This window comes from Pyxicephalus adspersus, chromosome 6, assembly GCF_032062135.1.
Source record: "Pyxicephalus adspersus chromosome 6, UCB_Pads_2.0, whole genome shotgun sequence".
NCBI lineage: Eukaryota > Metazoa > Chordata > Amphibia > Anura > Pyxicephalidae > Pyxicephalus > Pyxicephalus adspersus.
The window spans coordinates 57,842,703-57,914,791 of record NC_092863.1 but is presented as its reverse complement, the minus strand read 5'-3'; the positions used below and the strand labels follow the sequence as shown (position 1 = coordinate 57,914,791).

General features: G+C 38.5%; 3 protein-coding genes across 5 annotated transcripts in view; 2 read left to right on the top strand and 1 right to left on the bottom strand.

Annotated features, from left to right (window-relative positions):
• The window catches only part of VSIG10 (V-set and immunoglobulin domain containing 10), a 20,067-nt gene extending 7,798 nt beyond the window's left edge, over nucleotides 1-12,269 (top strand). Inside the window, exons 3-9 of the mRNA XM_072415956.1 lie at nucleotides 1-185; nucleotides 2,485-2,748; nucleotides 3,922-4,215; nucleotides 5,252-5,362; nucleotides 7,488-7,500; nucleotides 8,196-8,374; nucleotides 8,946-12,269. The exon at nucleotides 1-185 is cut by the window's left edge and continues 121 nt beyond it. Coding sequence (XP_072272057.1) covers nucleotides 1-185; nucleotides 2,485-2,748; nucleotides 3,922-4,215; nucleotides 5,252-5,362; nucleotides 7,488-7,500; nucleotides 8,196-8,374; nucleotides 8,946-8,995 — 1,096 coding nt within the window. The 3' untranslated portion in view covers nucleotides 8,996-12,269. The remainder of the gene's footprint in view (nucleotides 186-2,484; nucleotides 2,749-3,921; nucleotides 4,216-5,251; nucleotides 5,363-7,487; nucleotides 7,501-8,195; nucleotides 8,375-8,945) is intronic.
• Nucleotides 12,270-15,204: 2,935 nt separating this feature from the next.
• On the top strand, nucleotides 15,205-36,997 carry WSB2 (WD repeat and SOCS box containing 2). Of its 2 annotated transcripts, none has more exons than XM_072415953.1 (10): nucleotides 15,205-15,621; nucleotides 15,734-15,773; nucleotides 27,701-27,872; nucleotides 28,646-28,899; nucleotides 29,047-29,178; nucleotides 31,129-31,229; nucleotides 31,706-31,878; nucleotides 32,729-32,812; nucleotides 33,197-33,304; nucleotides 34,883-36,997. In XM_072415953.1, the coding sequence occupies exons 2-10, from the start codon at nucleotides 15,734-15,736 to the stop codon at nucleotides 35,046-35,048; spliced, it is 1,230 nt and encodes a 409-aa protein (XP_072272054.1). In that variant the 5' UTR covers nucleotides 15,205-15,621; the 3' UTR covers nucleotides 35,049-36,997. The 2 variants fall into 2 exon arrangements, with proteins under 2 accessions (XP_072272054.1, XP_072272052.1); XM_072415951.1 differs by having other exon boundaries at nucleotides 32,696-32,812.
• Nucleotides 36,998-39,454: 2,457 nt separating this feature from the next.
• On the bottom strand, nucleotides 39,455-57,248 carry RFC5 (replication factor C subunit 5). Of its 2 annotated transcripts, none has more exons than XM_072415954.1 (11): nucleotides 57,093-57,248; nucleotides 55,669-55,733; nucleotides 52,796-52,932; nucleotides 51,206-51,285; nucleotides 48,884-48,957; nucleotides 47,288-47,447; nucleotides 47,119-47,200; nucleotides 46,660-46,789; nucleotides 45,217-45,294; nucleotides 42,921-42,975; nucleotides 39,455-39,897 (listed from the first exon to the last, which is right to left on the bottom strand). In XM_072415954.1, the coding sequence occupies exons 1-11, from the start codon at nucleotides 57,140-57,142 to the stop codon at nucleotides 39,801-39,803; spliced, it is 1,008 nt and encodes a 335-aa protein (XP_072272055.1). In that variant the 5' UTR covers nucleotides 57,143-57,248; the 3' UTR covers nucleotides 39,455-39,800. The 2 variants fall into 2 exon arrangements, with proteins under 2 accessions (XP_072272055.1, XP_072272056.1); XM_072415955.1 differs by having other exon boundaries at nucleotides 57,074-57,224.
• Nucleotides 57,249-72,089: the final 14,841 nt, after the last annotated feature.

Genomic DNA, 72,089 nt, shown 5'->3' with positions numbered 1-72,089 from the left:
CAAGATAAACGTGTCTTTTTATGCTCAGGATAAAGGTCCTGAGCTGTTTCATACTGTAGAAGGAAGTTCCCTCGACTTCACCATGCTCCACATTGGTTCAAATTACGAAGGAAACTACACTTGTTCAGCTGAGAATCTTGCAAGTGGTAGAAATGTCTCCTCAACTTTGCAGCTACTGGTTTATTGTGAGTATGATACTGTGTTTTAGTCTTGCATTTTATATCAGATTTATGGCATTGGTTGGACAATATAGGAGCTGAAGTAGCTTTTATTCAAATATTGACTGGTTATCCTTCTATGAAGCCCCTTGGTCAAATACCTCCTCTTTTAGGGTGACAAGACTCTCTCTATCAACTGTGTCATGTCTTGTTACATATTCTTTTGATGGAGACCATAAAATTGCCAATTTGTGGCACATACTTACCCTTTGCCAGGACCTGTCATCACTACAGGCATGAGTGCCGCCATCTTTACCGCCGGCTGCATGTCTCTTTTGTCAAATAGCACTACCACCTCTTGGGGCTGGATTTATAAATTATTCCACTGCGAATTTGTCTGAAATTTGAAACTCAAAACTTCTCATTTCAGTTACTATTAAACAATGACTTGTTCTGCCAGCTAGTGGCAAATCTCAGTGCATAGCTGTCACAATAGTAAGTGCTATCTGTATAAATGAAAATTATGAACAAATCTCGAATGAATTGACAGGGGAATAATTTATAAAAAGAGCCCCTGGTTTTTAGTTATGGTAGTAAACAGGGGACATAGATTTACCAATACAGATAAAAGGATTACCCTTTTACACGTACGACTTTTTCATGATCACAATCCTTTCCAACGAAAAAAGATTGAAAGATATATGAATGAGTGCTGTACATATGGTGCCGTTCTGCTCTATGGAGAGGGGGGGAGGACAAGCAAGCGGCACCCCGCTGGCCTATCTCCTCTTCACTTGTATTAGGGTTATTCGTCGATCTGTTAGGACAGATCCATGAATGCCGTCGATGTACACGTTCTCGCCCCATAATAGCTCTGAAGTGAAAAAATCAGAAAAGATTTAATGTAGGGCATTTTTGTGTTATTGTAAACACATTTCTATTATATTAACTTGCAGTGTTACTTGTTTTCATCGCATTGCGTTCTCATACAAATACCTGAACTGTATGTGGAAATACCTGATCTATATACAGCATACATTGCATTTTTTCTAAATAAACATAATGCAGTTTTGAAAAACATTTTAGTTTTAGATCCTTCTTGGAGGGGTTATGTTTTGTTCTGTAAAACAACCATACCGAATAGCGAAAACATAAGCAATTTTAAAAAGGAGAAGATAAATGCATAATGTGACAAGCAAGTAATCATGTTTTAGTGATGATTAGTAACTGAGCTGCAGCTTCTACTTTTATATAAGCCAACCTTTCCCAAATTTTATACTCTTGAGGAACCCCTAAAATAACTTTAAGGTATTTGGGAACCTCTACTGTAATCAGTCTTTGGGAAAAATTGTGATTTGCTTTGTTTGTCAGTGAATGCCACCTTTACTGACAGGTACTTATTATTATGATTATTACCCAGTATTTATATAGGGCCGACATATTATGAAGCACTGTACAAAGTCCATAGTTATATCTCCAGCTGTCCCTTAAAGGGGTTCACAATCTAATGTCCCTAACACAAAGTTGATTAACCTAACTGCATGTTTTTAAGTTAAAAATGTTGTTGGTTTTGTCCAGCTGGCTTTGCCAAGTGATGTTGCCCCTGAAACTATGTAGACTCTAATTCTACTAACTCTAATTAAATAATGAATTAAAAACCTGGGTAAACAGGATCATGATTGAGAATGGCTGATCTAAGGTGTGTGCTGGGAATTTGAAATGTGCAGAGGGCGAACTCATAAACCCAGCAGAGTTGTGGGTAGGTTAGATTGCAGCTGATTAGCAAATTATTGAGAGGACTGAAAAGTCTCTACACTGTTCATCTACTTATTCGAGCAGAATCTAGTTTAAAAAAAAAAAAACAGATTTGGTAGTTTATCTAATAATATATTGGTTGGCCCTCTAAATATAATCTAATTATATTTTAACCTTACTTTTTAAATTGTAAAAGTAGGCTATTATTCTGGCTTACTGCTTTCCTAAACCTCCGAATTATCCAGCAAACCCGGAATGGATTTATTCAAAGTAATTTGCTAGCAAATGCTTTGAATCCTGGACCAGAACCATTCCAGATTTGCTGGATCACCCAGCGTCATTGATGAAAGTGTTTTACTCTAACCCTGGAGAGCTTTACTAAATCAGGCCCTTTATGTCTGTCTGTTTCATTAAAGACAGACTCTGCTTTTGCATCTACCCTCATGTATCCACCTTTGAGTCTCAGCCTCAATGGCTTAGGTTTGTGGTATAATACAACATAGTATTAGTTTATATTACATTTATTATAATAATCTTGTATTTGTACTTGTACTGTATATGTTCCTTACAGATGCACCATCACACCCTATACATTGCAGTGTTAACAACACAGGACAACCCTCTGAAATAGAATTATCATGCAGCTGGCCTGGAGGGTATCCAGATCCTTTACTGGAATGGGAAAAAGATGGCAAAATCCTTTTTAATGACACTTCAGGCATGTTGGTGTCTGTATTAAATGGTTCTCAGTTCAGTGATGGCCAACAACTTACATGCAGAGGAGACCATCAGATAGGAGGAGACACGAAGGAAGAGTATTGTCAAGTTCACCTAAGTAAGTTTTTAATAAATATATATAACATAATACATTAAGGTTGTACAGCAGAGAAAATGAATATGTAAAAAAAAAAAAAATTTTGTAACTTAGATTTTAATGGTGTGGACTCCAGGGATGCCACCCCTGGAGCTCAAACTTTACTAAATGCATGCTAGTACTGGGTTAGTAGCTCACTAGATTTTAGCTTAGGATCACAATGACAACCATGGATATGGCATAAAAAAAAAAACAGCACTTATGTCTTTGCTGGTTTATATTAAGTTACCTATTTTGTTTATTGTCAGTATACAAATTTATGTAAAGCAATGTTCTTACATGAAAAAACATTTGCTTTAAGAGACAGAGCACCAGAGCTGTATAATCCATTTATAAAAGTGTCCCATGATTAGAACCTTTGTAAAGTAAACCCACATACTAAAAATTAGCTACTATTGAGAGCTTACTGTGGTCATTCATTTTTTTACTTTCATTCTTCTACTGTGGTCATTCCTTTGGAGCAAACTCTTAACACTGGAATGCTTGTGTTTCTTAAGGCTACGCAGACATGTGCAATAACTATCATTAGAAAACAAACGATTAACGAATATTTTTAACGATCGTATTGTGCACAATTCTGTACATGCTGTCAGCATCGTTCAAAAATAATTCACCAATAATGTACACACACTAGATAAGATCATTTGAACGATTCAGGAAGTGACATGTTCAGGAGAATACTGCAGAACAATCCACGATCACTGAATGACCGTAGATAGCCAACGATCGTCGCCCAATCAGATCCGTCGGGACGGTCGTTTGTTTCCAGCGACATTGCTCGTTCATCTGTGACGTTGTGCACTTTTTTTGTTAACGATTATCGAATGAACGGTCGTTAGTCATTCGTTTCCACTGATAATTTTTGCACGTGTGTATGTAGCCCTACTGTGGAGAAATAGAGATATTCTGGACAACTGGTCTTCCTTTTTTGGAATGCATTATTAGAATTATGATCTCCATGAGTGCATAATCATGTGTAAACTTGCTATCAAGCTATCATTCCAAGGTTGGTGCCATATGGACACTGGCCTTATGTAAGTGTTAAGATACAAGTTTTTGTATTTGTTTCAGAAATGCTTCTATGTTCTTTCCAAAATGTATTGTTATGGCTGATTAAATTGCTCATTCTTTCAGGTCCTCCTGTGCCACAGTCCCAACCCTTGAGAACCTGTCTGACAGGTGAAAATGTGACACTTTCATGCTCTGTGTCAAGTGCTAACCCCCCTGCTACAATAACATGGCTGCGTAACTTCAGCTATCCTGAAGTGGAGATCCAACCGGGGAAGAAATACCAGATCATACAAGACCATGCTGTTTCTTACCTCACCATTGTGAACTGCTCCCATGACAGTGATGAGGGCTATTACATCTGCAAGGCAGAGAATGGGATAGCCACAAAAGACATTTTAATATGGCTTTCAGTGAACAGTGAGTGGAATACAGACTTTCTGTCTATTTGTAATGTGTAAAAATTGTTTTTAGGTCTTATCATTTTTTTTGTTACCTGCGTTTTATTTGAAAAGCCTAGTTCTCTTCTGCTAAATTCAGACATAAAGACTTTGAAACTCGGGAACTGCAGGTCTAACTATCCTATATTGGGTTCTTTTCCATAACAGAGCTTTCCTTTTACCTTTATAATTTTTTGTTTGGCCTTTCCCCAAAAGTTCAAAAATAAGGAGCTCTACCTGCTAGAAATTAGAGTACATGATCAAGGTATTCTCCATAACTTTAGCAGGACAGTAAAAACAGTGATGCTCAGCAACTCTTCCTAAACAAAAACCGTTTATCTTTATTTATGATTATGTAATTATTACCCAAAAAGCACTAAGCATCTATCTGAATACAACGAAAGTATATCACACACAGGGTATTTATTTGTCTTCAGTATGAATGTCCATCAGAAATATAGCCAGCTTTGGCAACAAATAATTCCTGAAAATAAATCTATGCATAAAAGATGGTATGATGACATTGGTAGCAATGATAGACATAAACATATTATAATACTTGGCTGTAGATATAACTCCAAGTTAGAATATTTGTTTTGCCAGCAAACAGCCATATATGTCATACCGCCTGAAAGCAGTGAGGATAAACAAAAGACACCGTTGTAATATCTCATCAAGACAGAATGTTAAAGTGCATCAACCCAGTGGGGTCAAAAATAGTTGAGTAGGGCTAACCCTTTTGCATAATTCTCTGTACTATTTGCCTAGAACATCCTATTAAGACTTGATAACATGTGTTTTAATCTTGAGAATGTATTTTTTTCTGAAAATATTATAACAATTAATTTTGTACCAAATTGTCAGAAAATTCAGCTGACCCAACACAAAACATTTTATTTGTTTATATAGTAAATACACATGCATGTAGTGGTTTCTATATAATTGGTTAAATGTCTCCTATCATGTCTTTTTATAGCAGGCTTATTTTATTGGCATAATGCATTTTTCTTTTTCAGAGCCCCATAATATTGTGGGACTTGTTACTACACTCCTGATCCTTTTTTTGTTGGCGGTAGGCCTTATTATAGGCCTTATAATATATTGTGATCCTCGGATCTATTTGAAAGGTAAGGTGCTTGAAAAACAAACACATCATTTATGCAGTTTTACACTGTGTCATTTTTGAGGGTTAGGGCTACAATACACCAATCAGTTTGGTTATTAAGGTGATATTAAAGTGCATTGGTTGTGACTTACATTTCTCCACAATGCTTACAAATGTTCAAGCCTTCAGTACAATGAAGGGCTTGGGCAGTGAATGGGGATAGCCTCCTAAGACGTGTCTGGTCCCCAAAACAAGAGCTGTACGCAGTCTTCAGTTGTTGGTATCAACCACAAATATGATCAAAGCCATAGAATGCATATTTTGTTATGGAGGAAAGAAATTTGTAGGAGAGTCAAAGTAGTGTTCAAGTAACTTATGGTCTTTACTAATCAGTGCTGCAAATAGTTTTAACCATAGACATTTTTACAAATTCAGACATTTTTACAAACTCTATGTTGTCCTTGGCTTAAAGCCAATGCTGCTTATTTCATTTATAAAGAATTGCTTGTTGCTTTCATTTATAAAGAAAATTTACACAGGGAGCTTACAGTCAAAAAGAAAAGAGAATGAGCAGCTTAACCTATTCAGTTGGCTTTCATTACTTCATTGCCCAGTCATCGGCTGGGTAGAAAAGGTGACCAATCAATTAAATTATCAGCCTTGATATCAAGATAAAACTATGCACATAAAGGATGTTGATAGGTATAAATATATATAGGTATAATAAGATAAAACATATGTAAGGGATCCGGACATCATGAATTTTGCTTGAACTCTTTATAGCACCCATTGAATTTTAAAATCTAGGTTAATCTGTTATGTTAATTTTAAGTTGATGCTTAGGTGATGTACTGTAAATGTATTAGGTTATTTCACTGACCAACAGTAAAGCAGAAGAGGTTGAAAGGCCAATGTTGACTAAATGTAAATGTAAAATTGATGTTTGCATAAAAGTGTGCTCTGGATTGTGGGGCTGCTTGAGTCTTTGGGAAGGACTTACTGTATTTGATCCTTGTAATAAATTCATAGGATCTATTTAGTTTTTTTTAGCTGAGTGTAGTTTGGTTTCATATTAGCAAAAAGTGGAAGAGCATTCAAGTAATGCTGTTGTTTTATATCCTGAGTTCCACATTTATGGTAAAGCCATTTGCCATGAAAAAGAACATACAGCCTAAGTATGTATGACCAAACATAAAACTATATAGCATCATGACAGGTTGCCTACCAAGAACACAGACATGTCACCTACCTTATAATATGCAAGTGAAAATAAGCAGGTTTGCTATGTCCTGGAATGAGACGTGTAGGATCCTGCTAAGTCTAAGGAATGTGTGTTCACTAGGGATTAACAAGCGAATTTAATAAATTCGGTCTTGCTGCGAATTGGGCTGTTCTCGCTTACCAAACATGTAGGCGAGAACAGCCTTTGTAAATTCAGGCGGCGAGACCAAATTTTTGGGATCTGCACTGCTCCCCCGATTGCTGTTGCTGCCCTGTAGTTTGTGTTTCTGGATAGAGTTTCTCTATCCAGGAACACAGTGTGAGTCTCGCTCTGACTTTTTACCACGGCCGCGTTCATTTATTAAGGCAAGCCGCATGACTCACTCTGAGAGGAATACCGCGGCTGCATTTATGAATGGAGCCGTGAGAATCCTACTCTCAGTGAGAGGTCCCCAGGCACTACAGAACAGAATGAGGGCTTGCCTCGGGGGATCGCTCACTGACAGGAGGATTCCCACGACTGCATTTATGAATGCAGCCACGGTAATACTCCTATAGTGATTTTCATGGATTTCCGATGGAACTTCAATAAAATTTTCGCGATTTTTCATCCCTAGTGTTCACACAGCATGCACAGAACTTTCACAAAATTCATACATTTTGCCAGTGGGAAAAAGCTCTGGTAGCTCTGGTAGGCTCGACCATATTCGTCTCACAACATTATACAGTAAAGGGCATCTAGTGATACTAAACTGATCACTGCTCCTACATTTTCTGTAGTGGCCACAGGGGAGACCCGTCCTATAGCTGTAACCACACCACAACCACACTTCCAGGGTGAACATAGCCTCACATTTTTTACTATCAGTGTTTGGACAAATATTAAATAATAATGATTTTTTTTTTCCTTTTATCCCTTTTCACAGCAAACCCCTTTAGGTGAGTAACAAAAGCTTTCTTTTGTTTATAATGTATATTTTGTAACTTTCATATGGGTATATTTCACAGCAAAAAAATGCAAGTTTGCCTTTGATGGGATTTTCTCTGCAATTTTTGAGCAGGATTTCCTCCTATTTAAAACCAAATATTGCCTGGTAAATTCTTGCTGGATTGAAATCTACCAGATCAAATGTGCATTTAATGCACAGTACCACTGTTCCTCCCTCCTAATCCTAATCGTATGGGTGTTACTAGAATTATAAACATAAAGGATCATAAAGGATGAATAGTATAAAGGCATTTAGTGAACTCTGAAGTATACATTTTTTTTATTGGATTAATCTAGTTGAATTTGGTTTGAGGCTTGAATGTTGCTTAAAAATGATCAAAAATCAGGTTTTATATAAAGAGAATGTTAGAATGTGAATTTGGGGTGGTAGATAGCTGAAAATATGGGTGAATGTTGGCTGAATGGGCTGAGGAAAGAGTTATAAAACCTGAATTTCTTGATATTGTGGGATATTCTCAGTTTTATAAAAAGAATATTCAACCAGCTGCTTCTCTACATTTTGCAGCCCAGTTTTGAGATAAAGTTGAACTGTTTCCAACATTTGCAAAGTTTGTTTAGACCATTAAATGATTCACTAACTAAAGTATGAAAAGAATGTTGCATGTTCTGTGGTACTGTTTTATAGGTCTGGACAATCTGAAGTATTAGTTCTTGTGGAATCAGAAGAGGAGGAGGAAATGGAACAAGTAGGAAATTCAGTTGAAAATGATCCTTATACAGATAATGTTGCCAGACGCCCTAACCCTCCAGCTGCAAATGGAAATATCTATAAACACCAAGTGCTTTTCCACCAGCCTCCTGCTAGTAAGTACTACGACATGCATATTTTATGCATAATATATTTATGCATTCTAGTGCCATATCTGTTTATTGCAAAGTTCAGTAGGAATGCATTAATGACATACAAAAGTTTCTTCAAAGACCTCTGCTTAGCACTTTTTGTATCTTAACTGGACAAATACCACCCATAATGCACATAACATTACTAAATTGAATTGGGAACTGTCACGTCACTTAAAAGTCTGAACCAGGAATATAAATGATGTATTCACTAAATTCAGTAAATGTCCTTATTCTGTCATTTGACTGTTTAGTGGAGATAGGCAAAAAAAATATTGAGATTATCATATTCTTCCAGTGAAAAAAGTAAGATTTTATGGCATTATTTATTCCAACCACTCTTTGATTTTATATATAAATGTAGTTTAGTTTAATATTATATTTTACAAAATTATTTTTAAACAATTTATATTTTAGGTCCTGACTATAATAAATTTAAAAATGTACAAAACCATTTATGGTAAATATGGTTGACATTTAGGTCTCTACTCTGACATAGGACTTTCATGGCATATCTACTTTTTTTCTTTTACAGATGTCAATTCTGACCTAATAGGTGAAGTCTCAGAAGACACAGATAATTAAATTCCAGGGGAAGAGCTTTAGAATTTTGTGGCCTATACCGCATCTATAGATCTTCTTACATAAATTGAGTTTGCACTGTCTACTAGGGAGCCTGGTATATGAGGGACAATTCCTACAGAACCGGCTCAGATGCAGTGTAGTAACACTGGGATGCCTATATGGGCTAAGTTACAAGGTAAAGATCCATACATTGGATACAGTGATGTATGTGTTATTGGCTTTAGCAAATTCTTGGCAAATTACTGCAGGATTAAATTAATGACAGCCAGCCGCAGTGTTGAGTGTAGATAGTCAACTGCAGACATAGAAATGGGAGCACAGCTGCTATAACCAGAATCACGCTGTGTTCCTTGGGCTAATGTAATGCCTGCACCACATCAAGATTCTGAACTCTAATTGCAGTACAACTGATCGGTAAGCAGAGATGGAATGCTGTGACCCACTTCCGAGCTGATGACCTGTAAAACCCTCAATACCTTCTCTTGCCTGTCATGCACATTTATTGAACAGTGCATAGTCAGAATGTCATGTGAACTTTTTCAGCTTGTCTGCTTGTTTTCATCCAATGCTACTAATTCAATTTTGTCATATAATTGTACATTAGTGCTAGAGCCAATCTCCCAGTAAAGATAGTGTAATCCCCTTTAGAAATGAAATTGAAAAGATGTTTGATTTTGCACAGCTGAAATTTTTACAGGCTTAGAATAAAAAATGACCTTGTAGCTTAGCCCTAACAAAAAGATATAAAGTTGTTTTTATGAATGCATTGTGAATAGTGGTTACTGACTTAAGTCTTTGTATCTCTTGTATCTAAATTCCTTAAATTCTTTTAAGTCTTTTTATTCCTCCTAAGGAGGGTCATTTCCTGTGACTACTGGTGCCTTACTTCTTAAATGAACTTTTTTAATTAGACTAGTTATACTGTGTAGTACAGCTGTTTTAGAAGCTTTGGGTGAAAATGCAATACACTCACATTGCTCTACTGTGATATTGTTATACTTTGTTATTTCTGCTGCACTTCACTTTAAAATTTTACTAATGACTTGAACAATGTTTACTAACATTTGATTTGCAAAAAAAGCCAAGCAGAAAAGCCACCAACTTAACTTTTTTTTGTTCTCTGCACTGATGAAAACCATTAGTTGATTGTTTTTTTAGGGGTAACTACATATTATCGCATATGGATTGCTCTTGCTTTTAAATAACTTCAATGTTTTATGCCATAGGTTTAGATATTGTAAAATTTTAAGTACATTGATGTTCACCTAAGATAAATGACAAGTTAGGATCCAGTTCAATGTATTTTAAAATGATAATGTAATTTAGGTGCCGTGCCCCCCTCTCCATATTACAGTTGAAGTGACCATAGAAAGAGTTTTGGCAACCAACAGCGGACTTTAGATTTAATGTTGTCGCTTCTGAAGTAGGGAACCTGTCTGCTCCCCATTTAAAAAGAATAGGCTTAGTTCTGTTTTAAGAATATTTAAACGCATGAACAAAATTTTATATATTGCAGTCCACCAGTCTTTAGATGTAGTGGTAGCATTACAAAACGTACCCTTGGATCCTGTAGCCTACAATGCTGCTTATCCACAGTGCTCTCACCCAGTGATAGGAAATGTATTATTGGTAAAATCACCAAGACTAAAAGGGAATATTGAATGCAGGCACCACATATAAGGGATGGTAAGCTGCAATATATTACGTTTTTATGATTTAAAGATAAACCTGTAAAGCACTGTTTCCATCCTAACCTCCATCATGACCACATTACATTACCCAGTACAGATTCTAACAACAGCACTTTCTGTGGAAAAAAATCTAAATGTGTGTTTGTAGATTTGTCAGTGCTTAATAGATCTGATTTAAGAGCAAACAATATCTCTGCTTCCATAACCTGATAGGAGTTTCCATGCTGTCACATTACTGCCACATTACAGTCCCAATGATGCAGCACTGTTGTGTGCACACAGTGTGCTTCCCTTCATTTCACAACAATAGCAACACAGGGCAGGCAAAAGCAGCACATTTTTTGCATCTGGTTTAGGATATTAGAAAATGTGTTTATAGGCAGTTCTTACAGATGTCAGTGACTAAACAAAATTGTTATAGTAAGAGATCCAGCTGTATTGGTTTGGATTTGTTTTTTGTTTAGACACATGCTTTATATTGGACCATATTAAGGATAATGTGAGAACCCTGGGTTAGAATTTTATCATGTGAATACAGGGCAAACTGCTATCCTTTTACTCTTGATATGCAAACTATCTTGTTTGGTCCCCAGCTTTGACCTATCCATATATTACTATCATAGATGGCCATGCTCTCTAACCAAAAGATTTTTGGATAATGGAGTCACTGTGCATTTAGCTTTATGGTTATAGTGTACTTAGTTGTTTGAGCTTATGCTAAATATCTGTTATGAAAAGAGACTGAAAAAAAAGTGATGGTGATGCTTATAGGAGCCAATCAGATTCCATCTACGTTTTTTTTTTTTTTTTTTTTTTTTTTTTTACAGCAATATATAAAATGATGTGGCAAATCTGATTGGTTGCTATGATCCCAATAATGCTGAGAATACAAGCATGTATTTGACATAATGGGATTATTTAAAAAAGTGAAGAAACGCCTTAATTGGACATGTCATTAAAAAAAGCAAACTTTACATGATGTAACATCGCCAAATAACATTTTGCCATGGATAAAAATGCTGCCTTAATCTACATGTCGGTTTATGCAAACAATAATGGATCTCTGGCTACTGGTACATTTGAAGTTTTAATTTTAAAAAATATCCACATACAAACCACATAAAAAACAAAGGTTATAAAATATACATAAAGAATATATATTTTTCTTATATGGATATTATGTAGTTCAAAACACAAATAAAAGGCTATAAATCCCCTTTAAGCAAACCATATTTTAATTTGTCCATTTAAATATGTTCCAGAATATTTGTGAATGTTCTGTTTGCATTTTTATAAAAAAAAAAATCTCAGATTGTTAATGTGATTACGAACCAAATTACAAGAAGATTTCCTAGCATGTGACCTTGTTTGGAACATAAATGTAATTTAAAACCAGAACAGAAATGATTTGACTCAGGAGAAATGTACTGTTTTTTTGTTGTCTACATTGATACTGTGTGTATTTATTTGTCATTGTCTGTTAAAGTGTCATTATTATTGCCAGTACTTATTTTCTTTTTAGTTCTCTTGGCTGTATTTTTTTCATATAACGTGGCAATAAAGAAAATGATTCCTTTTTAAAACGTGTTTATGTCTTTCATAAGTGATTTATATTACTGACATTCTCCGTCTTTTGTGCTGCCATGAATTGTTCATGGATTTTCTCTGTTTAATGACATTTTTTCCTGATAATGGAAAACCTTTTATGTTAGACTGCTGGAACTGTAATCCTGTATTAAAAACAATAAGTGGTATATGAACCTGTAGGTGTGACATGTAAAGGAAGCACTGTAATTTGAAACCTACTAAGAAGATACACTTGTAATGAATGTTTGGTGAATGTCACTTTTTTTTAAATACACCACTACAGTGTTGGCTTTAGAAAAGTAAGATATATACAATTCATCATTAAACATTGAAAATATGAGAGGTTTAACCCTTATTTAGAAGAAAGCTATCATGAGAGAAATATACCCAGAGATTTATGTTAATGCTAGTTGCCTGGCTTTCTCTGGCTTGGCCTGTCCTAACTTATGCGTAAGTTATGTGCATGTTACCACAATGCATTACATTATAAAGGACATGGGGGGACCTGATTCATTGGGTCTGGTTTATTAAAGCTCTCCAAGGCTGGAGAGAATACACTTTCATCAGTGAACCTGGGTGATCCAGCAAACCTGAAATGGATTTCTTAAGTAATTTGCTATTTGTTAGCAAATGTTTTCAATCCTGGACCAGATCCATTACAGGTTTGCAGGATCACCCAGCTTCCCTGAGGAAAGTGTATCCTCTCCAACCCTTGAGAGCTTTAATAAATCTGGCCCAATATGTAGTGTCTTACTGTGTGAACACTACCCAATCTACAAAAGAGGGCGACGCACAACACTACACCACAATGCACTGTATAAAGGCTCTGCAGTGATCCTTCTTCTTGGGCTGCATCTTTTAAAACAGGCAGCAGGAATGCAGAATCATGTGACCGCATTTATTGCATTTTCAAAATTGTTTTTGATCAGCAAAGTCATTTAAAGAATTTACTGGGAAGTTTGCTTTTCATCAATTAAATTATTATGGAGCTTTGGATTCCACTCTTAAAGGTTACTTGCAATAAGGAAAATATACAGGATGTCATTGCTGACTCTTTCTGAAAAATGTGAGATGCTTGGCTGTCCTCTTGGTTTTCTAGATTTAAAGACCTAGAACCAGTGGCTATTTCCAAATGACTGGAACACAGACAATATTGAAGCTAGTAGGCCAACATTATGACCAAGGAGCTAGCATTTTCATAGAAAACCAACTTGCTGGCATTGGTTTCCTCAAAGGATGATATGTAGAATCTTATAGACTATTTATTTATGTACCAGAGGAAAAATGTGTATCCAGAATGTCTACTTTCTAGTACAGACACAGCCTAATATGTCTCTCATCGGGCCTTTTACCTATAAAGAATGTGTAATTAAGGGCAGTTCCAAACATAGGATTATGGAGATAGAAAATCCTTTATTTATTATTATACCACATTACATGTTTTATATACACATATGAATAAAAATGTGTAGGTAATCAAAAACATAAGGGTTCTTTGGACAGTGGCGTTGGGACCGAAGTCAAAGCTGAAGGTACATTGTGTGCCTGAGGCTGAATAGGAGTACAGTGATATATAATAGTGAAGTTGCCTGAACAGCATGCTGACTCTTTGCCTTCACTACTGTGGGCTTTTAATAAAACAGGGATTCTGACATTCCCTGTCATTAAACACATGCACCTGGAAGAACCCCACAAGTGAATGTTTGAGAGAATGCCATTACATACAATAGACAAGGTAGGTATGGACTTTTTAAGGAATTTTTCTGACCTTCAAGCTTAATTATTTCAGGTAACATTTTAAAGCTGAACTCTGGGCAGATACACTGTAAAAGAGAAACTTTTGTTAGAGTTTGGTAGTTCTGCACTGCTGAACCCTGATTGTATGAGTGAATTGTAGAACTGGAATATATTTGGGCTGCATGCACATGTGCTGACATAGAGCAAGTTCACAGGAGGTCAGAGTGAGCATAGAAAAAATAATACTCACCATTGGCATCACAAAGGAACAAAATAAGAATTTCTCCAAACCATTGAAACATTGCTGGGAACAGTATTTACAGAGCCAACGGTAGGCATGATTTCTTACAATTTAATAACTGATTTTGGAACTGATGGGAACTGATTTTTCCTTTAATTACTACTGCACCAGACTACTGTGTAACCACACTTTGTCAATGGTACTGCTCACGTGCAAGCTTTTCTCTACTGACCCTAATAGAGAAGTCTTTTATTTGGAAGCCTACAACAAGATTACTTGTTTGTTAGGGTCTACAGGCAAAGCATGCGGAGTACAGGACAGCCCACTGGCTAAGCTAAAACTTTGGAAGAGTCATCTGACCATCATAGATTTCATGGAAGGATGGTCAGGCTTGAATTTAGGACTTGTTGGCTAGTTATTTAGAAGACAACTATAGATTCCCTTCAGGATAAGGGGATTTTTTTATGCATAAATGTATATTTTTGTTTAAGGATAGATAGATAGATAGATAACTCAAAAACAATCAATATATAATAAATAATATTATAATTATTTGCCAGTTTTTGTATATGAAATGCCTAACAAAACTGTATAGACCTAGGCCACAACCAGATATGAGTTTATCACCTTCTGAGGATTAGAGACAAGAACTAGAAATATATCTGGAGAAGTATATCTCCATTTTTTCTTAACCTGACCCTGTGTACTTATTGTTAGACTAATTGTCAGAATTCTCCAAACATAAAAAAGACAGAAGATGTGAAACATAATGAAAAAAAAAATAAAATTAATGTACAGTTAAAATACAGTAAAAGGAAATAGCAACAAACAATAAATAAACGAACAATCCTCCCAACTTGATTGTGGTTATTTAAAGCAACCACTAGATGGTGCCCGTGTGACAATGTGATCTCTATGGTGATAGTTCTGATGATCATATGACCGGAAGCATCTGGAAGAAGCCTTTTCTGTGGTTTCTCTGAATTCTTCCCATGGGAGGACAGGGTCCCCCAATGCAGCCACACACACCTCATATAGTCTTCTAAGAGGAGTGCCATATCACTGAGAGGAAGAGGTCCGGCTGCAGAGAGTAACCTTCACCCTGGGAGCCCCGAGTCTGACACCCACCTCCTCCTCCTCACACCCACACACTGCAAAATGAGTCACCCAGGTCAGTGCAGAGACCTGAGCAACACTTCCCTGTGTGTGTGCAGCCTTGTCCCAGTCTACCTGTCAGGCATGGAGAACATAGGGGGAGCCTGTATACAGTAACCTCCATCAGCCCAGCCAGTCCTACACACACTGACTATCACTGACACTAAGCTGAATTCTCTCTGCTGGGCCTGGAGCTCCTCACCCCTTCACCCTAGGTAAGCAAGCAGCGAGCCTCATATCCTCATATATATATATATATATATATATATATATAATCGTGTATGCTTCTACAGCCACTGCACATTATCACCTCTTTGTCTCTTGCAGATGGATAGTAACACAGTGCTGCAATCAGATTTCAAGGAAGGTAATTGCTGTCTTTAATCCTTCTCTGTAAAATAGAAAAACTTTTTCATATTTAACTTTATTTGTATTTTGCTGTCCTGTGCTAAAGCAGAATTAAAGTGAAAAGAAAAAAATCACACTTTTAATCTCGCAGATCCCTCGATAGCGCTGGACCTTCCCATGATCTGATCCCGTGTCGTCCTAAAATTCTTCCTTGTTCCTGGCTCTAAGCAAGTGCAGGGCACCGCCATCTTCTTTTGTCTCTTCCGGTCTTCCTGCTATGTCACCTGATCTGGCACTGCGCATGTGGCGTAGCCCACTGTGAATGTGCGCATTTGTGAGATTGGCATCTCTTTCCCTTTAGTGAAAAAAATGCTTAGTGCAAAAAAGAAAAAAGGGTGCAGGCCCGCCCCCTTAAGTCTTGATCACCGGCTGCTCCTTCTGCGCATCATCAAGATCAAGCATGCGCAGAAGGAGCAGCCAGTGATCAAGACTTAAGGGGAGCGATGCTGCATTCTTTAATCTTTTTTTTTTTTTGCACAAAAAAAATTTGTTTTTTATTTTTCATAAAACGGTAGACAGCCCTATATATGAAGTAAAAATGTTAAGTTTACTGCCTAGGCAGATATGGGTACGCTTATGGTGCCAGTGGCTCCATAGGTTTTGTTTACTTATTTCCTGTTCTTTTTTATTGTTGTGTTTCCCTATTTTGTGTTTTATGGATAAGTCCTGCAGGTCCTAGAGGGCAAAACTGCTAAATTCTGCAGAAAATCTATATATTGGCATGGTTCAGATGCTCTGATTTCTCTGTATTTCATGGCTGACAATAATATCATAGTTTTATCTCACAATGTCCAGGGTTTAAATTCTTCTTCTAAAACGAGGAAGGTTTTCAACTGGTATTCATCCTTGCGAGCTCATATTTTGGGCTTACAGGAAATACGGTTTTTAGTTTCCTCTCACCCTAAATATTTTCAGTCCTTTCCTCAAATTTTTCAGGCATGTTTTTCAGACAAAAGGGGAGTTTTAACCACTTTCCATCAATCTGTCCCTATTTGTTGTGATTTTGAATTGGCAAATCCTACAGGCTATTTAATACTTCAGGGTAAACTGATGATGTCAGTCGATGTCACCATAATCAATTACTATGCTCCCAACTCCCATCAATTGCGATTTTTAAAACATCTTTTTTCTGTAATCGAAAAGAACTCAACAGGTATACTATTGATGATGGGAGATTCAAATTTAATTATTGACCCCATGCTCGACCAATCATCTAAAGCAAGTTCTGATTCTTCAGTTTTTGATTCTCGATTACCCTCCGATATTTCTAAACTATTAATGCGCCATCAGTGGATTGATGTTTGGCAAGATCTTAATCCCACCACTATAGACTGCATATTTTATTCAGCTGCTTATTTTATTCTGCAACACATGGTAGTTTCACCAGAATTGACCATATATTTGTACAACAACAATTTCTCCCCCAGGTTTCCTAATCAAAGATTCTAATAACCCCATGGTCTGACCATTACCCAATAATGATTCAGTGTAATTTTTTGAGCCCTAAGTCCGGTGTATTTCACTGGCATGTCAATGACGCACTGCTTTCCTCTCCTAGGGTAGCCGAGGAAATTGAACAGGTATTGACTCTGTATTTTGATATTAACAGTCCCTCAGTGCAGTCGCCAAATACATTTTGGGATGCCCATAAAGCTACGTTCCGTGGGGCCATTATCTAATTATCTTCCTGTCAGAAAAAGGCTAAGAAACGGGAAAATTGAGGAATTGTCTAAAGTTCTAGAGCAATTGGATGATAGGATGAAATCTAATTCTTCTGGCCAGCTGTACAAAGAAGCCCAACAATTAAGAGTAGAACTAAACAGTTTACTAGATTTTGAAGTGGAAAAGCAAATTTGTTGGTCTAAATGGAACTATTACGCACAAGCAAATAAACCTGGCCCTATGTTGGCAAAGGTGCTGTCCCCTAAGCTGGACCCCATTAAATTGCGTAAGCCTATTTGTCATATGATGGCTATCTCCAAACATGTTTGTTCTATGTTTATCTAGGTACTTTCCAAAATCTATGGCTCCACCGGTCCTTTTAATGCTGAGAAAGCAACTTTTTTCTGGCCTTACCCTGCCAGCCTTAACCAAATCTATGGCGGAATCAATGGAAGCTGAGATTAAACTAGAGGAAGTTTAATTAGCGAATAAAACTTTAAAATCCTCAAAAGCACCCGGGCTCGATGCGTTTTCTGGAATTCTAGCTCCCAAACTAGTGAATATGTTCAATTATTTGAGGACTCATCCAGACCGCCCTATGTCTTCCCTTTAAGCCCACATTGTCATGATTCCGAAACCTTGAAAAGACTCTTTAGACCCACATAACTATAGGCCAATCTCTCTACTAAATATTGATATAAAAATGTTGACCAAAATACTGGCGAATAGACTCAACAAAATTTTACATACCTTGATCCATAAGGATCAGGTAGGTTTTGTCCCTTTTAAACAACCCTCTAATAGTACTCAGAAATTAGTCTCTTTGATTATGCACACCGTGAAAAATTCCCAGCATGCTTTTAGCTTTAGATATCCAAAAATATCTTGGGTCTATTTTCTGTTCCTAAGCGCTTGAAATTTTGCACAGGGTTTCTGACATGGCTGAAGGCATTTTATTCTAATCCCTCGGCGAGGATCCGCTACTTATGTCTTATTTCTCGAAATCCTTTCCCATATTCTGAGGAACGAGACAAGGGTTTCCATTGTCACCTATCCTATTCATTTTAGCAATGAAACCTTTGGCATGTCTACTTGGAGAAAATCCTGATATTCAGGGCAACCCAATAGCAGACTCGTCCTATAAACTAAGTCTATTTGCGGACGATCTCCTATTGACCATCACTCAGCCAAGAATCTCACAACCCAATTCGATCTATGTGCCTAAGATGTTTGCCAGAGTTTCAAATGTTTGGTGGTCAATGGGCAGAAGTCTGTGGCTTTAAGTGTGACTTTGATCAGCTGTGTGCTACCCTTCAAGAGGAGATTCTTTTTAAGTGGGCTCCATCCCATCTGGAATATTTAGGCATAAATTTGACCAACAATTACACAACGTTGCTACTCGCTAATTATTCTGTTTGTTTCTACACCTAAGGCAGTTGATGAACAAATGGGATTCTCACACTATTTCTTGGATAGGTAGGATTACCTCTGTAAAAATGACGATTCTCCCGAAACTGTTGTACTATTTTAGTACCTACACACATGCTAAAGACGTTCCAGAAGGCGATTTTCTCTTTTATTTGGAACAACAAAAAGTCAATCATAGCCAGGAACACTATGTATGGACATAAGCGTCACGGAGGTTCAGGGGTTCCCAATGTTTTAAAATATTATCAGGCGACCCAAATAGCCCCGTTGACCTCCTTATTTGCTGGTCATAAAGCCCCACCTTGAGTTCACCTGGAAACAGTTCTAGTCTCTCCATTAGATATATGTTCTCTTCCCTGGCTCCCATACAAACAACGCCCCCGCTCTATAAGTGTTCATTTAAGGCAAGTTCTCAAAGTATAGGATGATGTTAGGTACTCTGTGGGTTTTATGTCTCCACACACCCCGCTTCTTCCAATCCAATGAAACCCTCTCTTTCAGCCTGGTCTACAATCCCCTGAAGCTTTTAATTGGTGGATAGCTCATAATTATGGGACAGTTTTTTCTATTCTAGGGAGGTGTTCTATTCTCAGTTGGGAGGAGATCCATACGGCACACCGAGCACTGAGATTTTTCGATATCTACAATTGAAACATTGGCTTGATTCTCTGGAGGGATGGACTTATCAGTCAAATTAACTATGTTTGAGCATGTGTGCTATAGAACGCATCTCTGCCCGAAACTGATATCTATACTGTATCAAAAGTCACTTGCGCATCACTGCATTCTTACAAGTCACAGTGGGAAAGAGATTTAGGTGTGATTAGATCTGATGAAGAATGGTTCAGTACCTGGGCGAAAATGGCTAAATGCTCGACAAATGTATTAACTTTGGAATCCACTTTCAAAGTTATGATGTGGTGGTACATGGTGCCATCTAAAATTAAATATATTTCCCCCACGATATCACAATTTTGTTTCCGGTGCTGTCAGGAGCGAGGTACAGACTCCCATGTTTGGTGGTCCTGTCCTTCTGTTATTAGATTCTAGAGTAGAGTGTTTCGTTTGCTGAGTACTGTCTTCTCCAAGCATGTGCGTAGGGACCCCTGGGTAGCCCTGCTGCAATTTAAACCATCCAACCTCTCTAATGTTAAATTCCAATTGTGTTTACATATACCGATTGCAGCAAAACAAATCATTACGAAACACTGGAAAACACAAGCTATCCCATTTTTCGAAGTTTTGAAACGAGTTGATAACACATTTCCTTACGAAAAACTCTCCAGTGTCCTAAATGACTCACAAGAAAAATTCTTTGCCATGGGATCCCTGGCAGCAGTATTCTTTGCCAAATTTGCAGTTGATGTAATTACCATTTAGGTATGGACCAATTTTTAACTGGTGTTTGTATGATGACTTCCTTTTCCCCCTCTTTTTCTTTTCTTTTATTTGTATCGTTGTTGTTTTTTTTTTTATTGTTTGCTGTTGTACTTGAGATTTTATTTTTGTACATTTAATATTGTTCTATGACCTTTATTATGCACGCTGTGCTGTATCCCTATTTTTGTTATGCATAAAATTTGTTTAAAAAACTATTGAAACCAAAATGTTGAGTTTTGATCCACTTTAAAGCAAAACCCTATGTGAAAGGTGTAATGGCCCTTCTTTAAAACGGAAATATGTGTAACTAGTACAAACCTGCAAGCAGCCCGGTTGTTTATTGCAGTGACAGGAGATGTGACTCCTAAAATTAAAATACATTTGCCTGCCTGATTGTAGTTTTTTTTTTTTTTTTTTTTTTTTTTTTTACACCTCTTCTCTGTCATGGGTGCTGCCATCTTCCCCCAGTCCTGTTTCAGATCATTGACCATCTTGATTGAGTTTATTCATTCCTGGCAGCCGACGGATGTGCAGTTTAATGTACATTGAGGAAAATATTTTGAGTGGGCATGTGAGTTTATTTTATTGCATAATTGACATCTACTGTTGCTTCTGCAATAATGAACCTGCTTGCTGACATTGTTTACCTATTTTAGTACAATGTCCCTTGCTTTCAGTGGTCTCTTTGCAACGGTCATACATGCCCCCTGGCAGAGTCCAAGCTGAAGTTCTCCGATCTGCAGAGAGTATGATATTTGGTGGCTGAAGAGCTATAGATCTGACTTAGTAGGTGATCTATGTTCCCTCTACAGAGGGACCGCTGCTTCCACACGGGGACAGGCATTTCTACTCAGTCTGTATCTCCTTTCTAAACTTCAAGACTTTGCACATCTTTCGTACCTGTAATGTATTTAGCTGATTTAAAGTGACAAGTAAATTGGGTTAAAGCATTTGTCTTGTTTTGTGCGTGACAATGACTCAGCTCTGAATAATATTAATCCATCCCAGTATGCAGATTCCTAACTGTACACAGTAATAAAAGCCAGTGATATTCCACAGGTATTAATTAAGTACAGAAAAATCTGCAGACTCATTGCAGCTTCGCCACCAAATATCTGCAATAAATGTATTTAAAACATTTGTAAATTGTATTCCCATGCAGTCTTTATTCCTCTGTTATTACTCATTTTCCAAATCATTATAAATAAATTGGTTAGACATTCCCCTTTTAAAGTACCTGTCATACCTTGTCATTCCTAAGCAATTTAGTTAATTATTATCTAAGTAATCTACTTTTGAAAAGACATATTATTGGCCCCCTTCTTTGCATCAGAGCAATGGTAGTGTGTAATAAGTATGAGTAGTTATTTTTGGGGTGCCCCAGCTCCCAACCCCCATCACTAAGGCATCCTTTAAATGCATTGCCCACAGTGATTATAGGAGGTTAAGCACTTTTCTGCCCCATCCCCATTGTAGAGGGGTGTGTTAGCTGTCCCAATTACTGGGGTGACATAATTATTATTGCACTTTGCTACAGGTGCGTCGGTGGACAGGTGGACATTGCTAGAGGCTGTGTTGTTGTCACATGACTGCTAGCACTGCTTGGTGCAGTGATCTGGGCGTAATTTTTTAAAGCTCTCCAAGGCTGGAGAGGATACACTTTCATCAGTGAAGCTGGGTAATCCATAAAACCTGAAATGGATCTGGTACAGGATTATAAACATATGCTAGCAAATGTCTTTGAAGGAATCCATTCCAGGTTTGCTGGATCACCCAGCTTCACTGATGGAAGTGTATCCTCCCCAGCCTTGGAGAGCTTTATTAAATCAGGCCCTATGTGTCCCAATGTGTCCTGTGCTTCTGTACGCAATACAGTCTGATGATCATGGCAGAAATACTGTTTTATAATAATAATATTAATCATGACTGGTGAGAGGGATTGTTCATAACCTGCTAAAAATGTCAGACCTCCCTAGATAATGCACACATGTGAATTTGAGCCTCCATAATCGACTAATAATACACTCATTGTACAGCAAAGAAACCAGAGCACCTGTGCAAGACTGAAGTTATGTAAAAAAAAAAAAAAAAATCTGGCTGTATTGTTTTTTGATTCACTGACCTGAAAGTTTGTATTGGATAAAATCTGATCTGTATGTTTGTTTCAGGGGATCAGCACTACAGCCAGGTGACTTGCATTTTCAGAAGAATGTTGATTTTTTTTTCTAGTAATATTTTAATATTTAAACAGCACATGAGGGCAGTATTCTGAGGTGTTTCATTTATACTAGTACTCAGAGCTGACAAACGTCCTTCATTGTCTTGTTTTAAGGTTATGAATGAATTGTTGTAAAGTTTGTTTTTCATTTGACATGGTTACATTGTGTTATCCTGTAGAAAGTTCATAAGCATAGGTCAAAGTTTTCCTACATACTTCTGCAACATGACAGAAATAAAGCATATAAAAGGGATAGCATATACGTGTGTTCTATACAGTTTATATATTGCATGCACAAACACAGTATGATGGAAAAAAACCTAAAATATAAAGCATGTTGGAGAGCAGAGAAAAGACATGTGATCATCTGCTTCAGATAGGTCATAGACATTTATAAATATTAGGTTGTTCTTTCCTCTTGTATAACATATTACATATCATAAAGTGACAATAATTCAGTTGAAATGGAATATTCATATAGTCCTTCTTGACAACTAACAAATAAGTTGTGATGTGGTCACCCCCTCACGATTCTGTAGAGGAGGTTTTTATTGACCTAATAGCTAGACATAGAATCCCTAGCAAACTTGCAGCAATTAAACATTCAGTGTCCTGACGCGTTTTGGCACTAGGGGCTTTATCAAGGGACTTGAGGAAGGTCAAGAGTAAGAATCCTCTTGTGTACTCCTCCTTTTCCCCTGATCATTTTATCAACATAACCAGCCATTTTACATCCTACTCCTGACCTTCCTCAAGTCCCCTTATGAAGCCCCCAGTGGTGAAACGTGTCGGGACACTAAATGTTTATTTGCTGCAAGTTTGCTGGAGATTCTATGTCTACCTATTAGGTAAAAAAAACATCCTCAACAGAATTGTGTGGGTTGACCGCATCACAACTTATTTGTTAGTTGTCAAGAATGACTATATGAATATTCCAGTTCAACAGAATTATTGTCACTTTATGATATGTAATATGTTTTTATTCAATACATTGCTGCATAACAAATACCCTGGATATCTTTTGTGTTTCAATTACTTTTACTGATATTATCAGGGTATGCAGCCAGTACTTTACAACTGATAAACTCTTGATTGGCACTTTTCCTTTAATATTTTTTCTTCTCATTTGAGAGAGTTACAGGTTGGGTTTCTAGTATGGTACTAAAGTACTCTACTCAGAAATGTAGGATTTATACTATCTGATATCTCCCAGTGACCACTGGTGATATCTGTGCATTAAGCTATTGGGGCCAATATGTGTGTGTGAATGATTTTTTTTTTTTGCAGCAGAAGTTGTTGGAAAACACAATGTTGAGTAGGAATCTGTAAAGCACTCGGGTGACAGAAGCTCATGGAATTTATGGTTTTCTTGTTTGGGTAGAGAGTTTAGCAACCCATGAGCTGACTCAACATAATGTCCCTTTTGGGTGGGCTATCCCATGAAGATAACTGTGTTCACTTTATACATTATATTGTGATCTGCATTCTTAAGGAAATTATGTATTGCAAAGACTGGAAAATGTTGCTTGTTCTTCTGCATGCCTAAAGTTTAAACTTTTATAAAAAAATAAAAATAAAAAAAACTTTTTGTATGAACCTGTTTGATTGTAATATTCTAAGACAGAGGTAGGCAAACTCTGGCCCTTAGGCCAGATACGGCCCAGACAGTATTCCAGTCCAGCCTAACGCCCCCCTAGTTATTTATTCTTGGATTCGGCCTAATTGATTCATCACGATATTGCGAGTTCCCGCGATATCATAGAGTTCCTGCACAGTAACCTCAATTACTATGCCTAAAGAGAAGAGGCAACGCACAGCTACCAGTCTCCGGAAGGTTGACGTCGTCTTCAACCCCGAATAGACTGACGAATTATTCTTTGTCCAATGTGGCAACAAAACCCTGTGTTTAGTGTGCAACGACACCAACAGCACTTTCAAGCGGTCGAATCTCAAGGGGCATTTTGATGCCAAGCACGCGCACATGTACAGAGCCTACACAGCGGATGAGTGGAAGACTGAGGCTGCTGGCTTGCAGTCACGGTTGGAAAACCCCTTTCCTTGGAAACCTTGTTTCTTCTGCCCTAGTGTTCCTTCTTGATGTCCTAAAATGGCCTAGTAGTCCAAAAAGATTGCCGACCTTTGTTCTATAATAAAGCTCCTGCTACATAGGGAATCTTATTGGCTTGTAAAATTTCCCATCATACCCTAAAAAATGCTCCCTACGTGGGTACCTGTGCTTACCTTCTTTTCTAGAAATTACCAATTTTGCGTCAAGCTCAAATCGCAGGCATTGCAAAAGCAGCTTCATGGAGGTTGATAGAGCTTAGCGGAAGGTCAGAGGCAAGTCAGAAATGACCTGTTGCTTTCTGGGAATAATAAAGCTCTTACATTAAGTGCTAATAAGTTAGTGCTACTGCATTGGTGCTTGAATGCCTATGCTTACTTCTATCCTGCCAAAGTTCCTACAAATGGGCATGTGAGCAACAGACCTGGACTATTGAGTAAGGGATCCTGAACTGACAACGGATGTTGTGTTTTTTTTTTGTTGTTTTGTTTTGTTTTGTTTTTTTTTGATCATGTGGACAGCATATGACAGAAGGATGCAATATGGGATTAGGGCAGGCTGATAGAAGCAGTGTGACATCTGAGTCTCCAATGTCTTCTGTTGTCAGATACCACAGGACCCCTTTAGAGGCCTTGTGGGATCCATAACTTGATGGGGTTAAAGCTGTTTTGTCACCGCATGTAGGAGGATTATACAACATTCCTATAAATTTAGGCATACATAAACATACAAGCAAACATGGCTGCACCATACATACAGTTATAATTCCATCCTTCTAAAGTCACAGCAATAATGTAGTGACATTCTCACAGCATCTAGTGTGGACACAAGCTGCTACTGTTCTTGGTCTTCTGGGCTGTAACTGCAGATTGTGTGTGAGAACTGCAGGTAGCATGGCCCTGCCGGTACAAGGGAGGCTTTGGGAGGTAGGGGAAAGCTCCTGGGGGCCTTGAGGAATGTGTTGGGCCTGAACAATTGCTTATTCAGCAGACCCAAGAACTGTCCCTGTGCATAATGACACTCTGAGCATAGTACAACGTGTTGTGGTTGCCATTAATTTTGAATGGCACTCCCTGTGCATCCACAGCATACTGCAACGCAATAAAACACACAATGAGCTTTGTTTGATTTTTTTTTCTGTGTTGGGGCCCATTCTGGTTGTGATAATGTACTGTATCAAAAGATAAAGCTCAATGAAAAGCATTTGTTACAGCAGCACATCAAGTTGTGAATAGAATTTTAATCATCATCTATGGATCATCAGCACCAAAATGAACAATTGCATAGCATGCTGTATTGGTGTGTGTGTGTGTGCGGGTACGATGGCGTGTATAGTAATTACTAAATGACTGCTTGTTGCTGAATGCAACTGTGTCATTGTGTGATGAATCTTCGATGATTTTCCAATGATTTTGAAAGCATATGATCACTATGGTACAGTCTGGAGTCAATGTTTGCAGGAATACAACGGCAGCTGTAGCCCCTATTCTATATACATCTGACCATTCGTGCAACAGGACCTTCACTTTTTAATTTTATTTTACAAATAAAACTGCAGCATAAAGATCTTACAGGAGCCTGGTGTCAGATACAATCTCCTGACTGAATGTAGCATCCACATGCACCTGTCCAAGCCTCATGATTAAAAGAGTCCTCACAAAGTAAATTAGTTTGAGTTGATACTTGGTAAATCAGATTATGGGAGACAAATGGGACAAAATAATACACTTTTTTTGTGTGATGGTGTGACTATTCTAGAGTTTGAGGAAAACAGTAGGACCTGACTATAATGACCATGTTATTGAGGAAAGGAGCAGAGAGCCTTTGCCTGATGAAAGCAGGATTCTGATATGTTTATGGAATGTTACAGGAATCCACTTCTGTACAAACAGTACTGGTGGTGGATTGAACTTTATGTAAGGTAAAGAGAGTGATTGCATAGTTAGCTGACCTGGCTAACACCCTTTTCTGGTTTTATTGGATTGAAGGAATTTGTCCCTGGATTTCTCTTACAGTCAGCTGGTAATATATCCTTTCAGTTCCTTTGTGAGTGGGTGTGTGGTATCTGACTGTAAAACACTAGGTTCAATAACTGTTTATATATAGACTTTTCTTTTGATATATGGAACGCGCCTGTTCAAGTCTGCTCCCTGACATTCCCTCATTCTCTAACCACCAAAGAATGTCAGGTTTGGCTCATGTACTCACTTGTTTGGTAGTAGAACCAGCCCCCATTTAATGCATTTTTCCTTGACTCTCATTTGACAGAGATGTCAACTCTACAACTTTGCAATGCTTCTATGTTGATATACCATCATTGTTTGATGTAAACAGCTATGCAAAATGTTTAAGTAGGGTTAACATAGTATGTCAGGCTGAAAAAAGACATAAGTCCTTCAAGTTCAACCACTAGGGAAATAAACATATCCCAGGTATAAAACCCTATAAAACATAGCTGGTCCAGAGAAAGGCAAAAAAAAACCCTGGTATATTTTGCTGCTACAGGGGAAAAAATTCCTTCCTGATTCCATGAGGCAATGGGATGTTCCCTGGATCATCAGCCTGTTATCTTTACTTTTTTTGGTCACTCAGATTCACCATTGGTAGTCTATTTTTCGAAGTCATAGAGAGCGTTAATAAATTGGGCCTTATGTGACCCAACAGAACATATTTGTCATTGGAGGGGTCCATTGAATACTTTAGAGGGCTCAGGTCATGTCATAACCCCATGACATGCCATTTTGCATGCCTTATGCAGCTAATAGTTCATAATATCAGAATTAATAAATATACATCTAATATAACACTAATATTTTGGATTTTAAGAGAGTAAATATATGTAATCCATTTTATTCTTTACAGAGCCTGGGAGTAGTCTGTTTGCTGCACAACATGAATAAAAAAATAAACATAGAAAAGGGCCAAAAGCACTCTTCATTGGTTAATAGTATACCAAAATATACATTGCAAGTAGCACTACTTAGGGCTCTTTCTGACAAGATACTTGTGGAGCTGGGATAGGAAGGCTGTTGGGGGTTGAGAAAAAAAAAACAACTTACCAGTGTAGTAAAATTTGTATAATTTATATTACTGCTACTTCATATGCTGCATTTACCAGTGTTTTTCTTCACAGATGCTCCGGTCTTACTAGCAGAGCTACGTCCTGGTAGAGAGCAACTGTATGACTGGAAGTCCAGCTGTGAGACATGGAGCGTTGCCTTCTCCCCTGATGGTTTGTGGTTTGCCTGGTCTCAAGGACATGGTGTCATTAAACTCATCCCCTGGCCACTAGAAGAGGAACAGCTGTAAGAATGTTGATATTTTATTACATTATTATGATATAAGAAATATATTACAATACAATATATTAACACAGGTCAACATGTCGTATTCATCAGATATAATTTTATGTGAGCTTTTGTGGTATTTTTGATGCAAATCTGTGTTCAGTTTTTGTCTAACACGCCTTTTTGTGATGCAGCTAATTATATATTGTGTGAAATTCGTTATAAATAGCCTTAACATAATACAACATTTAATTAGTTTTCTTTTTTTAAGGTTGGATTTTGTAACTATATTAGTACTCATAACTCAGGGAAAAACTGCAAACAGATCTGAAATCTGCTCAAAAAACTGATTTGGAAAAGTTTGCTGTGGTTTCTGATGATTATCAAAACTAATTTTTTTGTTGACCTGTGTAATATAATACAATACTACAACAGTTGCGTATGTAAAAATCAAGTCTATGTCCCAAGATGTTGAAAAAACAAGCTGACTGACATCAACGACAGTAGTGGACAACGATAATCAGTGGTTTCTATATCACAGAGCCCTAGGGACAGCAAACCAGTAGCCCTTCTTGCCAGCTGTTTGCATCCCTCACAACCACAAACTGGAGAATCTCATCCCAAAGTTTTCTTGCCATCAATCTCCTGGGGTCAGATGAGCTGACAATAAACTGCATTTCCCCCCATCCCTAACAGACTTTTCTAATACATTGATTACCTTTAGAAAAAATGCTTGTTTAGGAGCAGTGCCATTTTTATTTAATTTACTAGATAACTTTTTATTTTTCCAGGCGAGCACCATCCTATAGAACGAAAAGTCAATGCTACAAGAGTGTGGAAGTGAAGGGGAAATATAATCAGAAAGAGAAATTTTTGGACTGTGGTCAGATTGTCTGGAGTTTAGCATTTGGTTCCTCATCTTCTCCAGCAGGATGGAAGCTGTGGCCACGTTCCAGGCAACAAGCAACAGGATCTCTTGGGTCTTGGCTGCTTTTAGCAACAGGGCTTAGTGATGGTCATGTCAAAGTTTGGGAAGTGCATACAGGTAAATAAATAAACTCTACAGCTTTTATCATTGCAGGCTACTACTTGTCAGTGATTGCTTTTCTATATTGTATCAGTTTTCTAACAGGCTGTGTGCTTTGCCTTTAATGACAAAAGGAAAGGGACTAATTGGCTGTCATTACCACAGGTCGCCTGCTCTTCAATTTATCTGGGCACCAAGATGTGGTAAGAGACCTGAGCTTTACTACAAATGGCAGCCTGACCCTTGTCTCTGCATCCCGAGATAAGACTCTGCATGTATGGGACTTGAAAAAGGACGGTATGACTTTTAAATTTGCTAGTATTTTATCTACTAAAATTTACTTAGATGCTACAGAGGATCAATATTTCCTGCTCAACTGGAACAGGGAATATTGTTTGCAACAATTGCATGTATTCCACCCCGACCTCTCCCCCCCCCCCGATTCATGCTTTCTAAGATATGACTGTTGCCTTTTTACTATTTGAATATATCTATGTAAGCTTTCATTCCTGCTCATCACATCCTCCTAGACTTCTAAAGGGCTCATCTGATTTTATCTATTTTCCTTGGACACTAGATGCTGCACATGTGCAGCAGAGAAGATTGTTTTCCAGCCAGCAGTTCCAATTGTGAGAATCTGTGGAGGGGTAGGGAAAGTTACATTTTCAGAGCCAGAAGTTATGTAGGGGGAGTAGGTGTACTTGTATGTTCCTCCCTTGTTTTCATGTGTTTCCTCTCACATACCAAAAATATGCAGTTAGGTAAACTCAAAATTATCCTTGAACTGTGGTAATGATATAAAACTATGGTAGGGACATTAGATTGGGAGCCCCTTTTAGGGAATGTTAATGAGATGAATATGGACTTTGTGCTGCATAATGTCAGCTCTATGTAAATACAAGAAAATAATATTTGTAGCATAATTATTATACTTATATTTTATACAGTTGCTAAATAGTAACTTTGCCCGGAAAAGACTTCTCTTGAACGTGCAGAATGATTGTTGTCATTGCTGTCATTCTGTCTGCTTACATACATAACATGCACGTTCAGGTTCAGGTCTCTCAGTCATTGTTTGCTGTCCAGGGTGTGTGAATTTCTGAAATAGTTCAGCATCCGTAGCTATGCTTTCAGGAAAGTACACACCCAGTTGTCATGTAGAACTGGAAATGCAACTACCTAAAGCAGCATATAGACATAGAATTAACAAGACCGCTTTGGAGTGAATTTTAATAATGAATGATAATTTACTTAGTTACTCAGAAAGGTAAATAGGGAATATAATACTAGGCAATATTAACAATATATACTGTATACAAAACTGTTCTATAATACTTATGTAAAAAGTACAACTATGTGTTAAAGCCTTGGTGAGCATTGCATTAAGTCAGATCATGCTGTGTTTTTAAAAAGTGTGTTAAATTGCATTAAAGCTGAATGACAAAGAGGTGAACAAATGTATGTTGTGTACATTGCAGTATCACACACATCTCTGAGCATGAACGTGTAGTAACACAATGCACTAGTGGTAAGAAGCCACTCATGGAATGTCACTGCTACACTTAGTCTCAGTTGTGACAAATGGACATATGTAACCAGTTATGCAGCTGCCTTGTGGTGCCCATGCATTTGATCGACAGGTAAAGTGTACCATATGAATACCCTGCATTCACATTGTTTTATGTGGAGGAATTAGGACTTAGTGTACATACAGACATATAAACTAGAGAGGGTAAGATCCTCTATTAAGGTCATGCCTTCTATATTCTGTTTGGGAGATTGTTTTTTTTGTCTCTGGTACAGGAAGTGGGAAGCATATGCTAACATGTATACGTATGGCAATGAGACCTTTTTATTAGTGTATTGGGAAATAATTGATTTGTTCTTGTTGACATGATCTCCTGTTGTATCATCATGGCAGTAGGGTTCAATAATCACTATAGAAGCCCCTGTCCAAAACAGGAAAAACAAATAACAGTTTCTACTTTTACTGGTCTCAAAAGTCACTGCACATTCCTCACCAGTATGTGCATAGAATGCAGAAAGCTGGCAAAGGTTGGAACCCTAATATAGTTTTGTCTGTGGTGAAAGCAAGCAGTCTTTGATTGGGTCACATAGTAGTCCTAAGGTAGAGAAGTCAAACTCATTCATTTGGGTCAATTTCCTTGAACACCAGGCCAGAATCTAGGCAGGTACAACCTATCTGTATATAGTGCTAAGGAGTGATTTTGTCTCTGTATTTTGCAGGTAAATTGATCCAGGTGCTATCTGGACACATCCAGTGGGTCTATTGCTGTTCTATCTCGCCAGACTGCAGTATGCTGTGTTCTGCTGCAGGAGAGAGCTCGGTGAGATACCACGCACATTATTCCCTGTGTCACCGCAATCCATACACACAGCTACCAATATTATCCCAGTGAAATCACTTGGGACTGCTTTGATTTACCATTTAATATTTGCAGGGTTACATGTCATGTCAAATTGGAGCATCTGACTGTTGTGTTTGTGGGTCTGTTCCATAGAAAACAACCTAATACCCTGACATACATTCATATTCTTCAGCCTGTCTGATGAATGTCTCTACTTTTGGCACTGATGTGATGTACTTGCTCTTACAGGATACATAAGAAAGCAACACAATAATGGGTCAGTCGTGTTCATGATATTCACATAGTTTACATGTTTATATTTCAGCTGTGAATTTGGCTATTTGAATTGTGCAGGAATGTATATTCTGCTCACAGCTTGTACTGGTAAATCTTATTGTACTTGGTTTTTATCTCTTGTTTCCTTTGATTTTTTTTTTTTAATTTACCATCTGTAGGTTCTGCTTTGGAGCATGCGATCGTACACTCTTATTCGGAAGCTGGAAGGTCACCAGAACAGTGTTGTATCATGTGACTTCTCTCCAGATTCTGCACTCTTAATCACAGCCTCTTATGACACTACAATGATTTTGTGGGATCCTTATACAGGCCAAAAGCTAAGACAGTTTCTGTAAGTAGTTGTTAGTTTTTGTAGTTCTTTTTCTTTCGTAGTTCTTCTTTTTTAAGCTCCTGATGCACAAATAATTCCCAAATATTAGAAGAAAAAAAGAAATTTAGTGAAAACTAAACTCCAGGATGTCTCTACTCCTCTGCAAACATTCTATCTATCTCATCTTCCCCTACACCTTCTCCCTAATGTCCTAGCTCCCTCAGCCCCCCCCCCCCCCCCCATACCCCCTTGTTGTCTTTTTATCCACGTGTTCTCTAGCACTTTTATATACCAATTTTTTTCAGACTGTTTTACCAAGATTGTACTAATTTGTTTGGAATATTATATATACAGATGTTATGTTTGTATACTTATTTTGTTTTTTTTTCAACCTTAAAATATTTATGCCCCCCCCCCCCTGTTTTTTTTCTGTACCCCATTGAAAGTCCTAAATAAAGAATGTTTAAAAAACAAAACAAAACATTCTATCTATCTCAGCATGCAGGAAGAAGCCATCTGTGAGGAACCTCACAATACAACCCACAAGTTCCTTACGGAACCACATGTCCCATGATCCTTTGGTTATAATACCAAGCGTGGACAATTCTCTGACTAGTGGTGGGTGGGCTTGAAGGATTAGTCCCATGAAATTATTTCTAAAGCCCAAAAGAGCTGAATTGATTTTTTTTAGATACAGATAACAAATCAGTATGTTCAAAATTAAAAGCAATTGTAGCAAATTATACCTTAGTTGTAATAAGCCAGATGAACAATATTTGTCATTTTTAGCAAAACTGGAGTAAAATGTCTATTGTTGACTGCTGTATTTTACTCTCAGCCATATTTCAATGTCTCGTGATCTGGACTATAGCTCTCCGGAAACACAGCTCAGCTCTCTGAGATCCGTCTGCTTTTCACCGGAAGGGTTGTACCTCGCAAGCCTGGCAGACGACAGGTGAGCAGAATTCTGTGCATTCATTCAGTTGTATTATCAATGAATACATTCATCTAACACCTGCTACCTCAATAGTGTATCAAGCTGGAACTTGTACTATTAGAGACAATTTTTAGTCAGCTTTAGCCTGACATTTCATATATTAAGTATAAAGGCTAAAAGTAAAAAAGACAGTACAATAGAATAAATTGGTAAAAAATGAAATGTTTTGTTGAAATCTATGTGAATAGGGTAAGTAGCCAGTTCAAAATAAAGTAAAGTAGTCTAAAGAGATCAGATTTTTGATAAATACATTTTTCAAAGACAATTTTGCAGTTTTAAAATGTTTTTTTTTTTCTTGAGGTACTAAAATGTTTAAAACGCAGACACATTTTATGCCAACAGGTTTCTGAGAATATGGTCCTTGGAACACGAAGAGCCCTTGTCTGCTGCTCCTGTAACAAATGGTCTGTGTTGTACCTTCTTTCCACATGGAGGAGTTCTCGCTACAGGGTGAGCAAAGTATGAAAAGAAAACATTTTAAAACTTTCAGTTTTGAACCATGCTTTCTAGTCATCTCCTAATTCTAATTCTCCTAAATGGATACCCAATGGCCACCCTGCCAGTGAACCAACACTTCTGTATCTAAGGTTGGATTACTTTAATTTCTAAGCTGATGAGGGGGTTTTGGGGGCCGGTTCACTAATATACCCATATTTATGTGAGGACAGAACAGACAGAACAAATATGCTGTCATTCAAGGTATCCGAAGGCTGTCAGGCTGTTCTGACAAACTAGCTTCCTTACTTTTTACAGCACTGATCTGGAACTAGCATGCATCAGGAAAGTTGGAAACTACTCACTTGCATGCTTTTTGAGACCATTGACTCAGAGTCCCCATGACAACCTGGCAACTAAAATATTTAGTAGGAGAGATCAATTATGACCACCTCTAGTCGAAGACTTTTTTTTTAAGAAAAAAGAAATTAGGTTATTCGATTTGTTAGGATTGGTTGACAGCAGAAGATAAACCTTTAAAGAGGAAGTAAACTCAAAAGTGCCCAAAACAAAAAAAAATCCACTTACCTTCAATCCTGCAGTGCAGTCGATCAGTCCGGAGGTCTCTTCCATCAGGTCCCGCGTCATCCTGGCATCCGTCTTTGGGCGGTGCCACCGTTCCTTCTCCTATTCTTCTGGGTTCGTCCTATGTCTCCCCAACACAGGCACGAGATTGGGTGACGTAGATTTGGAAAAAAAACTTCTATGCATGCGTGAGATCGGCTTTATTTCCCTTTTTAACGAAAGGAGCACTTAGGGTGTCAAGCTCTGGCTGGCGGGCCAAATCTGACCCTCAAGGTCCTTTTTTTTTTCGGCCCCCCAAAGAATTCCGAAAATGAACTACACCTGGCCTGCCCGCATTACCACCTCACATCATCATTTTCAATACATGCAATACATAGACATTATTCCTGTACATCAATCATGTGACACAAAGCCTAGGCAATGATCACATGGTGCCTGACTATCTGGGGCACTGTGTTTGTTTCAGTCCAATAGAGACTGCATAGTGTAATATTTAGTGTCAGTCAAAGATAGGCATAGATAGATAGAAATTAGTCTTTTTAACCCTAAAGTGTGTGTAGAGGGTTTTTTTTTTAGTTATGGATGAAGTAGTAAACTTCCTCAATTGTTTCAATAAATTTAAAGTTTGGCCCCCGACTTGGTCTATATTTTTAATTTCGGCCCTCTGTGTGTTTGAGTTTGACACCCCTGGCCTAGCCGATCGAGAATTTAGGGGGCGGTGCTGCACTGTGTTCCACTTTAAAAAAAAAAAAACAAACAGAATTTTTACCTTGCATAAAAGTGTTGTCTACCCTTTTATGCAAAATGAAAATTCTGAGTATAGATACACTTTAATCTGCCACAATGAATACAACGTGGTAAGATCAAGATGTAAATAATACACAGTTGTGGATTGTTTACACATTGTAGAGAAGGCTCCAATGATTATGCCTCCTGTTAAGCCACCTGATGACTTCTTGTAATAAAGTTTTGTATTGATATAAAATTGAGTCATTTTCTGTATTTCAGAAATCGAGATGGACATGTTCAGTTCTGGACATCACCTCGAGTCCTATCTTCACTTAGGCACTTGTGTCGTAAAGCACTCCGTTGTTTCCTAACCACTTATCAGGTCCTCGCGCTGCCAATTCCTGGAAAGATGAAGGATTTTCTTACTTACAGGACTAATTATTAGTTTTCTGACAGTGATGAGGAATACTGCGGACATGGACCTAATTCTAGAATCTGAAACCTTGCACAGTAGCTGCAGTTTATGGGAAATAACCTTGATCAGCACATGGTGTCACTTGTGTAAAGACTGAGGCAAAGATAATTTGCAATGGGATGAATTGTGAGTTTAGGAGCAGATTTGTTCTTGTATAAGAATCATGTTTGTATCTCGAATGATGCAGGACAGAAAAAATCCCATATTTTAACTTAGATCTAATCAGAATCATAACAATCATGTTTAAAACGTAATACATTTGCACAGTAAAGAAGCAAAAAAGCCAAGAATAAAGTGGAGAAAAGAATTATGTGGTGGTAATTCAAGCTGTGGATTTGCTACAGTACTATGTAGAAGGTGGGGTTTATAGGGCACAAAACATGCCCTTCTCATTTAAAATATTTTTTTTTATTTAAACACCCTGAAATTGCATATTATGCATGCATACTTGTAATTCTGTGTTACCTCATTGGCTATACTAAATATTATCAGTATGCCATAACCTAGTCTCTTAGCATTAATGGGAGGTTATGTATTCTTTTCAGCACAGGAAGTTCTCTCTAGTAACTTTATTTATTTTATTTACTCACAAACCAAACATGTCTGTTCCTTACCCTAATATCCTTTTCTGCCCTTTTATCAGCCACTTGTTAATTGATTCAGTAAATAGGAGGGGGGGCAAATGTGTGCGCTGCCCCTAATAAATCATTATGTTCATACAGTTCAGAGATTGTGGTGTGTATGAATTAAAGAACAATGGCTTCAGTACTTTAAAATCACTAAACTACATCAAACCTCCCAAACTGCGATTACTTGCTTTCAGTGGATTTTTCTGAAAGTACTGAAGCATGATTGCCAGACAAACTAGCATTTTCAGGGGAGCTTAGTAGAAATAACTGAACCGTGCAATAGTTGCCAAAACCAACACTGCACATCAAAGAAATCAGAGAGCCTTAGTGGAATAGTTTTCCTGAGCTTAATATTTTACTTTTATAGCTTTGTTTATTCTGTCATTTCATGTGCAGGAGTCCTGCTGCACACAGTGGGGTTGGGTTGATGGCAAGGACCAAGGAGGTAATAGGTTTAGGAGTCCACCAAAAAAAAAGTACAGTTGCACCCAAAAGCCCCAATTATTTTAAGGGGTTAAAAAATAAACCTGTAAGTGCATCCCTCTATCAAAGTAGAGGCTCCTTCCAGGCATGGCTTTCCTGACAAAAAGGCACCTTTTTTTTGTCCCACTCCCTTTTGTTTTCTGTATCTTTGCATTGAATGTAAACATAGGCTGTGCAGCATAAAGAGTGATTTCTATCCCAACAAGCACCGGATTTGCAGCCCTCCTCTTTTGGGTGAAACAGTACTTTTACTTTGAACTTGCTTGAGTCTATTAACAAAATGATTAACTGTAAAAACATTCCTCTTATAAATACTTTTTTTCTATTTAGTGGTGCCTAGTGTTACCATAAAATATCTTTACAGTAATTGGATTTTTATTTTTTTGTGTTCTAGGTGCACAGAAACAATTTCCTCTGTATTTGTGTTACTCCATGTATGTGCCTTGGTAGAATGTTGTAACCACCAGGCTGACAATCCTAATGCTTACTACATCATCGGAAAAGTGTGATTATAAAATTATATTTATTTTAAGTATTTACTCTAATAAACATACTTTTGGAGTTTAAACTGAAACTATTGGCTAACAATCCCATTACCCACCCAGTGTGACATTTTACCTCATACTGTGCACTAGAAATAAGCATAAGTGTATTGCAATTGTACATTGTATTTTTGCAGAAAATTTTCTACACTAAAAGGGAAAAATCTTCTGGTGTTACAATACATCAGGTGACACAAACAGGGATCATGTTATGCTTTGTATGATCAGAATGTGGAGATGTATTGAAATAAAATGCCTTAGAATATGTGGCTGTTTTTAATATACATGCAGTACATAATGAAAGCATACCATGCATTATATTATTATATACATATGTCTCAGTGGTTTTTGAGCTTGATATGACTTTGTTCAAATTATTTCCTTTTTTCCCCCATATAAGTTTTGCACTGCTGGAGACATACCTATAATGTGTATGTACATAAGGAGCAGAAAAATGTTCAAAACAAAATCCTTGGAGGCATTAGAATTATTAACTTCAAAACCATTGTATTATTAAATTTTGGCATAAAAAGGGCTGGAAATTCAGGAATGAATACAGAATGAAAAATTATATTTGGAGATTTTAACACCTATTAGGCAAGGTGGCTGCAGTGGATAATTAATGTCTGGTCATTGTTATCTATTCACACCCGGAACCTATGGCAATAATTCCATTGTTATAGGGACTTTCCACTTACAAATTTTGTGAGCTATAATTTCTGAGCTGGCTCTAAAATATAAGGCCTTTAACAGTTTCTGAATGACTGATATAGAATAAATATGCACAGCAGCATTGCTTGTTTCATGAGTAAGACAAACTTCTGAAATCAAAAATAAATCCACTTTACATCCAGGGAGTTTGCTTTTTTTTTTTATTTGGAATGAGTTCAACATTGCCAGCTTTTATAATCTCTCAGTCAAATGTCCCTTTAGCACCATGCTTCGTGTAGAGAAGGCACCTTTGGGAGCTGAAAGATCTGGTCAATGTTGCCACAGAACTACACTGTAAATCCCCAAAAACATGCAAATAGCAACTGGAGGTAAACTGACAATCATAGGATTGGATAGTGGCAACCAAAAAATTTTGTAGGCCAGACCATGACAATTAGCAAGAGCATGATCACAGAGAGGGGATGTAATGTTCTTCAGTGGAATCTATTTATAAAGCAGGGAATCTGACATTCACTGAAACATACCCCAAGGAAGAATTCATTAATGCCAGAAGGACCACCTCTACCTCTACCAGGCTGGAGAAGCCACAAGAACTACAAAGGAGAAGGAATAGAGAATACTTACACCCACAAAAATAAATTAAAAAAATATAGGGTCCAGAATCTTAATGCAAGATAATCTTGGATCTGGGATGGCAAAACTGCTTAACATGATACATTAAGTCAGAATTCTGCCAGTAGCAGCCTTCAAGATTGCAGCAGTAACACCAAGGAACAACAGGCATTGCCATTAACTGGTGATAACTAAACTTGTACACTAAACACTAGAACAATGCCTCAATCAACCTGGCTACTATGTATCCACGTGATCCTTTGTAGTCTACAGGGACAACATGAAATGGATACACTCGATAATTTAAAATTTGCCAAAACATATACACACAATTTATATAAACTCAGTAGGAAGAATCAGAACATAAAAGCATTCTTATTTAGGAGTATTACAATGGAGACCTAGGATCCTCCTAACCTCTATTGAAAGAGCTATTGGGTTCCAATGATCCACAACTTAGAGCTCCCTTAAAAGGGAAGGATCCAGACCTCTGAAAAGGCAGCATAAAGAGCTACCATCTGTGGAGTTTGGGGTTCATGCAGACATACCAATAACCCATAGGGCATATTTATAGAGAATGAATAAGCAATTTACCAGATAAATGACATTACTTTTACACAAATAAGGCCATTTTACTCTTGCCTATTTATAAAAGTGGAGATTAGGTCCTTTAAATGAAAACTGACTGCCATCTGCGGAAGTAATAAACAGCCGCTACATGTAGGTATATGGGACACAATACCCTTGCATTATTTGGGACATCCACTTACTCCCTTACCACTACTACTTCAAAAGTACCAAAGATTATGCAAGTGAATGTTTTTAATCACCACTTTCAAGGTACCTCTATTCTTCTTTTGTAGAAGCCAGTAATTGAAACCTGTTCCCACCAAAACAAGGCATATTGTTGAAAAAATTGAAGGTAAATCCAAAGGTTTGATTTGCAATCCCTTTACATGGCTATCATGGGAACAAGTGTCTCCACTGGAAAATTTCTTCTTTTACTGTTCTGATAGAAAACCAAACTTTTGGATTTACCCTAAATGTTTTAATCAATATGCCATATGTTGGGTAAACCAGTGCATACCAAAACCTAAAGATTTGGTCTGGACATGAGAGTTGAAGCCCTGAATATGTACAGATCACAAATGTCTTTCAGGACATGTCACAAAAGACCCAATGCATTCACCAATTACATTTTATTGGCTGACCAGCTTTCATCTAAGCTTGAGACTTAATGCCAGTGCTGCTTTTCATTCGGAGGATGCACCTAAAGCTGTACGTAAATGCCACTGGTTTTACAGAACATGTGTCCAGGTACCTTATGAAGTGGTACATTTTACAAAATAGGAGTTCATTTAATGAGCATTACAAACTGCAATGAAATACAGAGCATGTGACAACTCTTGAAATAAAATGTAACAATTTTACAAGAAAATATATAAATGAAACTTTATTTTTTTTTTTTTAGCAGTAACTACACAAGCCTTATGCACTTTTGGAGAAAATTAAGGTTCATGTTTTAGACACGAAGTAAAGAAAAGCAGGCTCTGCTATAGTTGAACTGTAAGTAGTACTGTAGTACTGTAGTAATGTTTTTGTTCTTAGGAAAGAACAAATTCACACTCCTGTGTGAAAATAATTGTTCTGGCACCTCCAAAACTTTCAGTCTCCAATGTTCTTTAAATACACTGTTTTGCTCCACTATGTATACAAAGTTGTGAAAAAATACTTCTTGTCCTTGAGTAACCTTGACCACATCTATCAAGTTGCTACTTCCCACTCTAAGCTTCAGCTACAATCAAGTCTCGAGTGACCTGGAATGCAGCTATTAGGGAGCCAAGCTGTATCTTCTCACTGGTCCCGGAAGCCAGTCTGTATCTGTCAAAAAGTAAATAGAGGTTATTGCAGACTTGTGTATATAACGTGACTAATGGTAATTGTCAACAGCAGATAAAGCTAAACAAGAATTGCTTATTTTTCTTGTTTTATAGTAGATTTAGCTAGAACATGTATTTTTCATAATTCCCTTTGTATTTCTGAATTTAAAAACAAAAAACAAAACCCAATAGGGCAGAGTCAGAGAAAATTCACAAAACAAAAGTAACATTTATTTTTGTAGTAGCACAATATTTGTGCTTTTCAATTCAAATTGTATCTTTTCGTATATGAAAGTAGGTAGTAAGAAATTCAGGCCCATTCACCCAAAAAAAAATCTGTGTGGCATATCCTAATCAGTTTAACCTGCAACAACAGAACAGGCTAACAAACAGCACGCTATGGTTTTACAGCAGACCATTATTGCTCTTTCCGTTTGATTTATCAGTCTTGCATTTTGTTGGTGTCCTTGTCACCACTGGTATTGTAAAAGTAGCACAAGTTAGTACCTGCAGCCTACTCAGGTTGCAATGGTTGTCCAGATTCCCCAGGATAGCACAAGCATATGTGTTATTGCAAGATTTTTTGTGTCTCCCAGCACAGGAGCCTGTAGGAGATACCAGGCTACAGGCTTTACACATGGCATTGTCATGGAAGGGCAACAACCCAGCAACAAGACTGGTATCTGTACAGGAAAAGCAGAAGCATCGAAAGTCCCCTAAAATGACTTTCAGATGGTAACTTGTGTGCATGTTTCTGACCAAACTGTCAGGAACAGACCCTGTGAGGGTGGCATGGGTGCCCAACGTCCTGTAGCAAGACCTGCATTCATATCCTAGTACCATGCAGCTTAACTGGCATTTCCTAAAGACAGAGAATTGGAAAGTTTGGACCATTGGCATCCCAATCGTTTTCATAGATGGGAGAATATTCATACTGAATATAGGTGACAGATAGGAGAGGTGTTGTAGAAAAAGTTAGGCTGCCTTAAAAAAAATCCAGCATGGTTGGTTTGGCAGTGTGTCATTGATGTTCCTGGGGGAAGATATGCTAGGAGGGCAACACAGACCACCTTCACATGCTAGCTAATAGTACCTGACTGCTATTAGGATGAAACCCTCAGAGCTGTTGTCAAACCTGCAACTCTGTGGTGTCCGAGTTTCTTCTTGTGTAGGACAATGCCTGACCTCATGTGACCTGAGTGTGCAGGCAGATCCAGAATGACAAGGGCATTGATGGCATTGACTGGCTACCATGTTGCCAAGAACTAAATCCAATAGAGACCCCCTTGGGACATTATATATAGAAGCATTCAACTTCACCAAGTATAGCCTAACTGTTCAGGAGCTCACTGATGCCCTGATCCAAGTCTGACAGGTAAAATAAGCAATACTCATTTTAGGCAGTCATTAGGATGTTCTAAGATTAACAGAGTCATCCACATACATGGCCAGTTATTCCTGTATTTGACCCATGTGCAGGCCAGATACATTGGGGTCTAAGAATAGGGCAGTAGCTAGGGACTTTATCACGAATGCAAAAAAACTAACATTTTCCCCATACTGACTGAACCTTCAGCACTACGCCTGGCAAATGTTTATATTTCTTTGCAAGCCCTTCACTATTTCCTGTGCAAAACAGCCCAATGGATATCTATAGGCTGCTTCTTTTTACCTTGTCAAGAAACAACCTATAGACGACAAGTGGAAAATACTCTGCATGCAAAGACTTGCAGCAAGGAAAAACAAAAATAGTTAATGCACCTAATGCTTCATATTTTGGCGAGTATGGGATTGTGAAGGAGAAAGGTGGGTTTTGTTGTGTATGTAAGCAAAGGGGATAGGGGTAAGATTTGGCAATGCACACTTATCCCGAGTGTGATTTGGGGTGGATTTCACTTGCAAAAAGCGGTAATCCCCAGTCACACTCGGGGTAATTTTAGCCCCCCCCCCCCCCTTACCTTTGCCCCGCGCTCCAGCGGCGATCTGCTGGTGCCGCTGTGATGCCAGGGCACCAGTCCGTCGGGGGGCGTGAAATTTAAAAGCAGATTACCGAGTAGTCTGTTTTTAAATACCACCCGGGTCCTGGCCACGCCACTGCTCGCATCATCGGTGAGATGCAAAGCACAATGCAGGACTTCTGCATTGTTCTTCACATCTAACTGCAGATGCAAGCAGCAATAAGTAAATTCTGGGGGTGATGCCAGCTGGCACGACCCCCAGAATTTGCTATTGCTGCTCGCATCTCATGGAAGATGAACATGCACAATGCAGAAGGTCTGAATTGTGCTTTGCATCTCCCTGGAGATGCAGAGCAGCAGCGTCTGTGTGAGGCGGGCGGGACATCTCCACTCGCATCACCTGAGAGGATGTGACATCTTCCGGGTGATGCGAGGGGTGATGTATTCGGGGGTGTGGCCGGACGGGAAATTTAAAAGCAGATTACAATGTAATCTGCTTTTAAATGGTTTTTACAGTAAAAAAACACTATACAACATAAAATAAAAATAAAAGTACATTTTTAATTTTATTTTTAGATTACATTGTTGTCTATTATTTCTTTAAATTATTATTTATAATTATGTATATTATAATTTATGATATAATAAATAAATATAATTATCATACCCGGGAGTTAATCCTAAGAATTACAGGCCCACAAAATAAATAAAAATTTCTATGCAAAAAAATTAGGATCACTTTTTGCATAAAAAAACTGACAGAATTAGAACGCTAGGGGGGTTAAAGAAAGCATGGTATTTTGCTGCAACTAGAAAAGTACTCTCTAACAATACCAGATTATGGACAAAGAAATGTAAACCAAGTCCTTCCTCATGAATAGTCAAATCTCTCAATTTCACAGTAGGGTTGATAATATTTAGTGATATGAACAATCCATCGATTCTTACCACTAGACATGGAGGTATGCTCTATAGACTGTAGACTACATATCGCATCCTTAGTTTTATTCTACAGAATAATATAAAATTCTGCCAATTCAAAAACATTACGTTTAAAACAACTTACTCTATATCGGCCATCTTTGTTAACAAATGCATTCGAATAGATGGTGGAAAGTCCACTGTAGAAATGAAAGAAAAACAAAATTGATAAATATACTATGACTGGTAATTTACTTTTAATTTCTAAATAGTTGCTGGATCCAAAAACACTCTGGAAATGCTTACTGTATTTTCCCCTCACTTGTTGAATTCTACCCAACATAAAATAGTTGAAAACACAACTGAGACAACAGAAGCCCTTGCTTTGTTTGAAATAACATCATTCATGCCTGGACATAGCAGAGAGCAGGGTGAAGCACAATGGAGTCTTATAAACCTGCATCTGACACTTGTACCACAGTTTCTATTTCCAAAGCAATGTAATGGGATGGTGGCTTCATTGAGTTCTGGCTGGTAACTACTGTTTTACTGATAAACACATAAAACTGTACTGTGCTTTATACCATCTGTGATTTTCTACTGTACTGCAAATCTGAGATATACAATGCATTACTGCTGGTACTAATACTATCCAGTACCAAACACCACAGAAACCCCAGTGATGGTCTCATTTACTACACTGTATAGGGGTAATATAGTACAAAATGGTTGTATTTTATGTATCATATCCCTGGATTGGTAAATGAAGCATTTCTACCTAGCACATACCTGCACAGTACAGTGCCTGTAATGTTATTTAGAAGCATCAGCTGATATAGACCTCCAAGATATAAATTGTATTCAGATGAAACAGAAGCAAACAATTTACCTATTACAACAAATATATCTGCAGAGTTAGAGCTCCCCCTAGTGTGACAATTCATATACACTGTTATAAAGGTAGACACCTGAACAAGTTGCTGTGGGAACTGAGATTAGGGGAAAATAACCAAAACATTCAAACAGATGGCACTTGACTTAGGACCGAGTCCCACTGAGCATTCCCCCTCTCCAGCACAGCACAACAAGGATATCTGGTATGCTTTTTACACCAGCTAGTCCCAGGAGAAGGACACAGACGTCATTCCCTTGACTCCAGGGAGAAAGAAACACAACTCACCTTGGCAAATCCAATGTTAAATTAGAAGACCAACAAAACACCCGGCAGCTTTATCACACACCCTATTACTTTTTTATACATTTAGTGTGTATGCATATCACACCCGAAGACACAACAAAGAGAAAATACAAAATATTCACACACATGTAAAGTCACATGGCCCCATACCAAGATAACTTTTGTGTGACTGATTTCCAACCTAAAGACAAACATTCATCTTTAAGTGTTCCTCATTTTTTCATGTTAAAGAGCACCTCTCACTACAAGCTTCTTGGAAACCATACATATGTGTGTATCAAACATAAGGATCAAACGTTAATTAGGAATGCAGCAAAAGAAGGAACATGAAAAAAATCCTATTAACTGGCAAGGAATGAAACTAGCATTTTTTAGGCCAGGTCAACAATGGCAGGTTTCTTTTTTAAAATCATTTTTAGGGGACAAGTGAAACCTAAAAGTGATCGACTAATGCTTCCAATCATCTTAAAGTCACATAATTTACTTTATAAAGACCTACTTGTGACATGATCTGTTTAAAGCCCACTGGACTCACTGATATACTTGAAGAGTACTCACCTCCTGCAAAACACTCTAGGCTACAACTAAGGCTACTTACACACGTCATATGATTCTCATCCAAATAGACAGCAGGTTGCCACTCACTCGTTCTCTTGCATGTACAGCACTTGTTCATGCATCTTTCAGTCTTTTGTCGTTGGAAGGGATGGTGAAAGATCCTTTCCAGTGACAAAAATCTAACATGTCTATGACCAGTGGATGAGCAAAATGCTTGTGCCTACATGTTAAAAAAGAAAAAAGATATGGCATCACCCTTTTCTGATGTAATAGGGTTCAGGTCTAGCAATTGAGCACTGCATCATGGAGCAAAGTCACATTTGTCTCCCATCAGTGAGCTGGAACTGTCTTTTTACAGAACTTGTCCACGAATGCACATTAATCAGCTTTTAGCTATGTAAACCAGCCAGTTTACAGTAAATGCATTTCCCCCAAAAAAGGTGCAATTGGGTGAATTGGTACATTGAAGCAATGCCTAAGCAAGTCCTAAACACATGAACTGTGCTCCCTATCTTCACCCTCAATGCTTTAATTACCAAATTAGGTGTAACTTTATACCAAATATAAAGCATTACTAATTAAATGAAGCCTGTTGGATAACTTCACATTTCTAGCAGGTTCAGTTAAGGGTTGAAAGCTGCAATACCTAGGCATAGATCGATCAGCAGAAAAGTGATTGTGTTACCTCGATGGACATATAGATGAATTTCAGTCAAGATGTCATGAAGAGCCAAGCCCTTTAATGTCTTCAATTCCATGATATCTAAAGATGTTGGTTTTAAAGGAAAACACTTTCTTCTAACAGTGTATTACATTGATCACCCTGGGGACAGTTCCTTCCCTCAGTTTGTGTGTTCAACTAAGTATTATAAAATATATCAAAAGCCTTCATGCTCCAATTCCTGACCTGCGTTTTGGAATCTGGAACCAAATCTCTTACCCAATCTCAGACATAAAATACTACAGGTAATAGTGCAGAAAAATCAAGGTTTTTGTTTTTTTTTTCAATTAAAATTTTATTGACTTGTGCCTTTGACCTGCCAAACATTCCACTTCTTCCCCAAGCTTAACCTGCAGAATTTGTGTGCAGAGGATCAGAGACCAGTGCACAGTAAGTGATTTCTTTCAATACACCCCCCTCCCCCCACTTAATTTTTCCCATCTAGAGGGTTTATTAAAAACTACCTGTTCTTTGTGTTTCTCCACTCCACAACCTCTCACAGCCTGCTAGATTTAGGTGCTGATGGGGTTTCACCTACTTTCACTCACCCATATTAAAATTGTTTCATCCTGTATAGCCTCCTCTCTCTGACCATTTTCACATTACAAAGGTGTACCAAAAATTGAAAAATCTTTATTAACCTGCCTATATAGTTTACCAGTGTCTAAGCAGGAATGTGGGTGGTCACATGGACGACTACATGGGAGAAAAATTGGTGACAGGCCCAAAACTTCCCTGTCATTGCTCCAGCATTTATCTGGGTAAGTTAACTAATTCCAGCTGTACCTGTCTGTACTTACATTAAGTTGGAACACTGGTATTGTTAGAATCATGCATACCTTTTTTGCTAAGAGAACTGCATTACCAGGGAAGTTCTCTGCTCCTGTAACCACTCATATGTCTGCCCACACTCCACCCAGACATAGCTTGCTTTCCAAGAACAGAACAATGGCCAGAAAGCTTTGTATTGCACGGTCAGCACCCATATGCCAACATGCATTTCTATTCCCTGTTGATCCCACTGCCTGCCAGCAAGGACTACACTGCACATACACCTGTATATTTTCTTTAAAACAGAGAAGAAAGCAAGGTAACTTATTATGTCAACCACATTCAAATGTCTGATTTTTTTCCTACTTACCCCTTTCTTTGTTGTAGGTTTACAACCATTTACTTTATGCTGGTAATAAAGAAACTGAAACCTTATTCAATATGGTAGCAGTGCACTTCGGGATGGATGGAAGTTGGGAGCCATGCATCCTGGCATCAAACCCACTTGTCAAGTGACAATTTCATATTGTCCAGCTTTTATGAATCAGTTTCCATGTGTCTGACACACAGAGGACCCAACATTGTTAGGTCTGTTGGTCCCAATCATTATTGCATTACAAACTGTACAAAGGATACTTTTATAGGCTGTGGTGAAATCCTTATTGAGCATCCAGTCCAGAATGTTGGCTATGTCTGATCTCAAAGGGTGCCCAGTGCAAGTATATACTGTATCTTCCGTTACATTTCCATAAGCCATGAACGTACTCTGCAGGAATAATGTAATTCAGATAAATTGTAATATTATTAAATATTTATTAAATATATAAAGTTTACTCAAATAGACTTGGTACTACAAAGTAATTTTACTGGGCAAGTGGCCCTGTAAAGCAGCATTTATTGCATCATATTGCTATGCTCCAAATAACTATTAATGTATTGCTGGTATTCCTAAATATAGTCAGCACGTAAATGGAATTAAGCTTGGCGAATGCCCACCATCCCTTTACTTTAATTATTTCTTCAAAATGAAGGGAGGTTTGTGCACATTTGACTTTACCTAAGTAGAGCAATTTACTTCCATGAAAAATTACATACCTGCAATATATTTAGTGATCTGCGCATGTCCCCACTGGAAAGGGTCACCAAGGCCTTCATTCCATCAGGGCTAATGTTCACACTAATAAAAAGAGGGTTTTCAAATTATTTTGTAAAAGGTACAGAAGTTAGAGATGGGATTTGAAAACAGCTTTTCAAACAAACTAACTTCTCCTGCTGCACTACATGCTCCAGTCGTGGAATCATCATCTCTGAGCTCAAGGGACCAAAGCGGAACCGCGTGCACCTGGACTGCAGAGCAGGAATGATCTTAGACAGGTAATTACAAATCATACAGAATCGAGTGTTCTCTGTGAACTTCTCAATCACTGCAAAGAGACAAATGCAAAAAATAAGGGGAACACGCATTTCATAGTACAATTTTTGTTTAAAAGTTACTGAAGAACCCAAATAGAAATCCACATACCCTGAACTAGAAATTATAACCACACAAATTTCTACACATGTGGTTGGTTAATATAAAACTTTACTCTGAAAGAGCATGTTAATTTATTTATTTTTTAAAGCAACATTTGGACAGGCATTTTGGACAAAATGGGTAAGTGTTAATACCAGTTTCACCCCAATCTGTGTCTTGTTACTTAAAAAAAATGATTGCAGTAATTACCTTACCCAGTCTTTAACATCACTGGTCCACACTTCTCTAGCCAGTAGGAAAGGAATCTTCTCATGAGAATTCATCTGATCTATGTTCCCCAATATTTCATAAATGTAAAGTTGTAAAGTAAGATTGTCTATGCCTAGGCACTGAAGTTTTTTTGGCAGTGTAAACATTTTTTTTGCTGGAAATACCCTATCATGATTGTTTAGTGACAGATGAACGACAAGCACCATAAGCACAGCGTTTGTTCTATGGAGAGGGGAGGGAAGAGGACAAGTGAGGAAGTGACACCCTACTGTGTTCTCCTCCCTTGACTTGTATAGCAGTCCTTCCTAGATCCAGCCAAACCCATGAACCACGTTTGGCAACCACTGTACACGTCAGATTCAAGCACAACCAATTGTCTTGGGCGATAATCATCTGAAGTGTGTACAGGCTCTACGATGTGGGTGAGGCAAGTGTACACTCAAATTTTTTCTTCACAGGTGCTTTGTACATCTAATAGGTTATATATGGGCAGTGGTCCAGAATAAGGAGACCTTGAACTATACTGCCAGGTTCAATTTAAGGACAACTTTATTAAAGGGTTTTGCAGGATCTAAAGTTTTGTGCAATTAGAAATAATTTGTGTTCCCACCACTACTATGCTTCTTCTAGGGGAGTGTTAAGCAAAGTTGGTTGTTATTCACAGTCCGTTCATCCTTTAGAAGAAAAAGAGGTGAAGCTTTTCACCAATGACAGCACACTATAACCCATCAGCATTCATGTCCTGTCTATGAAAAAAGACAGAGATTGTGCTAAATTAGGACCCCAATCTTTCTTTTGCTTTTAATTATCGCACATCATCTAACAAACACTAAGCTGTGTTATGTAGAAGTGTGCATATGTAGAATCCTACACTGTGACCAAGTCTTTTTTTTCCTTCTTTTGAAATACATTTCCTTAGGAACAAACCTTTATTTTGTTCCCACAGCATTATAACAAGTCGCCATAGTAAAAATCATGATAGATATGCCAAATGCAAAAATTCAGCAGATGTAACAAAGACAAGACAGATTGTTATGTCTATCTGAAATTTTCAGAAGATCTGGCAATTTTGTAGCATTTACGGGCATATGGCAGAGGAACCGTTTGTAATTTTACCTCGTCTTAGCGCGTTCTGTGCATCCTGAGTCATTGCATCTGCTTCATCCAAGATCACAAGCTTGAAACCTTTCCTGTAATGGAGAGGCAGCTGTCACTTTAAGACGAGTAAACAAGGCTGCTTTTATCCGTACACTTGATATAATAATATTAAAACAAGAATTTATTGAAATTTATTTAAATACACAATGCTTGTCATGTACCAACAAACAAAGCAAGATATTTTGATATACTCAAGAATAAATAGGATCATCCCATACATCATTCATATGTGAACAGAATAAAGAATTTAAAGAGTCGTCCGGAAAATGTACAGTTAGGCCCATAAATATTTGGACAGACAACTTTTTTTTTCTAATTTTGGTTCTGTACATTACCACAATGAATTTTAAATGAAACAACTCAGATGCAGTTGAACTGCAGACTTTCAGCTTTATTTCAGTGGGTTGAACAAAAAGATTGCATAAAAATGTGAGGAACTAAAGCCTTTTTGTTTTTACACAATAACTTCATTTAAGGGGCTCAAAAGTAATTGGACAAATTAAAAAGCTGAAAATAAAACGTTAATCTCTAATACTTGGTTAAAAACCCTTTGCTGGCAATGACAGCCTGTAGTCTTGAACTCATGGACATCACCAGATGCTAGGTTTCCTCCTTTTTAATGCTCTGCCAGGCCTTTACTGCAGCGGCTTTAGGTTGCTGTTTGTTTGTGGGTCTTTCTGCCTGAAGTTTAGTCTTCAACAAGTGAAATGCATGCTCAATTGGGTTCAGATCAGGTGACTGACTTGGCCATTCAAGAATATTCCACTTCTTTGCTTTAATAATCTCCTGGGTTGCTTTGGGTCAATGTCCATCTGTATTATGAAACACCTCCAAATCAATGTGACTGCATTTAGCTGGATTTGAGCAGACATTATGTCTCTGAACACCTCAGAATTCATTATGCTGCTTCTGTCCTGTGTCACATCATGGATAAACACTAGTGTCCCAGTGCCACTGGCAGCCATGCACGCCCAAGCCATGACACTACCTCCGCCATGTTTTACAGATGTGGTATGCTTTGGATCATGAGCTGTTCCACGCCTTCTCCATACTTTGTTCTTGCCATCGTTGTGGTAAAAGTTGATCTTGGTTTCATCTGTCCAAAAATGTTTTTTCCAGAACTGTGCTGTTTTTTTTTTAGATGTTTTTGAGCAAAGTCCAATCTAGCCTTTCTATTCTTAAGGCTTATGAATGGCTTTCACCTTGCAGTGCACCCTCTGTATTTACTTTCATGCAGTCTTCTCGTTATGGTAGACTTGGATATCGATAAGCCTACCTCCTGGAGAGTGTTGTTCACTTGGTTGGCTGTTGTGAAGGGGTTTCTCTTGACCATTATTATTATTATTATTATTAAACAGGATTTATATAGCGCCAACATATTACGCAGCGCTGTACATTAAATAGGGATTGCAAATGACAGACTAATACAGACAGTGATACAGGAGGAGAGGATGGAAATGATTCTGCGATCATCCACCACTGTTGTCTTTCGTGGACGTCCAGGTCTTTTGGCGTAATATAGTAGCAATTTCTCAGATGGTTTTTTTCTGTTTTTGAAGCCTAAGGATGGCTTGTTTCACCTGCATGGAGAGCTCAACTCCAGGCCTTTCATCTGCTTAATTGATAATGACATAAAGAAGGAATTGCCCACACCAGCACATGAAATAGCCTTTGAGTCAATTGTCCAAAAAAAAAAGTTTCTCACATTTTTATGCAATATTTTTGTTCAACCCATTGAATTAAAGCTGAAAGTCTGCAGTTCAACTGCATCTGAGTTGTTTCATTTAAAATTCATTGTGGTAATGTAAAGTACCAAAATTAAAAAAAAGTTGTCTCTGTCCAAATATTTATGGACCTAACTGTATCTGTTGATGAGGAACTGAACTAAAAAATTGAAGATTTGCTGTGTATTATGGAAAAAAACATAGTCTTAGTTAAATCTACTGTCTGAGTTTACAAGCACTAAGTTTAACTGTCTCGGGGGGGTTTGGCAAATTTACTATAGTGCTGCTCTATTGTTTTCCTTGCAAGAAGTTCTGACATTTAAAGGCCTGAAGACTTTAATTACCATGATGGCCACCTTTACAAATAGAAGAACAAGGCAGTCAGGTATGGGGATAAGTCAGGGAGATCAAAGGCAATACTGATGACTACACCTATGCTTGTCTTTTCTTGGACGGACCTATCAGCCCAATCACCAAGCAGTTTAGTTTCTCTTTAACAGAACACCATTGATATTAACAAGATATTAACAAATACACAGCATAATTTTAAACTTACTTAAATATGGTTCTAGTGCTTGCAAAACTTAATATGGGACCTCTCACAATATCTATACCACGATCATCTGATGCATTCAACTTAAAGAGAAAAAATACAGGAAACAAATTACTTGGTATCTGGTAAGGAATAAAGCATTAACATTTACAAAAATATACTTTATATAAACACACATAATAGACGCAAAAAAAAAATTTGCTTCAACATAAAAATAGATGTAAAATTTAAAATAAAATATATATTAAAAATCCTTGTCGATCATGCAGCCTCAAATTTAGGCTTAGTATTACTTTGGGATATCTGTACAATATAATATCCTTGTTTTAGGGAACATTTTTATGTTTACCTAAACTTACCACAGATTTCTGTACAAGAGATGTTTCCATATGCACTATAAAATTTGAGGTTTACATTTTTGTAAAAAAAATACAAAAAAACAACCCCCAACCCCAACATTTAGCATGCTCCCTTAAATAAGTGAGGTGTACCACTGACCTCTTCTCCCATGGCCGAGCCATTATTGAACCACATAAGGTTTACAATTACTTTCTGCCCTGAAGTAACTACTGGTTCTACATAGATGTAAAGGAGCATAAATGACAGCATGTGCAGACATATGATCAGAGTCTAACTAGTCTAACTAACCTGACTGGTGGAAAATCTAACCCCTATCTGAACTGCAATTTCAGGGATGTGGAATATACAACCTACAAAAAATAATAAAAAAAATAATTGTTGTATATTACAACTTTAAACCTATTCAAAAGCAAAGACATAGAAATGAGTACACTCAACTTTATTGCAAACCTTACTCCCCAGCACCTTTTAGTTAGGCTTTGTGTAGGAGAGAGCTGACTGTGAAGGTCAGGGCATCCTGCCAGCTCTGCTCAGAGGGGAGAAGATTTACACCTTTATTTCTTTTTCCTACTTTGCAACTTTTCCACTGCTGAACCTTTGTCAGTCAGCCAGCCACTTAGTAGGTTTGCTGTATTTTCACATTAACAACTTTTGCAAGGTAAAAATACAACAAAGTACCTCAGGAAGTAGTTTCAGCAACTACTATAAATTGCTTTAGGAAAAAGCTAGATGTTTTTCTAGAAGCACAGATTATACCTGGGTATTAAGGCTTTAAAGTAAAATTAACAGTGACTGTTGATCCAGGGAACATCCAATTGCTTCATGGAAACAGGAAGGAATTTTTTTCCCTGTTGAAGCAAATTGTACCAGGGTTTTTTCTGCATTCCTCTGGACCAACTATGTCTTATAGGGTTTTATGTCTGGAATATGTTTTTTTCCGTAGTGGTTGAACTAGATGGACTTGTGTCTTTTTTCAACCTGCTAAAGCCGACACAAGGGGTTACTGGATACGTATGGCACAAACAACTGGGAACACAAAATTTGTTGCATGTTTCCGAGCCCACTTTTTGACCACCCGGATGAAAGAAAAATTTCTGGAGGGAAAACTGTATTAGAACCTAAATGTATACTCATGTGTAACATGCTATAGGTTGTACAACTTTGTAATTAGTAACCTAATTTGAAAACGGAATAAAATGAATTAAAAGTACACCGACAAAGACCCCAAAATACCTCCAAAACCATAGAGTTGAATTCCTTCTCCTTGTAAAGCTGTTTTGCACAAGCTAGAATTGTGGAAGTCTTGCCTGTCCCAGGTGGTCCATAGAATAGGAGATGAGGTAGTTTGTCTTCACTGATGAACCTCTGAACTAATAAAAGAGGAAAACCATTGAATTTGGGATGAAAAGGAGGAAATAAATATGCACATCCAAAAACCCTTGCTTCTAGCAAGTTGTATCTACAAGATAGCCAACATTTGTTTAAACACTTGGTGTATCAAATCCTCAGCAATCTGAATATTAAACAATGGCAACAAATAGAATAACACCACTTCAGTGAAATAGCACTCTTACTACAATACACATGCTTTAGCTAGAAAATCTTTCTTAAATTATCAGCGTTACTACTTGCAGTTATCTTTCATTGAACCCTAGTAAATATTGATAGTTTCACCAAGGACTGACTCAGTCATGAACAGGATCAAGTAATCCCACCTGGCACCCCTATTAGCTGCCAGTCACTCATGCCACAGCACTTGTTCTTAAAGAACCAAAATTTGCAGATTTGGAATTAGGCAAATCTTGCTAGAGTCCAAAATAGGTAAATATTATTTTAAGGACCATAAAATGCACCTGACCCAAGTTTAAGAGGAGGAAAACAAGAAAAAAATATTCTGAACCAAATTGTTTAAAGAAATATTTATTAAAATATAGCAGAATAATATTTAACGATAGAGAGATTGCACATTGCACATGACAAAGACACATTGCACTAGAAGACTATAGTGACAAGAAAGCTAAAACTCACTTGTCATAGGAGAATGACTTGCTGCACAAGAAACCCAGCACTGCTCATCTCAGACTGCCCCTCCCGCCCTCTCTGCCTCCCTCCCAACTCACCACTGTTACACAAAGCCTGCTAGGAAACAGCAGGGAAGGCACCTGCCGCCCTCCTGCGGCAGTATTTAGACCATAAGATGCACCCTCATTTCCCCCCCACTTTGGGGGGAATAAAGGTGTGCCTTATAGTCCAAAAAAAAACAATATATACAAAAGGAGAAATGGTTCAGGGGAACTTACACAGAGAAGTGAACTGCCAAGATTGAGCTGGGTAAAATATATCTATACAGGTAGTCTCTGTGTTACCCGAAATAGGGATGGCAGGTTTGTTCTTAAGTTGAATTTATCGGAACAGGTACATTATTTTAATAAATGCAATTAAGACAGATGTTTGTCTCAATATATTATTAGGCAGTGTGGTGTCAGTTACTCTATAAAATCCTCACTGTGAGTTAATCACAAACAAAACTTTATGGAGCCTAGACATTCATTAACTTCTGGAGCAAGCTGTGCTTTGATATGCAAAAAGAAACAACTGCAGAGTTTGTCTTGGTCATGCACGCCCAAGCCATCACACTGCCTCCGCCATGTTTTACAGATGATGTGGTATGCTTTGGATCATGAGCTGTTCCACGCCTTCTCCATCCTTTTTCTTACCATTATTCTGGTAAAGGTGGATCTTGGTTTTATCTGTCCAAAGAATGTTTTTCCAGAACTCTGCTGGCTTTTTTTAGATGTCCAATCTAGCCTTTCTATCCTTGAGGCTTATGAGTGGCTTGCACCTTGCAGTGCACCCTCTGTATTTACTTTCATGCAGTCTTCTCTTTATGGAAACTTGGATATCGATACGCCAACTTCCTGGAGAGTGTTGTCCAGTTGGTTGGCTGTTAAGAAGGGGTTTCTCTTCACCATGGAAATTATTCTGCGATAATCCACCACTGTTCTCTTCCGTGGACGTCCTGGTCTTTTGGCCTTGCTGACTTCACCAGTGCTTTGTTTCTTTCTCGCGATGTACCAAACTGTAGATTTTGCCACTTCTAATATTGTAGCAATTTCTCGGATGGATTTTTTCTGTTTTTGCAGTCTAACGATTGCTTCTTTCACCTGCATGAGGAGCTCCTTTGACCGCATGTTGTCTGTTCACAGCAAAATCTTCCACATAGAAGTATCACCCCTTAAATCAGCTCCAGGCCTTTTATCTGCCTAATTGATATAACAAAAGAATTGCCCACACCAGCCCATGAAATAGCCCTTGAGTCGACTGTCGAATTACTTTTGAGCCCCTGAAACAAAGTGATTGTGTAAAAAAAAAAAGCCTTTAGTTCCTCACATTTTTATGCAATCGTTTTGTTCAACCCACTGAATTAAAGCTGAATGTCTGCAGTTCAACTGCATCTGTGTTGTTTAATTTAAAATTAATTGTGGTAATGTAAAGAACCAAAATTAGAAAAAAGCTGTCTTTGTTCAAATATTTATGGACCTAACTGTATATAACTATACACATATTGACACCTATTTACAGCTTATCAGCTTTAATATAGGCTCTAGAATTTTTACCCCCATTGTTTAGTGGCACCAAACATGTTTCACAATTATTATTTATGCATGTCTGTACACTATGCATGTGTGTTTATGTTCAGAGTGGGAGGGATTAAAATTTGTATTTTGTTTTTACTTTATTTGTTCTGAACTTGGAAGGGCACAAAGTTCAAGGAATGTTTCTTGATCTGCTGCAGCTCGCCATCTTGACAACATTTAATGTGATCTCTACCTAACTGGAGCCATGCAAGAGTGATCTGGTGGTTCTACAGCCACTCAGAACACAAAGCCAGGAGCCAGATGAACAAACTACTTAGGCAACGGCTGCTATTACAGCCGTGGCTTTCTTTTACCCTTTGATTCTCACGTGTGTTATTGGCAGTAAAAGCCTTAATCCAAGAGAAACAGTAATTAACTAAAATGTCAGACCTCTCTGTATATTTAATTAATTCATTTGGACCTGTGACATATGTCATAAGACTAGCCCAAACCTCTGATTTGACTTACTTGTGTTTAGGATATCTTGATGTGAGATCAAATCATCAAGAGACTGCGGACGGTACTTTTCCACCCTGAATAGAAATATCAAGTCAAAGATCAGTTGTTCAAATACATACATCTTATCTTACAAGAGAACTTATTTCAATGGGAAGATTTTATTTCAGAATTCCAAATAGGTTGTCCCATATATAAGATAACAAATGGATCTGACAGTCCAGAATCAGGAATAAATTAAGCCCATCTCTTCACAAAAAAACTAGCTGCAGACAACTTTAACCCCATTTTTCTACAACTAGCTCCATTTTTGTGTTCACCTTTACCCTGTAAATGAAGATACATTCACCTAATTCTTCCACCCAGGTTCCTTGACAGCATCATAATTCCACTCATTATCATCCTCTCTTGCGGACATGATCACTGCTTGTGTTGCTCTCTATTGAGCCGAACCTATCATCAAAATGCTTACTTTACAAAAGTAGACAATCCTTTTATGTAAATATAACATTTTTCCTTAACCAAAAAAATGGTGAAGCAGCTGCCACGGCAGTAAAGACAGATTGGGAGCACAGAGCCTCCTGGGATACTTCCCAGGAACTCCCTGGCTGCTTTTCTGTGCATGTCCTGGATCCGGCTAGGATGAAGGTGGATTGCAGGATGGCGTGGGCAGTCAGTAAGAAGAGTCCATGTCATACATGCAGTTATGTGGACACAATGAAAGAATTGGCAGGAAAAATATTGGTGCTTACCGGCAGGTGTCACCTGAATGCAGCTTCATTTATTTTTTTCATGCTAGGGGTCAGTTAAGAGGAAGGTTTGCATTTCCACCAAAGCTTTTATTGGGGAAGAGGGGGGGGGGGATAAATTAGCAGTATAGATTAGCCATGAGAAATACAAACATGCTGGGAGGTGTAGTGCTACACTGTACATATTGTGTATTGCTTAGGTGGTTACAGGTCCTGCAGGTAGAAATACAAACATGCTGGGAGTTGTAGTGCCACACTGTACATATTGTGTATTGCTTAGGTGGTTACAGGTCCTGCATTATATACCAGGCTGGGATTATAAAGCAATAAGGAAATGATTATTAATATGGTATGTAACAATCCCACACTTCGAGTAGTTGATATGGTTATAATGTTTTTTTTCTGTATCTGTCTGGTAATTGTGGTTAGTGGGTTCTATCACTGGGTCTGATCCCAGCGTTGTGATAAGACTGGACCCGGAACCAGCTGGTACCCCCTACCCAGTGCTGCCAATATGACCCCAGGATTTTAATATAGAGTGCTGGACCTGAGCATTCCCCCATTTATTCACCACCATCAGCTGTTCACTGAATTCCCCCCATGTACACATGACATTACACAGTGCGGGTGGCTGCCTTCACCTGAGTACACCATAACAACATACACACCGAGCAGCATTCTCCCTACCATGGCAGGTTCCTGCTCTGTGCGGGCTGTGACTTGGCTTCCGGCACCATGGTAGCGGGGACACCGAGACACAAACACGGCTAAACCCACTGCGCTCTGTCACATCCCCGCGCGCTGCATCAGGGGGCGTGCCTTCTGTTTCCCGCCGTGCGTAGTCTCGGCGCTTCTCGCGAGATCTCCGACACCTTAGCGATTCGCCCGAGACGTCATTTCCTCCTCACAGAGCCGCGCTGTGACTGGGTTTCTCCTCAGGTTTCTCTTTCTCTATGGCTGTCATGTTGTGTTCAAATTTGTAGTCAGGTGGTTTAAAAAAAGATTATTATTTAGCAAAAGAAAAAAACGTCTGCGGTGAATGTTGTGTAAAACACAGATGGCAACATGAGAGGAAGCCGAGAGCATTATTTTTTATAATTTCTCTTTTTTTTTTTTCCCCCTTTTTTTTTTTAACGAATGCAGATGTTTGGGATTCACTCCCCATCCTACCTCAGTAATGTCTTTCTATTCATTTGCTAATTATATACCACAAGTATACATGTCATCTAATTTAATCTATATTACATCTTTATAATATTTTTGGTATTTTAAAAAGCCTGTTTAAATTAATTACATTTTTTTGTCGCTCTCATTATTTTCCCCAGGTGTAGCCAGCAGGGCGGTGCTCTAAGACTGCATCTGCTATCCACCCTGCAAAGGTTTCTGTGAGGTGTGGACATTCTATTGCTGTGTCTAAAATATAACCCTGGTCAATATACATTTTCTTGCCAGATTAAAGTTATTTTGGGTTATGTTTGATTCACAGATTCCAAATACGGTATTGGTTTTACTGGATTGGCTCTAGTTTTTTAAATAATGACCAATAATAACCTCACAGAAAACTAATGAAACATGAAAATTAAACGAAACAAACTAGATATGCCTACGTATACAAAAATAGATTTTTGTAATACCTAATGTCAATATATTCTATATTCAGTGTATTAACAACTAATCACAAAGAAGTCATTGAAAAACTACATATGATTTCCTTTTATGCTGATGATCAGGACAATCACTGGAAGGCTCCAGCAGTAGTCTGCCATCATGTGTCTATCCCATCTGCCCTGATACCTTTCTTCCATCACCTTTATATCTTCATGGAACCTCTCCCCTTGTTCCTCACTGAAATTGCCAAGGTTTTCTGGAAATTTTTGCGAAAGGCTATGGAGATAGCGTACCCTTATGCTCATAGTAGCACCCAAATTTTTAACATTTAAGAGCAAGTTTTGTACCAGTGCTTTATGGTTACCCAAGATGTTCCTGACAACCATGACATAGCTGTGCCAGGCAGAAGCTTCAGTATCAGTCATGTAACTTGTGAAATTTTAATCATTTATCAGTTTCCAAATCTGGGGTCCATCAAAGATCCCTGCTTTTAACTTTTCAGTACTCAATCCAGAGAAGAATCTATAAATGTATTTGAATCACCGTCCTTGTTCAGAGCTCTAACAAATTACTTCATTAATCCCAACTTTCGCTGCACCTTTTTTCATGTTTCCCCTTGGAGGCCATGTCATTTTTTTCCAGTGATCCTGCTTTGCTCTGCTATCCCACAAGCACATGAAACATGGGTACTTTGTGTATCCACTTTGCTGTCCCTCATATGGACCATTGGTGTTCATGATCGCAAAGCTTTTGTAAGACTATTTTGATATTTCAATGTTCTTTAAGTTTTGTTGAGTGACCAGTTGGAATTGATGCATAGCAGTTGCCATTATGCAGTAATATAGATTTCAAACTTCGAGTGGAACCGTTTATGAAAAGCCGCCAGTCTTCTGCTTGGTATTCTGGTATTCCCATATGGGCTAGTAGTCCAGGAATGTTACAGCAGTACACAAAGGCCCTAATTTATTAAAGTTCTCCAAGGCTGGAGAGAATACACTTTCACCAGTGAAGCTGGGTGAACCAGCAAACCTGGGATGGATCTGGTCCAGAATTGAAAACATTTGCTAACAAATAGCTAATGATTTAGAGGAAACCCATTCCAGGTTTTTTGTTTCACCCAGCTCACTGATGAAAGTGTATTCTCTCCAGCCTTGGAGAACTTTAATAAATCAGGGCCAAAGTCTCCATCCTCACTGAAATATGGTAGGAGTGTCACCTCTCATCCTATAAACTGATATTTTACCTTTCGGTCTCGGTTCTTTTCTTTTAGCCTTGATGCTAAAAGTTCAGATGCTTGTTTTGACAGACTTAGGTCACATATTAAATCCTTGAGCCCTTCTTGGGGAACTGCTGGTTTGATTAAACACTTCCTTCATATTCATTTCCATTGCTAACTCCTGGACTACACTCCAAACCTTGTATATCCTCCATGTTGGATACATGAATATCAGGGAGTGTACTGAACACTGGTATGGGAACATCAGCACCATGCGGCACAGGTCGTCTTGCTGATTCCAAATCAGGGTACTCCCACTTGTTTTTCTTGTAACAATTAAAACCCTTTACATTCACAGCACAAAAATAACAATCATGATGATTTTTGGGCTCTCAGCATACCATAGGTACACCAAATTTCAAACACTTTTAGTTTTTCACTGACGTAGACACTACACAAGTTTTGCATACCATATGGGGAGCCTAATACTTATCTTGGTCCCCCAGTTTATTACCAAAATATGCAAGATATGCTTGTTTCACAAATTCTATAATGTTTCTTCTCTTTTTTTGCTGTGAATATTTACCACAAATGTAGCAAAATACGTTAGGGTCATTTAAACAATTCTTCTTGAAGAACTTCTGTAAAAAAAGAAAATGTATGAATAAAAAGAAGCCAAATGAAAGTTTCATGAAAATAATGCTACATTTAATATATAAAATGCAAAACATCGGTGTAAATAAATAATAATAAAATAATATGCTGTGTTAACATTTGTTGTTGGTAAAATCGTCTATTCCGATTCCTGTATCACAGGAACTAGAGCCAATTTATTGAAACTGATGTTATTTCTGGATTCAGCACACCTGAAATACGATAAATATATTCAAAAATCCTTGGAAAGTGAAAAAAAAGTTTTTTGTTGAGCTGTGTAATATATTTTACATGTATAGATCACAACCCATCACACTCCATAGGCTGTGTTTGACTTTGTGTTGCATATTTTGAGGTGTTGTGCAGAGCACTTGCTTAGGTTACAGTTGCATTTTTTAGATGCAGCATGTCCTGTGTGTTTTTATTTTTAAAAGAACCACAAGTCAAGCGTGGCCTTTTCTTGTCAGTTGTTTTTTTTTTACATTTATGTGCTCATGGATACTTTAAATTTAAAGATCATGTTGCACTTGTAATATGCCTGTCATGGTCTGGTAAGAGGTCAGATTCTGCGAGAAGTCTACCAGGCTTTCATGTATCCCATGATACAGATGAGATGAGAGGTCTTGATCTGAGGACTCCCCAGGGGCAGGGAGTATGTTTTCAGTTGTTGCAAACTTTTGTCTATTTGTTGCTTTCTTAATTTTCACACCCAAACCCTCACTGAAACCCTTAGTGGAACTATCAGAAAAAAAAACACCATTTACCTTTACTTCCACACTTTACTTCCAGTTCCCCCACATGTGGCCACGGGTTGTTCCCCCACCAGCCCTGCCCTCTTTTTTCTTCTTCTTCTGCCTAAGTTACCTGATCCCACTGCATAGGTGGAAGATAAGGAGATGTAGCCTGCTGTAAATGGGGGAAAAAAAGAATGTTGATCTCACTACACATACATGAGATTATGCAAGAAATTGCAAGAAAAAGCTCCTTCTGCGCATGGCCGAAGCATCCTGATGTACATGATGTTAGTATCCCAGGATGCTCTGCGCTCCTATTCATTATTTAACACTGCAAGTAAAGACAGAAGGAGAGGGGCTTCTGTTCAAATAAAAACAATACAATAAGCACTAAGAAAATATGTGTTCAAAACCTTTGCGGAATGGAAGGAGTTTCCATGGAATTATGACATTTTATGTGATGTTTTGCACAGAGCACTTTGCAGTGTTATGTGCTCAACACGCATGCAGCAGTATACAGTACATCAGTATCGGTTTTACACAGGGCATTTGTATCCTAGGGATCCTTAGCGCAAGCAATAGGTCATGGTTTGAAGACCCACAAACAGTTACTGTTTCCATGTCTTTCCTGTACACGCTGCTGTTGCTGATGACTTGTTCCAAGAGCCTTGTGTTTGCAAAATATTTTTGACCTTACTGCTGTAAGGCCCTGCTCCGCACCAGTCCTCACCAGACCCAAATCCCCCAGACTAATGCCGCAATCTTCACCTTTAGCAAGCCCCTGCTCATCCTCGGGAGACTGGTTGCACATGGTTGCCACTTGGAGCAGGCTGGCATCTGGAGATGGGCTGGCAGAGTTTAAGATTAAGCAGTACAAGTTCTACAAGGCATATCCAGAGTATAAAGCAAAGATCATACACAGATGATAAGTCCACCAGACAAGGTACAGAGAAAGTAGCACAAGCAGAGTCGGGGGTCACATGCAAAAGGTCAGTCCAGGCTGAGTACAAAAGATAGGTCAGGCAAAGGCAATGGTGAGCAACGGTAAAAAACATAAAACACTCTAGCACAGATTAGCCCAGCTACAACTGGCACCAGAAACTGAAAGCAGAGAGGCTATATGGACCCAGCAGCCAATGGCTGCATTGTATTGATTGGAAACCATTCTGCTCATCAGCTGCAAAATTTCGGCCAGAAGAGCATCTTCTAACAGCTGCCTTTGTGGATTAACATATGGGTCAAAACATTGTGCTAAATCTTCTAGCCTTGGGGATGCTTATGAAGCCCCATTGCAGGCCTTCAAATTGCCAGTGGGTACATGAACTCACTGAGCAAAGAGCTGAAAGGGGTTGTTTTGCTATCCTTTTTGCAAAAGTTTCTTGACCACACAGGGACTAAGGCTGCCAGCTTTTACCATGTGCTGCAGCTGATGACCCCACACTTCATTATAGAGAGGGTAAACCTCTCTATAGAGAGAGAAAACCCATTTCTGTGTTGCTAATGTTATATTTGGTATAATTAGATTAAATAAACAATTTGCATTTAAATCTTATTTGAGCTAAATTGAATTAGTTTTTTTGGGGGGTTTCTTTTATTGATTCCTGCGAACCAGAGTCAATTGTCTCACTGTAATACCAGTAATGTCTGGGGAAGTCCACTATCCAGGGTATTGTCCTTCACACCTCCAAAGGAGGTGTTGCAGCCATTCATCATGCTGAGACATTCAAAGTGCCAAATTTCCCAATTGTGTTGGAGCCATTGGTAGGAAGCATATCTGCTTAAAGTTGACCCTCAAAAGTAGATCTCCATTTTAAAAAGAAAAGTGTTTCTCTTTTGTTCTTATGGCTATTGCAGACTCCCGCTTCAGGTTCCAGAAAATTGCTGTTGGAAGTACAGCTGACAGCCATGTCTTTAAGACCTCCAACATTGAAAGGAAAATTTATCCTGGAGAAACTCATTTTAGTTTGCAGAGATTTAAGACTGAAAAGAAAATTATCCTTTCAGCAAGACAGCAAGACAGACCATAAACATATACTTAATGCTGCTTTGGTTTAATGGGAAACATTTAAATGTCTTAGAATAACCTAGTCAAATTCCAGACCTATATCCCATTGATAATCTGTGGCATAATTTTAGGATTGCTGTAAACTGATATAATCCATCTACCCTGAAGGAGCTGAAACCATTTTGCTTTGAGCAATGGCCAAACATCCTAGTGGTTAGATTTACTAAGCTAATAGAGACATAGGCCCTGATTTATTAAAGCTCTTCAAAGCTGGAGAAGATACACTTTTATCAGTGAACCTGGGTGATCCAGCAAACTTAGAAATGGATCTGGTCCAGAATTAAAAACATTTGCGAACAAATAGCAAATGAATTAAGAAATCCATTCCAGGATAGCCCAGCAACTTTACCAATATGCTATCCTTATTTCCTGTTACAATAAAAACATATTTTGCACCTTTAAAATAGTGGAAGTGTTAATTAGGTATTTGTGCTAACCCTTCAAAAATCCATTTATTTGTAGGAAAACACTGTAGGTGATAAATACTTTGGAGGGCACTATGTAGTGTTTTTAAAATATACATTTCTACTCTGGATGTAGAGATAATGTAACTTACCAAAAAGCTCTTAAAATGATAGTATTATAAAAACAGACTTAGAATACAAATACAATACAAATGGATAAAACATACCAGTACATAAGAAAACAAACCAACAAATAAGAAACATAACAAAATAAAATAGAAATTAGTATAATAACAACATAGTTAGTTCCTATACCCAAATGATGGTCTGATGTTATACTAAGCAAATCGGCAAAGATAAAGATGAGAGGACAGACTTTATAAAGAAGGGGCATCTAGATTACATTAATAATCTGGTGAGGGCATATACCGAAACCAATAAAACCAGCTTTGTGGTATTTTATTTTCTCTAGTGTTATGAAGACTAGTGGTAAGATCCTCCATAAACAAAATTTTATCAATCGTATATGAAACCATAACCCAATATTAGGTTGCTTTTCCATAGCAGTGGTATAATGACCTATCAGTTGTTACTAGATCTCCTAGAACTGAATACAATTAAGTTTTGGTCGTTATGGTGAAGTGATGGAGGAGTAAGAAGAAGGCAGGATCTAATGGACAAGACCAGAAGATTTTAACCTAGTGCCTCTCTCCCTTCCACATCTCCAACAGCATGAAACCACAGAAGGAAATAGAGCATCAAGGCACTCTGGGGTCCTATACAACCTAGCTACTATTTCATAACCCAATTCTTGAAACTTGCTGCAAATAAAAGTTTTGTGTGACAACCAAATAATTTTTTTTCTTTTGTGAATTGGTAAAGGCAAGCCCCAGTTCTTTTTCCTATGCTAAAGAGTAGGAATGTACAAAGTCAGGATTGGAGGAATTAAGGAATGCATACAAGGTCAAGAGTCCATGGGAACACTTAACATTTCAAAATGGGTAAGGGGGCAGGATGGGGAGGTAGCAGTAGGGTGGGACCAAAAAGCCTCAATCTTTGATACCATATGTTGCCCAAAACCAATGTTCTGTAAGGTCTGCCTCATATATGCCCTGTCAAATGCTTTTTCAGCATCTGTAGAAATTGGCTATTAGTGCCCTTGTAGTTTAGGGAGCCTGTGTCTCCTGCTGAAATGTCACTTGGACCTATGCCACTATGCAAATCCAACAGTGGTTCAGTGCCATTTGTTATTGAAGGATGCTGTTTTAACAGTGTCCATTACAAAGAAAACAGTACAAGCAAACAAGAAATTAATAAAAATAAAATAAATTATGATCCAACTACAGAGAGCAGGTAAAACAATACTCCAAGCAAAGCCAAGGCCCCTAATGGGGAAACTAAGATGGCATGGTAAGTAAATAAACAGTCCAGCAACTGAATGAGACAACAGGACAGTGAAATCAATGGACTTGGGGGAGGAGCAAAACCTATAGCAGAAAAAAGAAAGAATATAACCACCATAGTAATGACAAAAAACATGTAAAGTGAAAGGTGACATCTAAAAGTGGGAGAAAAAAGAGCCAGAGACTGAAGGAGAAAACCAATCTGCAAAGGATGATGGAAGAAGATCTCAACTCTGGTGAGTAGGCTGAATGTTTCACAGAATGAAGTCAGATCTCCAAATTGATGAGAAATCATTGTTTTACCTTCTTTGTGTCATATGACAATGAATTTAGTTTGAGTAAAGGGGACATTTAGTTATCTATTCTTTCAAACGCCAGCATCATATTATACAAAATGTTATCTTTATGTTATAATTCAAAACTTGCCCTAGAATTTTGTGACAATGTGTAAAATAAATTTATATTAGATGACTATTTTTCTACTGATAACACTGGGTAACAATTTTGAACAAATTTTTTGTTGACTTCAATTTTTAAGCTCATTTACACTAAAATAGGTATGCTGATTCTGAAAATGCAATTAGTTTTCTTCTATCACATCAGGTTTTTTTTGTCTACCGCTTATACTAATGTGATTACTGTAGAGTGGACTTGTATAGGCTATTCATTTACACGCAAGACAGTGTGGTCAGAGGTTGTGCGCTGCTCTAGGTAGTGAATAAGAAAAATGTATTTTTCTACTTACACATGTATGTCCTTTCTTTCAGATCATGTCTGGCTCTGCTGTTTCTCATCGTAAGTAAACAACCCTGATTCATTTTGTTACATCGGTGGCGGTTTCACCATTCCCAGTCAAAGGGACATCAGCACATTTGCAGAGCAACCTATTTGGCATATTTCAAAGTTAAACTTGGTGATCAAGATAAGTCTTAGGCCCCTCATAAGGTGTGCAAACAGTGTGTCGGAGTTTACGGATGTGGACAAAGGGAACACATCATTTCAGTGACTGTTACTTTTGTATAGTGAAAACTTCAGGATATAACAAGAAAAATATATGTAACATAGAGTATTCTACTCTACTATCAGCTATACGCCCAGTGGCTCATTCAGATGAAATCCCAGTGCCAGTTTTCGCTACACTACCTTCTCTTGAAAAACATGAATATGGTGATGAACTAGGTGATGATTATGAAGAGTTTGAAATTGAAGAGGACTCTGCCCGTAAGGCATATGATCAGCATGAGTGGAGTGATTTGGCACGTGATTTGGGACTATCGAAGAAGGCTTCAGAACTTAGCATCAAGACTGCCTGAGGAAAACTTACTTGAAAAAGGAACGAAGATATCGTACTTTCGAACCAGAGAAATTGCATTTCTGCAGTACTTTAGAACTGACAGTGGCTTTGTGTATTACCATAACATGCCTGGTTTAATGGAGGAATTGGGAATTTCAATCTATAACTCAACTGAATGGCGACTATTCATCGATAGCTCAAAGTGGAGCTTAAAGTGTGTCCTCCTTCACATTGACAATATATTTGGGTCAGTCCCAATTGGCCATTCAGTTTCTCTTTGTGAAGAATATGCAGACACAAAGAGAGCCATTGAGTTGTTGCAATATCACCAACACAATTGGGTCATCTGTGCTTAAAATGGTATGCTTCCTCCTTGGTCAGCAATGCGGATACACCAAGTATCCCTGTTATCTGTGCACCTGGGACAGCAGAGCTCGTGAGAGGCATAGGGTAGAAAGGGATTGGCCTTCAAAATCTGCCCTAAAACCAGGTGATCCAAACATTCTACATGAGCCACTTGTTGATAGAAAGAATATTATATTCCTGCCTCTGCACAGGAAACTGGGTCTGATGAAGAAGTTCATTAAAGCTTTGCCAACTGAAGAAGTAACTAATTTTGACATTTCTTAGTCCTGTCATTTGAAAATATAAAGGCCGATGTGTTAGATGGTCCACAGATTCGGCAGCTCATCAAATGTCAGAAGTCAAAAAGAATGCTTGATTATCATTCAAAGCCATTGTCAAGCATTTTCGTGGAAACATACAAGCAAATAATTACACAGAAATTGTCCAGAAACTCTTGGGGAGCTACAAAATGCTTGGTTGCAAGCATGAGCATTGATGAGCATGAAGGTGCATTTTCTGCATAGCCATCTTTCTAACTTCCTGGAAAACCTTGACACAGTCAGTGATGAGCAAGGTGAATGATTCCACCAAGATTTTAAGGTCATGGAAGGAAGATATCAGGGTAGATGGGATGTACATATGATGGCTGACTATTGTTGGAGCATCCAGCGGGATTGTCCTAACACTGAACACTCCAGGAAAAGCTATAAGCATAAATTTTTACCTTAACTGCTTACCTGATAAATTTTCAAATGTTTTACTGTATACAAAATGACATAGAGTAACAATAAATCCTTTGTATGAACAAAAGAAATTGAAATAATCAGTACATTCAAGTTATTTTTTCATTGTATGTAAAATTTGTATGGAGGGTACTCTGTATCGTAAAAACTGAATGTGATCGCAAAAAATAGGGTCACTTCTGGATTCACCACCCAAAAATTAGTAAAAAACAAGTGTAAGATCTAATTAAACCAAAAACGGGGGTTACCTGGCACCTAGCGATTAAAAGGATTCCTAGGAAATAAAAAGGTTGAGAAAGGCTAGGCTAAAGCATAGTTACCAGTTACCAATACAATTATTTTAGCTTTTATTTCTAAGGCACTGGTATATAACCACACTATGACACAGGAGATGAAGAGGACCCTACCCAATACAGCCCAATTGAGATTACAAATCTTGAAGTTGAGGAAGTGTAGTATTAGGTCAAAGTGCAATATTTTTATAGTGAGGTGTCCTATTGCGCAAAGCCCCATAATAAGATATATTACAAGACCTAAATCTTTAAACTAGAAGAAGAATATGAGAAAGTATCTGACAATGCACAGCAGTTAGTGGTAGTGAACCACTCACTGCCATTAATTCTTTATGGGGCTGCCACAGGCAGAATGCCAGTCTGAACTTAGTCAGTCTTTCAATCTTTAAATTTGGTGTCAGATTTACTATTTGGTGCCAATGTCATGTCATTTTATAAACATTACCAAACAAGTATTCTGGTGCATAAACAATATGATACAATAGAGCAAAGAACAGTACACAAAGGCTTGGAAACTGTAAAATTTCATTCTTCATTGTTCCAGTTTCTTAATATTGATAAAATAAAATTACATAACTGATTTCTTGGTGTGGCCAACAGTACTTTGCCCTTGTTCTGGCTGCACTTTGCTTTGTCAAAGTACAATGATAATATAACACTGAAGACCTTATTTGTTAGAGGTTTACACATCTTTGTTTCATTTGAATTTGATAATTCCACCAGTAACACTCTTCTTCTCCAAAAGTGACAACACCACTCTCATTGTACTCAACTGAGGAGCAACATTGTCACCTTAGGAAAGAATGTTCATCAGGACTACAGGACACTGCTGATAACTTTGCAGCACCAGCGTGTACATGACGTTATTGGATGGCTGGTAATGTTTGCACTTATCAAACAGATATAACTAAACTTTGAATGGGAAAATCAGTTCATTGTTAGGATTTACAAACATTTTAAAGAGGGCAAAAGAACATCAGTGTTGCTGATAGATATACAAGCACTAGATTTTCATTTCTAGGTACTGTAGGCAACCACCAGAAAGGTATTGAGGAGCAGATAGATTTGCACAGGATTCCTATCCTGTGTAAAGGAGCAGGTGTAAGACTCTCACCTGGGAGATAATTGATTAGGAAGCACTGAGGGTGATATATATATTAGGGAGCACTGAGGAGATATAATACAGAGCCAGGAGCTCAGTCGGTGGATGTGCTGTGCTGGAGACACAGGCAGGTGGCCTGTGTAGGTGGCTGTGCTTGAGCCACAGCCAGATCTGGAGCCACAGGCAGGTGGCCTGTGTAAGTGGATGTGCTGGAGCCACAGCCAGATCTGGAGCCACAGGCAGGTGGCTGGTGTGAGTGACTGTGCTGGAGACACAGACAGATCTGGAGACACAGGTGGGTGGCCTGTGTGAGTGACTGTGCTGGAGCCACAGAAAGGTGCTCTGTGTGCATGCAGCTCCACAGTGTTCCACAGAAAGAGAGAGAGACAAGACTCTACAGAAAGAGGGAGAGAGACAAGACTCTACAAACAAGGTGACCCTAGTTGATTTTTTGCCTTTTTGTTGGAAATGGACTGTTATAGCACCAAGGACAGCTGAAGATAAGTGTTTATGTCTTTGATCTTTAACTGGCTGAAGTTAAGCCACCCTGTTGGGACAATTTTTGTTGTTGTTTTTGCAATAAAACCCTGATTGGGCATCCAGTCCTGCTAGTTGCCTACCATTTGTTCAGCTAATTCCCAGCCACCTACCCACCTAGCTTCCACCTACTATTGTAGTTTTCACCTACTAATCATATTACTGTAAAATAGAAATTCCTTGGGCCCCCTGTATCTTCAGTGTCATCACGTCAGAGCACTCATCAGTATTAATAACACTACAGAATAGAAGTTGCCTGTGGCCCCTTCTCTTGTCTTGATTTCAAAGCACATAGCAGCCATAATACGACAGTGACCTGCGTCCCCTGTTCTTTCCTCCTGGCCCAAGAGTCCACAGCATCCATAATACTATAAAAGTTTCCTGTGGCCCCTGCTCTTGTCTCCTGACCCCAGAGCACCCAGCAGCTATAACATTATCGAAGCTTCTTCTGACCCTGTTCTTCTCCCCTGACCCCAGAGCACCCAGCAGCCACATTACTATAGAGGTTCCCTGTGTTCCCTATTCTTGCCTCCTGACCCCAGAGCAACAAGCAGCTATAACATTATAGAAGCTTCTGTGGCACCTGTTCTTGTCTCCTGACCCCATAGCACCAAGCATCCATATTACTATAGAGGTTTCCTGTGGCCCCTGTTCTTGTCTCCTGACCCCAGAGCACCCAGCATCCATAATACTATTAAAGCCTCATGTGGCCCCTGTTCTTGTCTCCTGAACCTATAGCACCCAGCATCCATATTGCTATAGAAGTTTCCTGTGCCCCTGTTTATCTCTCCTGACCCCAGAGCACCCAGTAGCCATAATAAAATAGAATTTTCATGTGGCCCTGTCCATGTCTCCTGACCCCAGAGCACCCAGCAGCCATATTACTATGAAAGTTTCCATTGCCCCTGTTCTTGTCTCCTGACCCGAGAGCACCCAGCAGCTATACCATTATCGAAGCTTCCTCTACCCCTGTTATTCTCCCTTGACCCCAGAGCACCCAACAGCCATAATACTATAGAAGTTCCCTGTGTCCCCTGTTCTTGCCTCACATGCCTCTTGCCTAACATTATAGAAGCTTCTGTGGCACCTGTACTTGTCTCCTGAACCCAGAGCACCCAGCATCCATAATACTATAGAAGCCTCATGTGGCCCCTGTTCCTGTCTCCGGACCCCAAAGCACCCAGCAGCCATAACACTATAGAAGTTTTATGTGGCCTCTGTTTTTGGCTCCTGACTCCAGTGCACCCAGCAGCCATAATACTATAAAAGTTTCTTGTGGCCTATGTTCTTGTCTCTTGACCCTAGAGCACCCAGCAGCCATAATACTATAAAAGTTTCTTGTGGCCTATGTTCTTGTCTCTTGACCCTAGAGCACCCAGCAGCCATAATACCATAGATGTTTCCTGTGCCCCTTTTCTTGTCTCCTGAGTCCAGAGCACCCAGCAGCCAGAAGCATCTGTGGCCCCCTGTTCTTGTCTCCTGACCCCAGAGCACCCAGCAGCCATATTATTATAGAATTTTCCTGTGTCCTATGTTCTTGTCCCCTGACCCCAGGGCACCCAGCAGCCATTTTACTATAGAAGCTTCCGTAGTCCCTGTTCTTGTGTCCTGACCCCAAAGCAGCCATCAGCCATATTACTATAGAAGTTTCCTGTGGCCCCTGTTCTTGTTTCCTGACCCCAGAGCTGCCAGCAACCATAATATTCTAGAGGTTTCTTGTGGCTCCTGTTCTTGTCTCCTGACTCTAGAGCACCCAGCAGCCACAATACTATAGAAATTTCATGTGGCCACTAACCTTGTCTCCGGACCCCAGAGCACCCAACAGCCATATTACAAAAGAATTTTCCGCTGGCCCCAAACCTTGTCTCCTGATCCCACAGCACCCAGCAGCCATAATACTATAGAACTTTTATGAGGTCCCTGTTCTTGTCTCTTGACCCCAGAGCACCCAGCAGCCAGAATACTATAGAAGCTTCCTGTGGCCCTGTTTTTGTCTCCTGACCCCAGAGCACCCAGCAGCAATAATAATATAGACGTTTCCTGTGGCCCCTGTTCTTGTCTCCTGACCCTAGAGCAGTGTTTCCCAACCTTTCTTAGTCGCGACACATATTTTACAATTAGAAAAATCCCACGGAACACCACCAAAAAGTCAGACACGTAAATTAGCTACCTGCTGCCATCTAGTGGAAGAGTTTTTTTTGGTTCTGCCTATCACTATACATCGCTGGTATAGACAAATGAAGACAAATTTTTTGCAGTAAATAAATCNTTTTGGGACCAATTAACTGAAATTGGATAATTTCCCACGGTACACCCGAAGATCTCTCAAGGCACACTAGTGTGCTGCGGAACAGCGGTTGAAAAACACTGCCCTAGAGCACCCAGCAGTAATTATACTATAGAAGTTTCATGTGGCCCCTGTTCTTGTCTCCTGACTCCAGAGCACCCAGTACCCATAATGCCATAGAAGCCTCATGTGAGCACCCAGTAGCGATAAGACTGAAGAAGCCTCATGTGGCACTGTTCTTGTCTCCTGACCCCATAGCACCCAACATCCATATTACTATAGGAGTTTCCTGTGGCCCCTGTTCTTGTCTCCTGACCCCAGAGTACACATCAGCCATAATCTAGTAGAAACTTCCTGTGCCCCCTGTATTTGTCTCCTGACCCCAGAGCACCCAGCATCCATAATACTATAGAAGCCTCATGTGACCCCTCTTCTTGTCTCCTGACCCTAGAGCAACCAGCAGGCATAATATTATAGAAAATTCCTGTGCCTCTGTTCTTGTCACCTGACCCCAGATCAACCAGCAGGCATAATAATATAGGATTTTCATGTGGCCCCTGTTCTTGCCTCCTGACCCCAGGGCACCCAGCTGCCATATTACTAAAGAAGTTTCCTGTGCCCCTGTTCTTGTCTCCTGACCCAAGAGCACCCAGCAGCCACAATAATATAGAATTTTCCTGTGGCACCTGTTCTTATCTCAAGTCCCAGAGAACCCAGCAGCCATATTGCTATAGAAGCTTCCGTTGCCCCTGTCTTTGTCTACTGACCCCAGAGCACCCACCAGCCGTAATACTAAAGAAGTTTCTCTGTGGCCCTGTTCCTGCCTCCCGACTGTAGACCACCCAGCAGCAATTTTACTATAGAAGTTTTCTGTGTCCCTTATTTTTGCCTCCTGACCCCAGAGCACCCAGCCACCATAATATTATTGAAGTTTCATGTGGCCTCTGTTCTAGACTCCTGACTCTAGAGCACAGAGCAGCCATATTACTATCAAAGTTT

Coding starts and splice junctions, on each gene's coding strand:
- WSB2 (XM_072415951.1), top strand. CDS start 15,734: ATGGATAGTAACACAGTGCTGCAATCAGATTTCAAGGAAG. Junction 31,879..32,695: donor CAAAAGCTAAGACAGTTTCT/GTAAGTAGTTGT, acceptor TTTTACTCTCAG/CCATATTTCAATGTCTCGTG. Junction 32,813..33,196: donor GCAAGCCTGGCAGACGACAG/GTGAGCAGAATT, acceptor TTATGCCAACAG/GTTTCTGAGAATATGGTCCT.
- RFC5 (XM_072415954.1), bottom strand. CDS start 57,142: ATGGTGCCGGAAGCCAAGTCACAGCCCGCACAGAGCAGGAACCTGCCA. Junction 51,286..52,795: donor TCAACTCTATGGTTTTGGAG/GTATTTTGGGGT, acceptor TTTCTCTTTAAG/TTGAATGCATCAGATGATCG. Junction 48,958..51,205: donor AGCACTAGAACCATATTTAA/GTAAGTTTAAAA, acceptor TCTCCATTACAG/GAAAGGTTTCAAGCTTGTGA.